The 56,968-nt window shown below is 39.6% G+C and overlaps 5 protein-coding genes across 15 annotated transcripts; 4 read left to right on the top strand and 1 right to left on the bottom strand.

The window, feature by feature from the left end:
- Positions 1–595: 595 nt before the first annotated feature.
- fam167b (family with sequence similarity 167 member B) lies at positions 596–4,323 on the bottom strand. The gene is made up of 2 exons (XM_077545291.1): positions 3,912–4,323; positions 596–2,816 (listed from the first exon to the last, which is right to left on the bottom strand). Exons 1-2 carry the CDS (start codon positions 4,287–4,289, stop codon positions 2,553–2,555), a joined length of 642 nt encoding a protein of 213 aa, XP_077401417.1. The 5' UTR covers positions 4,290–4,323; the 3' UTR covers positions 596–2,552.
- A 1,956-nt stretch (positions 4,324–6,279) lies between these two features.
- Positions 6,280–13,453, top strand: LOC144035100 (myotubularin-related protein 9). 5 transcript variants are annotated; one of them, XM_077544805.1, is made up of 11 exons: positions 6,280–6,573; positions 6,733–6,789; positions 7,074–7,182; positions 7,865–8,020; positions 8,794–8,967; positions 9,042–9,259; positions 11,285–11,446; positions 11,558–11,699; positions 11,947–12,104; positions 12,251–12,402; positions 12,658–13,453. In XM_077544805.1, exons 1-11 carry the CDS (start codon positions 6,389–6,391, stop codon positions 12,756–12,758), a joined length of 1,614 nt encoding a protein of 537 aa, XP_077400931.1. In that variant the 5' UTR covers positions 6,280–6,388; the 3' UTR covers positions 12,759–13,453. The 5 variants fall into 5 exon arrangements, with proteins under 5 accessions (XP_077400931.1, XP_077400682.1, XP_077400766.1 ...); XM_077544556.1 differs by having other exon boundaries at positions 6,281–6,573; positions 11,947–12,167; XM_077544640.1 differs by having other exon boundaries at positions 6,282–6,573; positions 7,895–8,020; positions 11,947–12,167.
- A 145-nt stretch (positions 13,454–13,598) lies between these two features.
- tdh2 (L-threonine dehydrogenase 2) lies at positions 13,599–17,635 on the top strand. Of its 3 annotated transcripts, none has more exons than XM_077545086.1 (8): positions 13,599–14,858; positions 15,198–15,240; positions 15,325–15,395; positions 15,502–15,651; positions 15,734–15,906; positions 15,986–16,076; positions 16,173–16,442; positions 17,358–17,635. In XM_077545086.1, exons 1-8 carry the CDS (start codon positions 14,741–14,743, stop codon positions 17,486–17,488), a joined length of 1,047 nt encoding a protein of 348 aa, XP_077401212.1. In that variant the 5' UTR covers positions 13,599–14,740; the 3' UTR covers positions 17,489–17,635. The 3 variants fall into 3 exon arrangements, with proteins under 3 accessions (XP_077401212.1, XP_077401127.1, XP_077401297.1); XM_077545001.1 differs by having other exon boundaries at positions 17,355–17,635; XM_077545171.1 differs by having other exon boundaries at positions 17,341–17,474.
- A 3,545-nt stretch (positions 17,636–21,180) lies between these two features.
- Positions 21,181–34,485, top strand: srrm1 (serine/arginine repetitive matrix 1). 5 transcript variants are annotated; one of them, XM_077544030.1, is made up of 16 exons: positions 21,181–21,342; positions 22,636–22,725; positions 26,350–26,472; positions 28,322–28,492; positions 28,703–28,791; positions 28,880–29,104; positions 29,246–29,428; positions 29,514–29,633; positions 29,758–29,966; positions 30,323–30,409; positions 30,469–30,607; positions 30,907–30,993; positions 32,228–32,686; positions 33,079–33,265; positions 33,418–33,562; positions 33,731–34,485. In XM_077544030.1, the coding sequence occupies exons 1-16, from the start codon at positions 21,322–21,324 to the stop codon at positions 33,742–33,744; spliced, it is 2,349 nt and encodes a 782-aa protein (XP_077400156.1). In that variant the 5' UTR covers positions 21,181–21,321; the 3' UTR covers positions 33,745–34,485. The 5 variants fall into 5 exon arrangements, with proteins under 5 accessions (XP_077400156.1, XP_077400070.1, XP_077400419.1 ...); XM_077543944.1 differs by having other exon boundaries at positions 33,418–33,591; XM_077544293.1 differs by lacking the exons at positions 21,181–21,342; positions 22,636–22,725 and adding an exon at positions 26,675–26,798 and having other exon boundaries at positions 33,418–33,591.
- A 1,434-nt stretch (positions 34,486–35,919) lies between these two features.
- clic4 (chloride intracellular channel 4) lies at positions 35,920–54,794 on the top strand. The gene is made up of 6 exons (XM_077544421.1): positions 35,920–36,333; positions 47,758–47,867; positions 51,161–51,286; positions 51,405–51,511; positions 52,964–53,145; positions 53,381–54,794. Exons 1-6 carry the CDS (start codon positions 36,265–36,267, stop codon positions 53,543–53,545), a joined length of 759 nt encoding a protein of 252 aa, XP_077400547.1. The 5' UTR covers positions 35,920–36,264; the 3' UTR covers positions 53,546–54,794.
- Positions 54,795–56,968: the final 2,174 nt, after the last annotated feature.

Raw genomic sequence — 56,968 nt, 5'->3', positions numbered from 1 at the left:
TTGCTTTTCTCGTTTTATGATACAAGGCACATCACGATTAAACTCAATCATTTTGAACATCATTTAACTATATCTTGTTCGTGTCCATATTGTGTAGAGAGTTGCGGGGCATACACGGACACGAATGACCAGCGGTGCACCTTTAGTCAACCATATTTAAGGGGAATGAGATGAGTCACTTCGAATGGCGGCAAATCTATCAAATCAATCCATGCCCACGATGGCACAAATCACCCCTTTTTAAAAGGTGCCAGCTTGTACGTGTCTGTCAAAATACCAACGCAAGGTCTAATCCTCCTCCACACAAATTTATACAGCTCGCTGCACTCGACTTGCACTGGGCATGAAAATAGAGCTGGTAGTTTTATAAACTGAATGAATACAAACCCTTTCCAATAGAAATGTCAATATTTGACACTACGTACTTACGTATTTTTCTCCTATCTTGGAAATAGGAAAACAAGAATAGCAAGATTTGGTCATATTCAAATGGTTCTCATGTCCATTCTGTGTCAATGTGTAGAATTCTAAACTGGTGTTTTTACATTCATGTATTCATGTTTCTTCATAATAAATATCCAAAAGATGGCAGAGGTAGCAGAGATTTTCTTTAATATCAAATTGCAATGACAATTTTCATCTGCATTTTGCAGTTATATTATACATGCACATTTAAGATACCGGTATCATCTTACAGTAGCATATCTATCAACAATCATGTACTGAATTCTCTTTAATTACCATACACACAAATCCTTTAAAAAAAAAAAAGTAACCTTTCATAAAAGCTGCGAATATTGTTAACAAGAAATGTCGCTAAGCAACAGAACAAGTTTGCTACTTTGTGCCAGTAAAATGGAAAACAGTATCCCTGTAACAAGGAGGTCATATTTGGCATATTTGGGGGTTTTGAGGAAGAGACGTCAAAATGCTGGTGTTATATCACATGACTAAAATGCCCATCAACGTGATCAAGTCATGTCAAGACTTATTTAAAAGAAATTGCCCCTCATTCATAAATAATGTTACTTTATTTTCCTTAAAAAAGAATCACTTGATATTCACCACTTCATGGTTTCTTAAGAACATTTGCACATGTTTAAATGTCATGATTGAGCAAAAAAAAAAAATTCTGTCATTCTGCAGTTGGATAATATTGAGTTAAGAATTCTCTATGAATCCGACTATATTCAGATTTAAGAAAGCAAAAATAAACATAATAAGGCTAATTTCTTTGCAAAATACAATTAGCTTTGAGCAAACTATTGCGACTCAAAATGATTGTACAGAACATCTATAAATTCCATCTTGAGTTCAGCCATACAAAGACCACATCGCTGTTGTCAGACCAAAACCTCATAAATAAATAAAATAAAGGTGGCAGTTCTAATGTCGGGGTAAGCAGCTAAACACAACAAAATTTAGCTGGCCTAACGAGTAAAAGTTAGCCGGATGTTTACTGTCCAGGTTAGGGACCATCTACAAATTAAATTTCAAGAGTGACCAATGTAAATGGTAATTTGAGTGCCACATACGTCACCCTAAACACGCAATTTGCAGACGGTCCCTACCTTCTACTCGCTATGGGGAGGCTGAATGTGTGGTCCTCATCGTCCAGTTTCATCTTCATCTTCAGGTCCCCCCCTGTCTGTAAACCTTTTGAAGAATTCTTTTTTTGCTATAGGGTCTGATTCCCCCTTTGATGTCCACTGTGGAACGCAATAATTCCTTGTGGGTGTCTTTGTAGTCATTGGAAGCCATGTGATTCTGTTTACAGTGCACAGTCGAATGACTGTCCCAAAATGGCCGCTATTGTACTTAATGTAAAAATATCCCTAAAAAGTACTATAAATAATCGCTCATCATAAATTGATGATCTTTTTTCAGGGAAGAGTTTAAATTAACCATTCAGAGAAGAGCTGGCTAGTTTTTAATAAATGGTGTATTCTATTGCTTTAATCATGTTTAAAATCAATTTCACTTTACGGTCTTTTAATTAATTTATTTCCTTTGATTGTATGTGTCTTTTATTGTTTGCCGTTAAATGTTGTCATTGTATGTTCTAACAATCTACTTTGTTTTTTGCTATGTAAATGTCTTCAGCCGTTCTGTTTGTAAATGCTTTTGGTTGTGTGAAGCACATCGAGTTGTGTATGAAATGTGCTTGCCTTATATAGAGCTACAAGAGAAGGGCAATTTCTGACAAGTATGATGCAATGCAGTTCTATACACCACCACAAACTACAACCACAATGGAAAAGCGCCAAAGAAAAACTCATCATTAACATCTTTGAAAAGAGATCATTTACTTTAATTAGGTTGTGCAGTTCTACCTAATAAAAAGTCTAGTGAGTGTTGATAGAGCCGTTTGATCCGGTGTAATGGTGCAACTGCGTTAGTGACATGTACTGTACTTGCTGGTGCACTCATCATGTATGTCACGCCATTGAGCAAATAGCTTTGAGCGACACTTCCTTTTGTTGACAGCGTGGCTCTCCCAAAGAGCAAATAGTAGAACTTCATACTCATCAACAGTAGGAAGGGACGAGGCTTTAACACAGTGAGAACCGTCTGGAGTTGATGTTCATCTTGGTGAGGCCCAGATGTTTCAGTGGGGTGGACAGAGTGAAAGTGGCCTTCATGGGAATGTCACAGAGCAGATCGGACTCCTCACCGCACTCCTCCAGCTCGTACGTCGCATTGTCCAGCATTTCCTTGTGGCGCTCACACACCTGCTCCACTTTCAGTTTGTTGATCTCCCCACGAAGACGGATCAGCTGGCGGGCCAGATGGTTGTCCTGGTCTTGCATCTCTCTCTGAAGGGTGGGAAAAAAGTGAGGAAGAATTTTAGGCTGACAGAAAGCGGTATTTTAGTTTAAGTGGACAGCATGAATGTTTTGTTTCGGTTATTATGTAGTATTTTGAATAGAGAATCCTCTCGATCTCAACCACCAACATGGCAGACAGAACAATATATATCTGGTGATAGCAATAACAGCAACATAAATGAGTTTGTTGACATTCTTACATTTATTTTTGCAACTTTTTTTTTTTACATACTCACCAACCAGGCACAAATCTCTGGTGTCATGCTGAAACCCAGTAAATCCTAATTTGGTCAATTTAATAATTTTCAAATATCGGAATTATTGGTCAATCCACGTGTGATGGGTGTTATTTTTGTGATTTTTTGACCATCCACTGGCTTCCTCTCTTTGATTATGCAATGTTAAATAAAGGTTGAACAAACATGCCATTTTTGGGGTCTCTTGAAAAGTGAGGATTGTTGGAGTTACAAGGATAACACCTGACACCAATGAAGTGCAAATAACTAATTAAAAAATTGTGGTTTTAAAGAGATGCTCACTTTGGATATATATATATATATATATATATATATATATATATATATATATATATATATATATATATATATGGGCTAAGTATGTGGGACCATATGACCCACTATTAAATCTGCCCCACCAAGCATTTAAATAATTATCATGACTTATGTAATATTTGTTACATTATTTTCATGACCCCCTCCTGCAAAAACTAAAATATCTATTATTTTATTTATGTTATTGTATATGTATTACATTAATTTATCTCATTAATTGGTTAATTTATTCCCAAAAATTTGACTGAAAAATCATTTGCCTACAGAAATATGACGTTTTATTTATTTTGTCAAATTATAAGTTCCTTGATTATAATTAAATGGGGAAAAAAATAAAGATACAATATGTATTTATTTATTTTACCTCATCTACTGATGACCTGGTCCATCTGTCCATTTTCAAAATCCATTTTGTAATGGATCTCAGAATGTGCAGGTGTAATTAATGTTGTGGTCGATGGTTTCAGGTCGGTCATCCAAACGTAAAAATTGTACCACTTGTCTCACTCACCAACTCTTTTCTGAGAAAGTGCAAGGCGTCATCAATAGTGTCAAAGCCACAGATGTTTCGCACGGCCACGTCTGGATTGCTGTGCGCTGAAACGGAATGGTCCGGGTCGCGTTCCTGGGAAGTTGTTGCGTTCTTGTCCGTCCACGGTCCGCTCTGCAGCCTCTCTTGCCATTCCAGATAAGACGGTCTACGAGTTTCTAATTTGAGCTTCTCCGTGAGTGCCTTCAAGCTGTCCAGACTTTCCGTGTCTCCCTCGTCCGCGGAGTGTTTGGAATCCATGAGAGCAGGGAGGGATTTCAGAGGAAATGTTGCTGGACACTTGACGCGCAACAGGTCTGCACTTCTTTTATAAAGCGGTTGGAGGCAGTGACCGCCCATCACGGTTAGTACGCCTATAGAAGCGTGAGAGCAAAGGCAAAATTGATGTTAAACGCAAGGTAAACCGATGAGTTTGGCTGCATAGTGCTAGATAAGCACATATGCTACTTAAATGTGATTGGACGAAATGTGAATAAAGTGACACTTTTTTTTTTATAGCCTAGTTTGAGGTCCCTTTGTTTCTTCAGCCGTACGCTCAGTTTCCGTAACGAACATCCATACAAAATAAAATTATAATTTTACATAGGTGGACAAGATTTTTGGTAGGCGTTTATAACTGAAAAGATAAATAAATAAATAAAAACTTGAAACTGACAAAAGTATGAAAAATCACCAAAAAATCAACCAATGAAAAAATATATATTTTTTAACATAATCTATAGGCAATCTTTAAAAAAAATGGCCTTGACAAAAATGATGGTAACCGTAACGTAATGCTTTACTGCACAGCATTTTCAGCATTGCAATCAAACGATTTCTGTAAATGTAATAGAGACTGTAGCATGTTTCGACAGGTATTGGCTTCTCGGCAGGTATTGGCCCACTATTCATGAGCAAAGAACTTCAAAAGTCACAGGTTTAAAGTTGGCCTTCTCAGGCTGTATGATTCAGCTTTTTCATGTTCAATATAACTTATAATAGGACTCTTCTGTACAGTTTGTTTTGTTCTTAGATAGTCTTATTTTTATTAGCTGTTAGTACTTTATTCTGTGGGAAAACCCACGACCTGCAACTGTAACCAAGCTTCCTCACACTATAGGGAACACATATGATTCCAGAATACCATGATAGTCTTAAAATTACTGTGCACCTAGCACAGGTTCAAGACACCCTGTGCCGGATTAGCAAAGCAGCCTCACAACAAAGCTGAGCCTGCTTTTTTTTTTTTTACACAGTACAAGAAAAAAAAGTAACGTAGTACCGTCTTATTAAAATAATTAAAAAACACACACACTTTGCAGCTTGTCAATATGCATTTCAGCAAATTCCAGTCTCATTATTTTGTTTCAGTGATGCTATAATTAAGGGTACCATCTGTGTGTGGGTATGAGTGTGTGTGTGTGTGTGTGTGTGTGTGTGTGTATGTGTGTTTTAATAATTCTGTTAAACCGTCAAAAATAAACAATGCCTAATTTCATTGGTTATTTTCCCCCAAAAAATATTGATTATTGACAGTTTGGGTTTATTTTAGTGATCATTCTGGGTTTTTCTTTTATTAGCAGAGGGGTACCAAAAATATTATCCTCGTGTATAAATCTATCAACCAAAACATAGCCTGTCTGCTTTGTTGTTGTTTTTTTGTCAAATTTGTAACGTTCGCAATTAACACAAATGAAACAGAATCAATACTAAGCAATTGACACACACTTGAAACAGAATCAATACTAAGTATTTTCAAGGTTTATTTTGTGAAAAATAACCACGTTCTCAAATGGTCCCTTAGAAACAAATGAAGAATGTACAATACATGCTGCAACCGAGCCTGCGACTGTAAAATGGTTGGCTTTTAAAACCTAGTATGACGTAGGCCACCCTGTCAAGTATATGTTTGTACTGTGTCGTCATCTAGCGGTTATTGACTGTATTGCAGTTTGCATCGCATTTTTACATTCGAAACTGCGTGTGTAGTTTAAACAAAAAGCACAGAGGCATTTATGAACGGTAATATAAGAACCAGTCAATCATAAGAAAATGGAGATAAAACATTTTCAGCCATTTCTTTAACAATAAATTCGTTTTGTTTAGTGTTTTATTTTTTTTAAACGTGAACCTCTAAAAATTATCTTTTCACATCTCTAGGAGTAAGAGAGAGAGCGAGACTGTGTGAGAACGGAAATGCACGTATAAATTCTTGCCACCTCAATCACGCAACCACTTGCAACAGTGTGAAGAATATTCATGCATGTTAGGGCCTATGCTCAAAGAGGGGTGGGGGGGGGGCACTTCCTAGAGCAACAGGAGGAGGAGAAACAGGAGGAGGAGCAGTAGTAGTGTAGCCTACTGTAGTTTTTCTTTCATTTTAGTGCAGGCGAGGAAGTGATTTCAAGTTGAGGCACTTTATTTGCTCTCCAAGTTTGCTGGTGCTCCATTTGACTTGAATGGAGTTTTCTGAACACATCAAGACCGCCAATGTAGAAGATGTTGTGCTCCAGCAGCCTCTGCACCCTCCCTGCAAGGGCACCCTCTGCATCACCGGTCATCACCTGCTCTTCTCAGACAGGGAGGAGGGAAGCTGTCGGCAGGTTCTGCTGCTGCTCAGAAACATTGACGCGGTTGAGAAAAGGTGAGGTGGTGCAAATAGAATAGCATCATAATATCATTTCTTCCTAAATGGTGGAATGGCATGATTTTTATACTCTTACTCTGATTAAATCAAACTCAAATTTAGGCACATGTCAAACTGTCTAATATCTACATAAACCCTCACATGTGTTTTAAGCAGTGTGGAAATCCTTTTGAACAACGTCGGCCTCTTGACTAATTCCAGCAGAAGCAACAGGTTGGAGTGGAGGCACCGTTGTGTTGCAATGTGTCAGCAGTTAGTTGCACCTATTCAGCCCACAGGAAACATGTTTAAGCTCTTACTCACTGTCTTGTTATGTGCGGCTTGCTACTACTAACAGCTTTTTCATGTCTGCTGCAGCTATAAAACTCACTTTTTACAGCAAAGCGGAAGTCCCGCGTTACAAAGTTGTGCAAGTCCAATTTTCTGCCCTGCTAGAGCCAAATAATGGGGCATCTAAACAGGGAAGAAGTGTCTATTGTTTTGCTCTGTGTTTGTAGGGCTGCAGAATCTTCTGGGACCATCTTCATCAAGTGTAAAGATCTGCGAGTGCTCCAGCTTGACATCCCAGGCATGGAGCAGTGTCTTAACATTGCACAATCCATTGAGGTACAGTACATGAAATCATTGGTATTAGATCAAATTAAAGTGACAAAGTGTATTAGGTAGCGTCATCTAGTAGTGAACTAATAACTCATCAAAGTCAAATCATCTTTCTGCCTTTGATACCCGAAGGAGAAGAACTTTGCAAACCTAGTTAGCCTCTGGTGGTAGTTGCAGCTCATGTCGGACCCAATGGGTTGACTGCTGCTTACCTTCCACAGTTGGGGGGCTCCAGGTGGCGGAGTGGTACCGTCACTTCCCTACAATGCAGGTTGGCATGGGTTCGCAAATGTGTGAGTGAGTGCAAAAAAAAAAACTTTGACAGTTGGGGTACCTACAGATGGTCGTCGCTGAGTCCCGTGATTTGGGCACCCACTGTTTGTCTCCCTCTACTTGGCGTTGCCGCTCGCAAGGTTCTGCTAGCCGCTCTTGTTAGCCGTTCCAGCTAGTTCTTGCTAGCCACTCTTGCTTGCTGCTCATGGTAGCTCCAGCTCGCTTAGTTGCTCACTCGCTCCAAATAATAATTGGTAGTAGTAAATGTAAATTGCGAAATTTGATCTCTCTGAGGCACCTTAGTGTGCGTGCTTAACAATCGTTGCATTCTATTAGTTCACCACTAGATGGCACTAAACAGTACACACGTTATCTTTACCCTGAAAGATTTTCATCTGTTGTGTTTCTTTTTTAGTGCGGTAACATTAACTGCTGTTTTCTTCAGACCCTGTCCCGTCTGAACTGTGTGGCAGAGATGTATCCGTTCTTTTACCGGCCCCCCAATACCAGCCTCCAGGACCAGTGGGGCCTCTCTACCCCTGAAACACATTACAATGAAATGGAGGAACTTGTAAGATTGAAAATACACTTGCACTGTGTCTCTTGGCACCTTTTTCCTAACCATGAGCCAACAATCACATGACAGGAAAATGGCAGAGAAAACGGAAGGTAGTGGGGGTCAAGAATGAGGACATGCCTTGTCCCAAAATTTACAGCATAGGCCCACATACCACCAGTAACATAGCATTTGTGATAGAGCGTGGCCTCCAGAGCAAGCCGTAGCTTTTACATCAGATAACCAGGGAATTTCCTCTTAATTGCGAAAGAACAATACCATTTCTCATGAGGCTTTTGGTTGAACATGTTAACACATGTTTGCCTGATGAACAATAACGAAACTTGCATCTCGTCCAAAACTATGCTGGGATAGGCTCCAACTCCTCCGTGACGCTTCGTTTAATAGTAGTCATGGCTATTCCCTCAGAAATATGTTGTGAATTCAGAGAAGTGTTCTTACTAAACAATATGTCTTGTGTGTAGCATATTTGGGAATTTATGGATATTCCATGCCCAATTTGGTGGTACAGATACAGGTATACCCTCAGCCAATCAGTTTAGATATAGAAGGTCGGTGATTTTAAACTTAATGGTCAATTTACAAGTAATTGCCAATATGTTGCATCATGTACAGACATGGACCAAATTGTTGATACCCTTTGGTTAATAAAAAGAAACCCAAAGTGGTCAAAGAAATAAGTTGAATCTGGCAAAAATACTAAATTAAACATGTGTTTTTGGTCATTTATTTGCATTGTCATGCTTTGGCACCCTCTCTGTTTGCAGCATGAAAAGTGGAGACTGAGTACTGTGAACCAAGACTACTCAGTATGCCCTTCTTACCCTCCAACTGTCATCGTCCCCAGGACGATTGGCGATGATGCACTGAAAAAGGTGGCCAAATTCAGACAAGGGGGACGCTTTCCTGTCCTCTGCTATTACCACAGAAAGAATGGCATGGTAAGGTTAAGGCCCCTCAGCTTCTATGCACAGTAGCCTGATTGTTTTGAAAAGCAAGCAAAACCCATTTTCAGGTCATTTTGCGCAGCGGTCAGCCACTGACGGGAGCCAACTGGAAGCGCTGCATTGAAGATGAGCTCCTCTTTCAGACGGTGATTGAGGGCTCAGACAAAGGTTACATTATAGACACACGCTCAGGTCAGCAGGCGCAGCAGGCGAGAATGATGGGAGGTGGATTGGAGTCCAAATCATGCTACAACAACTGGAAGAGACTACACAGACACATGGAAAGGTGCGGAGATAACACTTGGGGCTCTTTGTCATATTTATTAATGAAATCCAATGAGATCCATCACACATGTCTGCGAAGCGTCGAATCTGTCTATACCAAATTCACCAAAATTGAGTTACCTGCACCAATAGTTAGACATGGTTCCAACAGGCAGAAAGTTTAGTCGACTTTCAGCCAGCAAACTGTCAGGTGTGACGGGTTTACCCGCATGTCAAATGGAATGCCGAAACGCCCACCATGGCCCCGAGCAGTCTTCCAAATTTATGCCCCGTCCACTTAAAGTGCATGTGCAGTGTTTCTCAAACATAACAATTTATAATACGATGTGCGATCAGGCCTTAACATGAGCACGCACTAACCCAACAAATGCAGGTGAAATTCAGCTGTGGTGGATGACTGCACCACTCCCACTCGCTGGTCACTTTGGCAGGTTTGACCTGTGATCCATATGAGATGGTTATACACTGAGGGCCACTAGCCACAGAAGCCAGAGAGCAAAAAAGTTTAGGTCAAGCCCTGCTTGCGATTATGAAAGTGTGTATAGTAGTCACGATAGTCACAGAACGCATACAGTAACCAGCTTCACCTAAATAGCAGTGCTAGAAATACTAAGAAAGCATTAGCAACAACAAGATGATGTTAGCCATAGCTGCTACGTCGGTAGCATGACGGAATGTTACTGTAACACTAAAAGCTGTATTTTCATAGACGAATCAAGCAGAAATGCTGGCGTATCCAGACTCTCATGTAGGCGCAAGCCTCGTTTCGCTTGTTTGGGAATCTTTTTTAACAATATCCCACTAGTCTTACTAGTAATCGGTTGTGGTGGGTGAGGGTGACAGATACATGAAGTCAGCGGACATATTTAAGACATAATCATGTGCATTGTGGAAAAAGAGGCCAAGCGTGAAGGCGATTACAGTTTCGTTTTAGATACATTGAATCTCAGATATTTCCATGTTCTATTACCCTTTATATAAAACTAATTTGGTTTATGTGGCAGACAATGAAGAGTAGTCAGATTAACAGTCACAGCTTGTAATCAAATACGTTTTTGTTTCAAAAGAAAAAAACGTGTAACGTAGGCTTTTTCTAATAGCAGGAATTGACAAGGCGTGGCGGATTTAGGACTCAGGCACAGAGTTTGCTGCCAAGGCAGGTATTTATTAAACATAAAACTCCTCGTTTAGAGGGGAAAACAAAGGCTATAAAATGTTAAACTAAAGACGCTCCAAAAGGGAGGATGTCTAATCTACAAACAAAACAAAATCACTTCTAAACTAAAACTATATTGTGGCTATACAAAATTCACAAAGTATAAAAGTTTACACAGAAGACACGCCAACAAGGCTGCGAGCTAAGACTGTGACAGGGCTAGAGTGACTCTGACGAAAACACGCAGACGCAGACCATTTAACACAAGAGGGTAATGGGAAACAGGTGGACACAATCAGGAATCAGGGTTGACACTGACACCACATGAGGAAGAGCAAGTGACCTGAAACGAAAGGAGAGTCAGAATTTTCAATATAAAACAAGAAATGACAAGACAGTAAAAGCCCAGACGAGACATCCTCACAGCGGTGTGACAGGAATAGGGTTAAATTGCCAACATCTCATTCTGTATTTAATGAGTGAACCCGCTTAGTGCTTACGCTGTATGATACCACACAAGCAAAAAGCCGTGACAATACCCGGAAAGGAAATGCTTTGATTGGCGGCGTATGGAGTCGGCTATGTTCATGCCCACAGCAGTACATATTTGTTTTTCTTAAATGTGCCAGTTTTAGTGCATATGCAAAATTACCAACACCTGGTCTAACTTGACTTGAATGTTGCAAATTACACATAGCCTCTGAACCCTGTAATGTGTCTAATGTCCCTTTGCTCTACTTTTATACGCTTGCCTTGTGCCCAGTTGTTGGCAAACAAGTGAATACAAATCAATATTTCAAGTATTGGTACTCAGTGTAAAAAGTTTAAAACAGTACACAATGGCAGTAGATAATAATTATGTTTATACAGGGGGAAAACACTCCAGGAGAGTCTAATAAAGCTGGTAGAGGCCTGCGGCGACAAGTCCACTAATATGGACCGTTGGCTCAGCAAGCTAGAAAATTCCAAGTGGTTGTCTCATGTCCAAACAGCTCTGTCAACTGCTGGCCTGCTGGCAGAGTGTGTTGAGAGGTAGGAACTAATACAGTTTTCTGCTCCCTTTTTTATTTTTATTATTATTATTATTATTATTATTATTATTATTATTATTATACGCATAGTGTGCCTGTTTGTTTTGTCCAGAGATGGTCACTCTGTCCTGGTTCACGGCTCGGAGGGGACAGACTCCACACTCCTTATTAGCACTCTTGCACAACTCATTATGGACCCAAGTTGTCGTACACTGGAAGGCTTTCTGACACTTCTAGAAAGGGAGTTTGTACAGGTGTGTGCACGACTGCGTTGGGAATCAAAATCTATTTGTAAATGATCGTAAAGCCATTAAATAATTCTTGGTAAAAGGTCAAACTTGATGTACAGCAGGTGCGGAGGTGATTGTGAAAGGTTCTTTTGTCAAGTGTCTCAACTTTCATTGACTAATCTCTTGTATAGAATCTTATTTTTTTGCACTGATGGATGGATGGATACGGCCAAAAATGGATGAATTGGATGGTTTTCTTTTTACCCAACAGGCAGGACACCCATTCCAGCAGCGATGTTCCCACTCAGCCTTCTCCCACGCTCGTCTCCAGCAGGAATGTCCCGTGTTCTTGTTGTTGCTGGACTGCGTGTGGCAGCTATGGCGCCAGTTCCCCCTGGCACTCGGCTTCTCCGAGGCACTGCTCCTCAGGTTGGCTACTGAAGCCTATGCTTCCGACTACGGCACCTTCCTCTGTAATAGCGATATGGAACGGTCAGTTATGCTTCGCCATTTTTCACTAATGTGCAGAATTTAACCTTACATCCAGTGGTGCCACATTTGGTCTTTCTTCACAGCTTTGCTCTCCAAGTGAAGGACAAGACTCATTGTTTGTTTCGGGCCCTGCTGAAGCCAAGTGAAAGAGAGCAGTACAGCAACCCACTATATAAGCACAATGAACTGGCCATTTGGCCCTCAATCCACCCACAATCTTTACAACTATGGAGGGGTGAGCTTTGGTTTACATATAGATTCAATATGTTCAGTTCTGCAAGCGTGAAAATTGGAGAGTTACAATAGAAACGGGAGATGTATTGTTAGATCAGCATTCATTTGTTGCTAGTGAAATGCAAAGCAATTTCCATGAAACGTTGAGAAGAGAGGTTTTGTGTAAGAAATCCAGATCAAAATGTTGACAGAAAACGTCATTTTACAGTACATTCTAGTTTTCTGTGTCAAGTTTTCAGCGTTTATCTTTTTACAGGTTACTTTCTGAGGTGGACCCAACAGACTCGTCACCTGGAATTGGTCCAGGAGGAAATAAAGAACATGGTCGTTGAGTGGGGAAAGCTGGAACTCAGCTGATGGACCATTCGTCAATAAAAGAGTGACCAGCAAGAGCATGATTTAAGTCTTTAACTCATTCGCTGCCATTAACAGCTATAGACGTCAAAAATTCATTTGAACTATTTCTTATTAGTTTAACATATTTTTTCCATTTTTGTTAACAAGAGTATGAAAACCTAGATTTTTTTTGGTGTACATTTAGAACAGATATAAAATTTGTGATTAATCGTGAGTTAACTAGTGAAGTCATGCGATTAATTACGATTAAAAAAAATTATTGCCTTATGCCCCTATTTTTTAATAATCTTTTCTTTTTCTTTTTTATATATTTTTAAAACATTTTAATCTTTTTTTTTTTATTGATCATTAAGAATTAGGGGCGTCAGGCGATTAAAATTTTTAATCGTAATTAATCGCATAACTTTACTAGTTACCTCATGATTTATCACAGATTTTATATCTGTTCTAATACAATAAAAACAAATCTAGGTTTTCACACTCTTGTTAACAAAAGTGGGAATTTTTTTTAAACTAATAGAAATAGTTTAAATGAATTTTTGACGTCTATAGCCGTCAATGGCAGTGAATGAGTTAAGGAGGAATGTTACATTGGTCCTCATTTCCACTGTCTTCATTATATTTTCTTTATGCACTGAAACCAAAGCTCAAGATTTAGTTAATAAAAGCACTAAATGTTGTTACTACTGACCAAATTTGGGTACAATGTCACCATGTCTCGTTTGTACATTTTCCAGATCTAAAATGTACAGGCTTTAGGTAAAAGTTGTCAAGGGTACAGAATTGGTACATTCTAGAGTTATTACCGGCTCGTGGACAAACTATTATATAATGCTTAGAAGTGTAAAGCCAAACAGGCTTTCTAAAAAAAATAGCTTAAGAACAATTTGATTGCTAGGCCCTAGAGCAGGGATGTCCAAACTATGGCCCAAGTGCAATTTGCGGCCTCCCTTACTTTTTTTAGCGGCCCACAACATCAAATCAAAATAACAATTGGCCTGGCCCGCATCACTATTTTATCGCATTTTTTTAAGGGGTGTGTGAATAGTGTGAGTGTTAAAAAAGTTGCTAATGATATAAAACTAAAATAATAACATTTCTCTTCAATTAAGGTGACTAATAAAGCTAATATGCTAAAATATTTTCTTTCACTTCCTGCTCCTTGTCAAGGTCCAATTGATGATGCTAACAATGTCGACTTACAACACCTTTCTCTTATTTTGGTTCTAATTTTTGGAGATCAACGTAATATTGGGGCATATCTGACCACCCAAAATTAGCTTATCACCTCTTCACAGAGAGCTCTCAGCTGTGATGCATTTTTTCTTTATTAACTACAATTCATAAACCATATGAAACTGCTTGGAAGATTGGTTTTACCATTTTTAATCAATTTAAGACAAAGAATTCCAAAAGGGCCTTTACATTATCTCTATTTTCCTGAATGTAGCCCTCAGAAAATGTTTGTTGGATTTTACATGTTAGCCATTTAACACATCAATGGAAACCTCAATGCACTCAGATCAGTATTTTGAACATCGCAATTATATATTCTGTATAGTACACAGTACTAAATGTCCACTATCTTTCCCAATCTTGTAAACGCTGTCAAATGTTGCATCATAGACACACCTCCCAGTCCTGTTAAGGTCAGCTAAACACTTCACAATACAAATCCCTTTGCACAGCATGTCAGCATTATCTTTAGGCAGAGGGCATATGTGCAGCTGAATGTAATTTGTACACAACAACCACAAAGCCTACATGATTTTCTCATCATTGGACTAACATTTGCATCACCTACATTGAGTATCACCGTCCTCTGGCATTTTTTATTTCATGTGATTATGCAAATGTAGTATTCTTTTCAAACAAGATCTACACTTTCCAGTCTCTTCAGCTTGCTTCGAGTTAAATTTACTTACATTTTTGCCAAGTCTGCGACGGCGTAGGCCAGTCTGTTTTATCGAGGTGGTCTAAGGATGCAAAGTTTGTCCCGTCGTAGCTTCAGCTGCATACACGGACACATGAGTAGGTGGAATCGCAACGAGACTTCTAGTCTACCACCTGCTCAGGAAAACCCACGTGTGCTCATCACAGGTGAGATACGTCTTTCTCTCGCACTAAACTGCCATTAAGTGATGCGGGAATGAATGATTGCTTCGACGGCAACGAGCAGGTTCACCTATTTCTAACTTGAAATATGTGAATAAAAAATGTGATACTGGTTAAAATCATTATGTCCAATTCTGCACATGGGTGTGCTGTATTCACTGTGCTCCCCGCGGTGTAGTTGTGGGAAGAATAAAAGCATGCAGTCATGTTTTGTCCCAGGGTTAAATTAATACAGTACGGTGTATGAACAGTTATTTTATTTTCATTTGAAACAAAAAATAATTTTATCATTGAAATAGTAAAGATGACCTTCTTTGTGTGCAGGTGGTCTTGGGCAGTTAGGTGTGGGGCTTGCCCAGGTGCTTAGGTGAGATATTTCAGAAATTCATTTATGAAAAATGTGTACAGTAGTATGAAAAACTGATTAAATATTGCTTTAAATTTTGATCAGGAAAAAATATGGAACAGAGAACGTAATCCTGTCAGATATAAAGAAGCCCTTGCCTCATATTTTTAACAGCGGTATGTTCTGAACGATAAACAATTTATTTTAATCCTCATGAATTAAAGTTTATTCATAACATCAATCATTAAGTGAGCTCCCCATCTTGCTCTTTTTCTCCATCAGGTCCATTTGTATATGCTGATGTGTTGGACTACAAACATCTCAGAGAACTGATTGTAAATAACCGCATCACTTGGCTTGTCCACTACAGCGCTCTGCTGAGTGCTGTTGGGGAAGCCAATGTGGCTTTAGCACGCAAAATCAACATCACAGGTCTGCTTTAACACACACACGCAAGCCACATTTGTAATGCTCATCAATATCATACGGATCTGATCATCTGTATCCTATCAAGGTCTACATAATGTGCTGGACTTGGCTTTGGAGAACTGTCTGCGCCTTTTTATGCCTAGCACCATTGGTGCATTCGGTCCTTCGTCTCCTCGGGACCCGGTGCCTGACCTCTGTGTCCAAAGACCACGAACCATCTACGGCGTGTCCAAAGTCCATGGAGAACTAATGGGAGAAGTAGATCACTTTTAAATACACAGTATTTCAACAGTATGTCAACTTAATACGAAGTAACACATTTATGTACTTCTATTAGTACTTTCATCATAAGTATGGCTTGGACTTCCGCTGCTTACGTTACCCGGGAGTGATATCATTCAACACACCTTCGGGCGGAGGCACAACAGGTCCACCATCATCTGAATTTGTCTAATATTGTATACACATCATAGTCCTGAGGTGATGGATGTTATAAACTTAGCGTTTACCATCTTTATTCACAGACTATGCAGTTCAAATCTTCCATGATGCTGTCAGAAAGGGTCACCATGAGTGCTACTTGCGCCCTGACACCCGTCTTCCTATGATGCACATCGCCGACTGCCACCGTGCCACTCTAGAGTTTATGGAAGCTCCCGAGTGTCGGCTGTCCCTCCGTACCTACAACATAGCTGCCATGAGCTTCACCCCAGAGGAGGTGGCCCAAGAAATACGCAAGCATCTGCCTCAACTGAGGGTCACCTACAATCCTGATGCTGTCCGTCAGACAATTGGTATGATAAATCATATACAGCGGTACCTCGGAGTTTGGACATAATTCGTTCCTGCGAAGTGTTCAAAGTCCGAATTGTCCAACCTCCGAAACATTTTTCCCCATAGGAAACAATGTAAATGCAATGAATCCGTTCCCAAGCTCCAAAAACTGAAAATTCCCATTTTAATTTCTATTTATGTTTCTTACATTTACAGTACAGTACAGTATTTAAACAATAAAAATATGTTTTGGTGTGATGCATCAGTGGATGATAAATATTATGTTAATGCTAGCTTTAGTTCAGTGCTGAGTTTGTGTATTTTAAATTGGGCATCTTGTTAGACTACTAAGCGGTCCTTGCGTGCGTTGTTTAACGTCAGGCACGTTGTTGAACATCTAAGGGGGGGTCCTCGTGCCAGTATTTACAAAAATAGTCATGATAGTTACAACTACGCGATAATCTCCTTCCTAATTCCAGTGTGGTTTGTAGCACTGTATGTTTTTCTTTAGTGCCACTGGCACTGTTGTCTTTCTTTAGGCCCATGGCGAAGAAAATTGTCGTGGAAAAATCAAAATGCACTCGCGAGTATGGAGCACCTCCGGGAGTATTCACGATCTGACTGGAAATGAGCAGTGCATCGTCTCAATTACCGCAAAGTGAGCATTCGGCTTTTCTCGGCTTCGCTCGGGTAACCGTTTTCAAGGTATGTTCGGCTTAGCTTGCTTTGCTTGGGTGTTCCAACTCCGAAAATGAGTTCAAACTCCGAGGCATTTTTTACTCCGATTTTTTGGTTGAAGTCCGAATTGTACGAGTTCTGAGACGTTCAAACTCCGAGGTTCCACTGTACTATGAAAGTGTACTAAAAATTGACACATTGAAGTTTTTCTACACTTAATACAATACATTCTCATCATAGCTATGTCTTTGTAGCAGACAGCTGGCCATTGAGGGTTGATGACTCCAAAGCCCGGAGAGATTGGGGCTGGCTGCCAGAGTTTGGGCTGAAGGACCTGGTTCCAGACATGCTGCACTCCATTCAGGACAAGTGTCCCCCAGTCAGCTAGAACATTAAGGATTTTTTTTCCTTCAGGAAATGACATACTGTCCATTTAGTTACTGACTGTGTACTATTTTTCTGTCTTACTTTACAAATCCCAGTTCCAAATGAGGTTGTGACATTGTAAAATGTAAATAAAAACCGAACACAATGATTTGCAAACCATTTTCAACACGTTACAAAAAGCTGGGACAGGGGCATGTTAACCACCATGTTACATCAATTGTCCTTTTAAGACCCCTCAATATGCATTTGAGAACAGAAGAGAGAGCATTGCTTGGTGGCATGGAGTGACGCAACAAGATGATTTATGCCGCAGCTCAAGACTCCTTGAACTGGAAAATGTTGTTTTTGAGAGCGATAGTAGCGGCATGATGTCCAACATGTGCCTCTAATGGGAGAGGAGCTGGCGGGGTGATTTAGAGTTAGTTGGTAGATTTACAAATAACAGCATGATTAAACTATCCAAGTTCTGCCAAGCCATCATTTCTTTCTCTGCTGCCCGTGTCCTCCTCCTTCTTGAAATGAGTAAAATCAGGGTATGCTTTTGCAAAAATGAATAATATATTAATAATTAACATAAATATTAACATTATTTTTTTGTCAAATAACTTTAATTTAGAAAATGCAATTTCTGAAGAAATTGCGTGTGAAGGCCGTAAGGCTTAATGAAAATCTGTGGAATAGATGAAAGCGCTCATGAAGCTAGTTGAATATATTGAAGTTGGAATAAAGTGAATGGGATGAAAAATGTGGAAGTAAATGTGAAATGTAGAATCTCCTATTAAGAATGAGTGGGGAAAAGTAGGGTACAGAATGGGGTACAAAATGTGGAATTGTGGGTAAGCCGTGAATCCTGGGAATGAAAAAAATAAAGGCGCCCATGGCGTGAATATTAGGAATAGTTTGAAATCTCCCATTAAGAATGAGTGGAGAAAAGTAGGGTACAAAATGGGGAATTGTGGGTAAGGCGTGAATTTTGGTACTGAAAGAAATGGAAGAGCTTCATGGCGTGAATTTGTGGAATATATTGAAGTTGGAATGAAGTGAATCGGATGAAAAATTTGGAAGTAAATGTGAAATGTAGAATCTCCCATTAAGAATGAATGGGGAAAATTAGGGTACAAAATCGGGAATTGTAAGGCGTGAATATTTGGAATAAGAAAAATACACCCTAGAATGTCGTGATTTTTTGAAATATGTTAAAATTGGAATGAGGAGAATCGGATGAATTATGTGGAAGTAGATAGATGCCGAAAAAGTAGGAAGTTTGAAGTATAGGAATAACATATGGCCACAGCCTTCCCACAATTATATAGCTCCTTTCAGGAGACCAAGTAGAGCGGCTAAATGACACCATGTCTTGTCACATGACAGGAACAAGCCAAGATCCAACAAGTATGGAGGAGTGTACATAACGGTAGAAATTTCAAGAAGCTTCAGGATGAGGAAATAGTGACATCTGGTGGTTTGTTAATGTCTGGGTGGATGGATTGATAGATGGATGGATGTTCAAAAATGATACCGATGTTTGTACACACGTTTTTCTACACCACTAACTGAAAAAACAAATACATTTTATTGCACTTTTTTGTACACCCTTCCTTCTATTTCTCAATTTTCATCCGATTCTCACCATTCCAACTTCAACATACTATATTCCATAAATTAACACCTACTAGGTAATTATTTTTCTCTTTCCAAAATGTCACAGTTTTACCAAAATTTCACCCTAACCCTTTTGCAAACCAAAATCCCCATTAATTTCCAATGACACAGGTTTCCCAATTTCGAACACAAAATTCAAAAATATTCAGCTCTTTAAATCACCTTTTCAACATTTTCCAGCACTTCAAAATTTCACACATATAAAAAATGTATTATTTTTCCACAATAATATTAGTTCCCCCCCTTTTTAAATATAAAAAATTGCACAATTTATACATCTTACATTATTCACTTCCTTTTTCGCATTCATTCATTGACTCACACCATTTAAATTTCATCATCTTCCTTTAACATTACAAAAATTCTCATATTTTACACTTTTCACCGATAAAATTCCCACTCTAAAAAAATCTTAAATACTTATTCCCAATGACCCATTCAAACAAAAAAATTGCATCTCTATTTATTCCCAATGACCCATTCAAACACAAATTTACATCGTTCCCATTTGAAATTTAAAACATTCGTCTCATTCATGTAGCCTTGGAAATTATTTTCAACATACCAACAAATTTAATTAATTCATTAAAACATCATTAAAATTTTCATCATTACAATGCCCATAAAACAATACATAATCATTTTCAGTGAGACCTTCAACAAACAAGGTTCACATCATTCCCACTCAGCTCATTCAATTTACCTTGATAATATTTTTCAACATGACAACAATTCCCATATACCAAAAATTCTACCTTTTCACCCCTAAAATCAATTTTTAAAAATTACTACTCCCAACAACACATTCAATGATTTACAACTTGCCAATAATTCCCATTTACCAATAATTCAACGTTTTCACCACCAAAATCTCCACAAAAATGTCCCTATTCATTGCCCATCAAAATAAAAGCTAAGAAATTAAGTTAGGCTTTTCCCCATCATTCAAACATCCCAACTTTATACTGTTCTTCTTTAAATTAATAAATAATATAAAACAATCATAATAAAAGGTAAAATATGAGGATTTTATGTTTTTCTTTTCTTTTTTGACCGATTCAAAAAGTTCCATCTTTAAATTGTTTACCTTATCTCGACTACAATTTTTTTCTTCAAATTTTCAAAATAAAAGCCAAACTACGTTTCTAAAAAAAAAGTCCCTAATCTGATTTCTAAATTTTTTTGACCGATTCAAACCATATTAACTTTAAACTTCTCACCTTATCTCTATACCCCATTTTAAAATATAAGACAAAAAAAGATTTTGTTTTTGTCTCTTCCTTTAATTTCTGCATTTTTATTGATTCCAACTTTAAACTGTTCATCTTATCACTACCGCTTTTTTTAATTAAAAAACAACAACAACAACCAAGAGTTAAGATTTTTTTGTTTTTCTCCTCTAATTTTTTTTTAATCAATTCAAACTACAGTATTCCAACTTTAACAAGCTCAGCTTTTTCCTACTGCATTTCCCCCAAAAAATTCAAATTAACAGACAAAAAAAAGATTGTTTGTTGTTGATGTTTTTCTCCTCTAATTTCTACATTTTTGACTGATTAAAACCATTTCAACTTTAAACCCACAAAAATCCCCATTCATTGAGACTTTTTTTTTATTCAAAATGTTCAGCTCATTCAATTCAACCCCAAATGATTAGGCTACACGTACACTATTTTCTCCTCGCTCTAACATGTTCAGTGTTTCAAGCCAACCTTTTTATTATTCCAATTCACACAAGTCACTCATTTTTTTTAAAGCCAGCATTTCTAAATTAGTACATATTGATCTCAAGTTTTCACATAGTATTTACCGATTCAAACCATTTCAACTTCAACATATTCAGCTCATTCCAGGTTTATACAGTATTCCATCTCATTCAATCTGATTCTACATCATTCTGCCCCTCGCACGAAATTTCTCCAGAAATACGGACAAAGAAACGGCACACGTATTGTTTATGTCTCGTCATCATAGCATTTAAGACGAAATTTGGGCGAATCGAGGTCTTGTCACTGACAAGTTGTCAGTCAGGCTGCTACAGCGGATGTAATTCACGTTGCCTCCTGCAGGATCGCAATCCTCACGAGGCAGAGTCTGATACAGAAGAACATCATACTAGTACTTACCACACGTCTTCACTCAGCGGTCTTGTAACATCTATTTTCTTCAACGATGGACGCGGGGTTTTTCCGCGTAAGCTGCTCTGAAATTAGTACATTTAAAACCGGCTTCTCGCGATTTATTCCTAGCGTTGTATGTTATTTTGGCTTTTGCATATTGAGTCGGTCGCTATCCAGTTACATTGTAGTTTTGGGCACCGACTATCAACTGGTGCGAGGCAAAATTGTAATTTGCTATGTATACGGTCAAACTCCTCGAACAGTGGTTGGCCATGAAAGCTGAACTTGTAACATGGTATTGAATAGCTCTGAATTGGGTTTAGAGTTACAGTCTTGTTGCACTTGACTGAAAATAACATCTAACTTTGCTAGACGGTTACAAGAAAGCGGCTAGGCTACCCTCGGCTAATAAAGATGGCGCCCGATTGGTGTGTCGTTTCCGTCTCCATGAGCGCGTTGCCGCAACATAATGTCACAGAATATACAAGTAGCGCTAATATCTGCCGCAAATAAAACAAACCAATGACACATTTATCGCTATGTCTATGTGAAAGACGAATTGTTGACCCCTATCGGCTGCGTTGTGTTCAATTTCCAGATTAAGCTAAATCAGTCGTTGATTTAGCCAAGGCTAGCTCATTGCTATCAATGTCATATGTTCAAACTGAGTAAATTAACCTGGTCACGATCACTTGAACCTCTGCCCATTTCTAACCAGTACTTTGGATGTGGGAATAATCCTTTCTTCTTTGCGTTTTGGGATACTTTTCTTTAAATAGATAGCAATGGGCGACAAATTTAGTATATGGGCCTTACATGTGGTGTTACCAGAGGTGGGTAGAGTAGCCAAAAATTATACTCAACAGAGAGTACTGTGACTGAAAGTAATTAACTATAAAAATAGTAATTGAAATAATTACTTAGTAAGAGTGTTAAATAAAATAAAAAAACGGAGTAATTTGTGATTTTTATTCATTTTAGTTAGAACAGATAGTGTCCAACTTGTGACTTTAAACAATGTATACAGTTATAAACTAATGTAAATTCATCCACCAAAAAAGACTTACATTTTTACACAGATTTTAGTACATATAGAAACAGATCCCCCTCTGAGGATAATCGGTTCTGAAAATAGATGGATGGATGTTTCTGCCTTGCATTACATAAATAAGTCACTTTGTAAACATAGCTGTGATGGGCTGCTGAGACTGCGTTCATGTGACTTCCTGGCTCTTATGAATGGTGTCAAGAGTAAATGTAGCCCGTTAATACCCACCTCTTGTTGTTACATTGTCCTACTTTAAAATGATGTCCCATTGTCCTAATTTCAAGTGATCTAACATTTGTTTTTTGTTTTTTTCTGCAGGGTACAAGCGCGGAGCAAGACAACCGGTTTAGCAACAAGCACAAGAAACTGTTAAAGCAGCTGAAATTTGCAGAATGCCTTGACAAGAAGGTATATACAATCTGCCTTTCGTATATCTTTGTTTGGAGTTGGTAACCCTAACATTTACACTACAGTAAAACGATGAATCGGTTTGATCTATCGATTAGGGCTATACAATATATTTTTAAAGAATCAATATCGTAATATTGGCCCCATGCAAAATGTATATCACAAAGACTTGTACCAAGTTTCTTCTGGAATTGTATGCTTTTATCTGAATCTGATAAGTCATACGCAAACTTAAAGGATAACTTAACACCAAATCAACTTTTTTTTTTGCTGATAAACTGTATAAACTGGTGTATACAAATGCTGTCTATATGTCCTGGTCATTACCTTGACATTTTAGTGCATGTTTGTTTAAAGCTTGAATTTGGGCCAAAATCTTGTGTGGCGCCATCTTCGGGTAACACACTGATATAAACTCAATTTGGCTGTTTGTCCTCTCATTACGAGGCGATGCGTACTACGTCACTTGTTCCGCATGACGTTGTCGCCCCTGCCACCCACATTCTCATTCTCGTACACGCCTCCTTAAACGGCTTCTTAGCGAGTTGCTGTTGTCAATCCCAGCCAGACCACGCCCAACCCTCGCCCCATTGGCAACCCAACGGTCCTCCAGGCAACACCCCTTTTGAGCACCAATTTCAAATCTTAGTGATTGTTGGAGCAAGAGTCTTACTTCCTGTTGAGTTATCCTTTAAATGTTCATCACCATCCAATAGTTGAACATTATCTAGGGCAATTACAATTAACTAAAAATATATTGAGCTTGCTTATTTTACCACATGATTTTTTTATTTATTCTTTCATTAGATAATAATTTCATAATGCAATTTCTTTGGGTACATGTTAAATATCGCAATAACGATATATGTCATAATATTCAACAACTATATCACATATTGAATGTTTTTCCAATACTGTGCATCCCTACTGTTAATCAATTGCTCAGGAAGTTTAATTTTAATTTTTATTTTTTATCCTTGCTGATGTGCACTGCTTGCACTAACAACATAATTGCAAACAGGGACCAGCTAGTTTGCAACACAGTTTGTTAGGAAGTGTTCCTAATCCAAAAGTGGATCCAAAACTGTTTCAAGTAGTTGAATCCATGAATCTAAAAGCAAGGTTAGAATTGGCAGATTTGGCACTAAAATTTCTTGGATCAGTCTTTCAAAAGTAAAAAAAAAAAAAGAGGCTGATGCAGAGCCAACAAAACAGTGATGTGTTGAAACGCTTAAGACGTCAAGTATGTACTCTTACAACTTTGGACAACACAGGACATTGGAAAGTTGAAACTTTGTGAAGTTTGGCTTTTAAGATGAAGTAACCCTGCTACATCAGTGAAATATGTGAGAGTGCTGGAAGTTGACAGCTAATACTCTACAGCAGGGATGGTCAAGTTCTGTCCTCGAGAGACCCTATCCTGCCTGTTTTCCATGTCCCCTTCCTTCAGCGCAGCTGAATTTAATGATCAGATCATCAGCACGCTTTGCAGAAGCCTGATAACGATCCTGATCATGAATCAGGTGTGTTAGTGGAGAGAAACATGGAAAACAGGCTGGATAGTGGCTCTCGAGGACTGAACTTGGCCACCCCTGCTGTATAGGGACCAGCAAATTCTTTCAGTGCTGTTGGGTTGAGGGGGCAACAACTTTAGCAAGCAAGTCGAGACTTCCCTCTTCCCGGCCACTTGGTCCATCTTTTTGTGGGAATCTCGAGGCATTCCCTGGTCAACCGAGAGACATAGTGTCACCAGCGTGTCCTGCGTCATCCCCGGGGACTCCTCCATGCTCAGAACACCTCGCCATGGAGACATCCTAAGCAGATACCCGAGTCACCTCTTCTAGCTCCTCTTGAGCTTTTCACCCTCGCTCTCAGGGAGAGCCCAGATACCCTACGGAAGAAACTCAGTTTGACCGCTTGCCTCTGGGTTCTTGTTCTTTCAATCACAACCCACATTATCATCTACAAAAGGCAGATATTCAATAATGAGGCCACCAAACTGAATTCCCATCAACGTCGACGGCACCTGCAAATTCTGCCCATAAAGATTATGAACAGAATCTGTGACAAAGGGCACCCTTGGTGTAGTCAAACCCTCACTGGAAACTAATTCGACTTATTGCCGGCAAATGCAGACCAAACTCTGACACTGGCCGTACAGGGACTGAAGGGCCGTTTGAGGACGTTCGATAGCAATTACTCCCACACTCATGAGGGCACGTTTGAACACCTTCTCCAAATCCACAAAACACATTGATTGAGCGAACTCACATTCACCCTCAAGGAGCCTGCCAAACGTTAAAAGCTGGTCTGTTCCAGGTCCAGGAGAAAAAACACATTGCTCCACCCGAATCTTAGATTCAGCTTCCCGATGGGCCCGCCTCTCCAGCACCCCTGAGGGAGGCTGAGGAGTGTGATCACCCTGTAGTTGGCGCACACCCTCCGGTGGGCATGAAGTATGCCCACATGCTCCGCGCCTCTCACCGTGCCCAAGTCCATTGAGTCTGACCTCTTTTGAGGGAGGGGACTAGTACCAGAGCCCATTGCCCAAGCTAGTTGGTCTTTCTCTGTTTCACACACCAGCCAGAGTGGTGACATTCCACAACCCAAGATCCAGCCTCTGTAGCTGTGGATGGGACCACTAAGATCCCTGGCTGATGCCCACCTCACTGTGCATTAGTGTTGTTCCGATACCAGTATCGGGAGAGGCCCCGATACTGCATTGAGACAGTGGCATCGGCAAGTACTAACAAGTAACATGCCGAAAACATTATTTCCTACGCAAATATAGGACTTTGGATGCAGCATCTTGTGTCTTGCTTGTGCACGACATTCACTGATGTGACATGTTCATTGCATGCAGAGCCAAGATATCCTATTGGCCTTTGCATGCTCTGAACCAATGGTAGGGCAGCTTTTTCATGTTGGAAAAAAAACCCAACCTAGGTATCAGTATGCTATCAGCATTGGCCAATACTGCAAAACTTGGTATCGGAATCGGTATCAGGGGTCATCACGCATCATAAACAGACTCTTTGTCTGGTCCCTCACCTGGGACCTGTTTGCCTTGGGTAAACCTACTAGGGTCATAATAAGGCCCCAGACAACTTGGCTTCTAGGATCATTGGGACACACAAAACACTCCACCATGATAAGCTTGACAGCTCACGGCGGGGGCATGGTTATGATGATGATGATGATGCTTTATTACAGACTCAAAAGTCCAACCACAAACAAACCAACTCCACAATAAAAGTAGAAGAGTAAAAATACACACATACCAAGTACACTAGGAAGCATCCTATAAAAGACAACAATACCAATGTTTCCATAACTGTGACTGGTATCGCGTAGCACTGAAGCTTATGTTTGACAAGTGTACAATAATTTCATTATTCAAGTGATTTAGCCGACAGACAAATTTAAACATCAGATTTCTTAGTGCCACCTGCAATGTGTTGACCCTTTCCTTTTATGCATTGTAAAAATAATGCTATGGTAAAAGAAAAAATGTTTTAAAGCTTGCTTGATATCAGGAGAAGTAACACAAATCCTAGAAGGGGAAAAAATATATTAAAAAGCAAAACTTGTTTTGAATGATGTCGTTTGTTGCTGGTTTTTTAGGTGGATATGACCAAAGTAAACCTTGAAGTCATAAAGCCATGGATTACTCAACGGGTGACAGAGATTTTGGGGTTCGAGGATGATGTCGTCATAGAGTTCATATTTAACCAGCTTGAAGATAAGGTAATGCTTTTAATTTTGTTTGCTTGTTTGTTTTTACAAAACTCTACATTTGAGGGAAGTATTTTCTCATTAAAGAAGGGACAGTGTCTAATTGAGTGCTTTAATTAGCAATTGGTGTGATTATAACAATGTTTTGTTGTTATGTAACAAAGTGACTTTACTCAGCATACTTCTAATTATGATGTGATTTATGATTTAAAAGGCCTGAACCAATATGGATGTTATACCTTGCATCAGAAGTATAGCACCAACACCTAATTAGCTCTCTCCTGAGCCCAAAGTCACTGAGCCCAACTCTCCCTTCATGATGCAGTGTGTGTTTTGAGGTGAGTTATATATAGGGATCATTAATATTATGCCAGTGATAGACACACCTGAAAAAAATGCCTTAACTATATCCTCTGTAGGATTATTCAGCTATTGCCCAGATCCCTTAAAATGCAGTTTTAAGTTGTAGGCATAAAGGAGGCGGTTGCACGTCTTGAGTGAAGTGTAATAAATCTAACTTTCAAGAGTAATATTTAACCTTATTCGCACTAAGGTTTGAATGATTGCAATCAACTTCCAATTGGGAATCGTGTATTTTTGTCCTGGTTGTGATACAGATGAGTGTACTGTGTCTGATCACAACTTGTATTGTAACCCGATAAATAGGTATTGTATATGTAGTTATTACTGCACTTCAGCCAGTGCAAGTTGGAACAAAACATCCCTTATTTTATGTTAGTTCATTCATGTCCATGAATCCTCAAACTTGATATACGTCTTATTTTATTATTCATTTCATGTTCTTTATTTAAAGATGGTGGCTTTTAGTTGGACTTAGTCACTCGCACTAAGGGATATATTGTGTTTCAAAGTATGCTACGTTTTAAAATTGTAAATAGATTATCTTAGCACTGTATTTTTTGTCACACTGTCTGCTCATTAGAGGAGAGAAGCTGCATTAACATTGATATTCCTACATTTTGCTGAAGGTTTGTTGCCAGTCTTCTACTTAGATATATTTTCATTAAGATACAAGTAATCACTCTTTCACGTGCACAACTTGTAGTGCTGACAGATTTGCTATGTTAAATGGTATTACAAATACCGTATACCATGGTAAGAAAGATTATTGAATTGATATTGTTGATAACACCTCTTTTTGTGTTGCTCTGTACTCATTATTGCTTGTTCGTCTCTTGCAATTTAGATAAATGATATAACATTAAGCTCAAGGTGGTTGAATCTCAAGCAGTAGTGAAGCGGAAGCAAGCCAAGGGAGCTCCATGCCCACTGATCCCACGGGACTCACTGAAGACACCGGAACTGTACTTAAAAGTGTTGGGTTTTAATGCACTCTGTATTGTGGCTGTTTGTTAAACTCCTAAAATTGTAGACTGTGGGGAGACTGTACAAGGGAATATGGGATGGGAAGGGATAAATAATTATCATGAATATCACTTAAATCTCAAACGCAAGATAAGATCATATCTTTTGTATATACTGTTTATACATGTGTCTATATATAGGCACAGCAATTGGAACATGATGCCAATATTGCATGCAAATTTTGATCTGCTAGATCTCTCAACAAACACATTCACTGTTTTGAATTGGAATTCAAATGAAACTCGTTTTCAGAATCCAGTAGTGGACTCTGTTTTTTTTTTGTTTTTGCAAGTATAAAAAAAGAATTGTTGAACAGTTATCAACAATCACAGGTATATTTTTGAGAAATGAAAGGTAGGCACTCTTATTTGAGAGATCCTGCCTCTTAATGTGATATTTTTGTTCCATTATTTCAATAGCATTATGTTTCTGTCTCCCCTCTTTCTCTCTCCCCCCTGCTTCGTGTGTTTTGCAGCACCCGGATAGCAAGATGATGCAGATTAACTTGACGGGTTTCCTGAATGGGAAAAATGCCAGAGAGTTTATGAGAGACCTCTGGCCCCTGCTGCTGAGTGCCCAAGAGAACATTGCTGGCATCCCAACTCCATTTTTGGAGCAGAAGAAAGAAGAAATTAAGCAAAGACAGGTAAGATTAGCCCTACCCATGTAAAAGCTAAAGTTTGCCAACAGACAGACGTTGACATTTTTTGGTCAAAGACTAACTATGACAAATGTCTTGACGGCATTTTGTGAAATGCAATACAATCTGATGATTGTATATGATCCCTCAACATTGCAAATAGTAGCCTAAGATGCAAAATTGTTGCAGTGCCGATAGTTTTGTCTCCTCATACAGATTGAACAGGAGAAGCTTGCTTCTCTGAAGAAGTTGGAGGATGACAAAAAGGATTCCAGAGAGAGGGCTCAGTCAAAGAGCCCAAGAAGGTAATACAGCACCTATTTTCTTAAAGGTAGCTGAATGTAACATTGTTTTATTTTAATCGTACTCACTGTTAACCTTGCCTATATTCAGGCGCAAGACGAGGTCCCCTTCGCCAAGACGCAGGTCTCCATTGAGACGGGACAGGAAACATAGCCCTTCACGCTCCCCAAGACGTAAAGCTGCGTTACCTGCTGGGAGTTCACCTCCGCCACCCTTGATGCAGCTGTGCACAAAACCTGTGGAGCAACCAATGGAGCCTGACACATCAGGAAGAGCCATGCCAGAACCAGTCATCCAAGAAGCATCTTCCACTAGGTATCTGTCAAGTGTGGATAGATATGTAGTTCTGCGATTTTGTTAGTGTGCCTTCTGCACAGTTGAATTAGTACTAATAACAATAAATTGCTATATTATAGTAATAGGTGATCAAAATAAAACAGAACCTCTTTCCTCTAGTGAAACTGTTGTTGAGGTGGCGAAAGCAGACTCAGTGAGTGAAGACAAGGAGCTTCCACCTGAGAAAAATAAGAATGAGGAAAGGCCCAAATCCAGGGAAAGGGAGAAGGACAGTAGGAAAGAAAGACCCCATCGTCGCTCACGTTCTCATTCCCGCCAGCGTAAACGGCGTTCTCGTTCAAGGTTACTTTCTGTTCTGTTCTGTGATGTTTTGTTGAATTGTCTGCATCGTCATAGTTGGCCCTAATTGGCCTCTAACCTCTTTCAGATCTTACTCGCCACGTAGAAGGCAGAGTCCCAGAAGGAGAATGTCTCCACGTCGAAGAAGCCCACCCAGACGCCCCCCACCCAGCTCCAGAACCAGACACAGGCGTTCTCCCGTCCGCAGGTTAGTCGTTGCTAACATTTTCTAATGTTTTGGGAAAAAAAAATCTTCACTTATGTTGTTAAGTGTTTTATATCCATGGGTTATGTCACCTTGTGGGTCTAATTGTGTCGTGTATTTCCCACAGGAGACGATCTCGCTCTGCTTCATCCTCTGGCAGCAGCACTTCTCGTTCTCGCTCACCTAAGAAAGTAATGAAAAGAATATCCAACACGCCACCACGAAAACTGCCCAACTTTCCTGATGCCTCCATGAGCCCTCCCAGGAAAGACAGGCGAACACCATCTCCACGCGTCAGAAGGGGCAGAGGGTCAGCGTCTCCTCCCAGATCATCTGGTAAGGTCTTCAACCTTGCTTGCTATAGTATGGTATCGGATACTATTGTTTTAATAGCAGTCTGTATGGCATGAAATAATTCATTCAATTGGATCCCATTCAAATTTGTTATGTTTGAAACTGTAATGTGGATCTCTTCACCTCTGATGTATGATGTTTTCATCATATGTCCATTTTAAAAGGTTAATAGTGTACATATATGGGAGTTTAATGTTTCCACCCTTACCAATTGTTTGGGGCTGGGGAAATACTCATTTGGCAGTGTGAATGTACCACTAGCGTGAATGTGAAAGTCCATTCACACTATTGATGACTATAGATGACTTGTCACTGATTGGACATTTAATCTGTTTCAGAGGAGGATAAAAATGAGAAAGGCGCAACTGCGGATTCTGTGCAGCAGAGACGACAGTATCGTAGACAGAATCAGGAGTCATCTTCAGGTACGATGAATTTCACTCAGCCAACTCTAACTTGCTGTAATGCATCTTTTTGGTTTCAGATTCAGGATCTTCCTCCTCAGATGAGGAAGCGTCCAAGAGACCAAAGGGAGGAGGACCAGGTGCCAGGAATGGTGACTTGAAGAGGAGGCGTAGCCACACTCCATCCCCAAGGAGGCGACAGAGAGAGGCCTCTCCGAGGCAAGACACATAAATAGTCCCCTCCAATAGTATTGGAACAGCAAGATCAATCCCTTTTTTGTATAAAGACATTTAGGTTTCAGATCGAAAGATGAATGAGACAAAATGTTTCACAATTCCATTTTTAATTTCTTGGTATTTAGATCCATATACTATCCTCCGTATACAGCTCAGGACAGTGCACCTTCTGTTTGAACCCACCCCTTGCTGTTTCAGAACATTTGGAGGGAACTGCATATGTGGACTATTTTTGTTTGCTAATGAAAGATAAATTTATTTTATCTGTTGTTCACTTTCAGGAAAAGACGTTCACCATCTCCTGGTCCACGCCGACGCCGTTCCCTTACTCCCGTTAGGCGTCGCAGGTCCCCTTCACCAAGACGAAGGTATTGGCATATTCGGATAAAAGAGTTTGAAAACAGTTTAACCTGAATGTAATTATTTTACACACAACCTAAAGTTACGATTTGTTAAAAAAGATAATAAAAACATAGACTAACATAAATCAAACAAACATGCTGAATACGACACACATTCAGCTACTGGTAAGCCAAGCACATATTTGATTCGATTTTGTCCTTTATTGAACATATAAACACAAAGAAAACACATTACAAGTCTAAAATATGAATTGAAGTAAAAAAGAAAACAAGAATAGGAAGAAAGAAAAGAGTTCATATGTTCAAAAGGGGTAGGAGGAAGTTAAAAACGTATGTAGTCCTACCCCTTATTCGTTTTATGTTAATAAATAAGGTAATGTATTTCAACAAAAGGAAATGTGTAAACCTAATCATATATACAAGTGCACTTTAACATACGCACATTTGCCAGCGACATATGCACACAAAATCAACAGACACATACCACAATACATCTATAAATCACATCCTCATTCTTGCGTATACAATTTACACTCATACCAATACATCCCAAAAAATTACAGCATATGCACATTTTTAACAGCTCATGACTGATGTAAGTAATTTTTTAAAAGTTTGCTTTTAAACATCCATATGACATGGATTAATGTCCAATAACTTTAACTGTGCCACACAATGCATTCTGGGAACAACATATATATGCAAAACAGGTGGATACAACAAGCCTGGAACACATACGGGCAAAGTGTTGCCGCGTTCCATTTGCATTCGTATTATTTTTTGGAACAATATATTTACAGTTGAGCCCCGCCTTTTTGGGCTGGTCTGCATATAGCGAAAATATGTGGATGACACTGATTGTTTTTAAGTTATATGCCATGATTTTACCGGTCCGGCCCATTTGCTAATATATTTTCCTCCATGTGGCCCCTGAGCGAATATGAGTTTGACACTCCTGGGTAATCCTGTTGATTATTCAATTAATAAATAATTAACCCCCTGCCCCATTATACATTTTTCCCTCTCTAAATTTACATTTTTTAAATTACTTTGTTGTTGTTGTTAATCTACTAAGGTTGAATTGGGTGGATATAACTACTCCTTATCTTATTTACATATGCATTATTAAACACCAACAAAATTAGCCTATGCTAAACGGTTATGGTAAACATACCTGCACTTCTCTGTACAGTGCAAATGACACTAAGTCTCTACGGTAAATGTTTGCGGTGCTTTGCAGATCTCCATCTCCACCTCCCCGCAGACGATCTCCATCCAACAGGCGTTATTCTCCTCCCATCCAGCGTCGCTACAGCCCCTTACCTCCTCAGAAGATGAAATTATCTAACTCTCCCACTAGACGTGGTTCACCAGGGCACAGACGCCGTCCTTCCAGATCCCCAAAACGCCGAAGTTCTCCCACCCAGCGGAGACGCACACCTCCTTTGTCTACATCCCCACCCAGACCCAGAAGAAGCCCCATGTCCTCTTCTATGCGGCTGAGTCGAGATGCACGATCACCTCCTGTAGCAGCAAATCGACGCTCTCAGTCCCCTGCAAATCGCAGTCGCATTAACAGAGGTTCCGATAGTCCTGCGAGACATTTTGAATCCTCCAACCAGCGGAGACACTCTCCGTCACACAGTGAAAAACCTATCCGAAGAGTCTCCCGTACCCCAGAGCCGCGCAACAACCAGAGGTAAAGGACACTACTCGCACATTTTTTGATTCACTAACATGATTAGATCATGTAATATACACATTGACAAAATGGTTGGTACGCCCTCAGTTTCATTTGAAATTTAACTTTTTTCTTTTGATCCTTTGTTCTTTTGCCCATTCACCTCCAAAGACCTCACAGACACACTTATGATAAAGCTAATACAGAGCAACTTTTAACTTAATGCAACTATTTACAAGCATGCTGGGATAGAAAACAATTACACTGGTAAACATACATACTTTTCCTCTCATTCCTAATGGACAAATAATAAACATGAGTGTGAACTGTGAAGACCATATTTAATTAAGCTCAACAGTAACCCAAATAATTTGTGCACGTAAATGTTGTAAATGTCATTAATCTTACAGACGTTCTCCGAGCCCTCAGCCTTTGAGAAGAGTTTCCTCCAGATCTCGATCCCCTTCTCCTCAACCAGCTGCAATGAAGCATCCAGCCCCCACATCTGCTTCCCCCTCACCATCTCGATCTGCTAGTATGTCCCCCCCAGTAGCCAAAAAGGCAAGCAGTGGCTCCGGTAGCAGATCACCTAGCAAGGTATTTTGGTCTAATATGTTAAACCTCAATTGCTATTATCAAATTCAGGTCAGTGTATAAGTCTGCGCGGTTCTCAAATTGATTGTTACATTTTCAGTTATTTGAATCGTTAATAGGCCGTTTTAATTGAATTGTAATGTGTTGGATTGCAGAATTCAGATGTTGATGGCAGTGCCAAGAAGAAGAAGAAGAAAAAGGAAAAGAAGCACAAGAAGGACAAGAAACATAAGAAGCACAAGAAGCACAAGAAGGAGAAGAGCGTCAACGCAGGGAGTGGAGAGACCCATCAGAACCAGGGTGGGGATGAAGATGGTGAATCAAGAAAGGTTATGTCTGTTTGTCATCTTAAGCAACGGAGGTTTTCTGATGACTTTTCAGTAAACGGCATAGAACATACAAGTAGGAGATGTAAGGTTTAACACAAGCTTGTCTGCCTGGTATAAAAATATTTTTTTTCTTTTTCAGGAATCGGAGAGTGAAGTGGAGGACACGTTGGATGACTTGGAGAAACACCTGCGAGAGAAGGCCCTTCGCTCCATGAAGAAGGCCCAGGTGTCTCCTTCACAGATGTCCTAAATATCAAGGGCCTTCCCCTTTTGCTTCCCCACTATTTTCATGTTAACCTTGATGTTTGTGATAAACCGATTCAACTTAGAATGTACAAACTGTTAATGTTGCATTTTTTTTCTTTTTACAGATTTGGTACATTTTGATGATTTGCTTTTGAGTGTGATTTGTCAGCTAAACTGTAAAAAGCTTGTGTTGTCCATAACTGCTAAATTGATTAGCATGGGAACATGTAAATTGAGGGTTGATTGAAAGACTTTTTTCCCCCCACTTTCTCACAACCAAAAAGTAGATTCCTGTTAATAAGTGATTGCATGTGCAGTGACTGTTTCTGATGTGCATGAACCACTGGGTATGGCATATAGAGGAAAACCTGCACATAGTTAAACATGGTTCTAATAACGTTAAAAGTGGCAGTATCACTGCTGTGTAAAAGAAGAAAAGAAAAGTTTTGTCCTCAGTTTTACTTACCAGTAGTTCGTGTTAGACTTGTTCAAAGAGGATGCTTTAATTTATCCAATTCGAATTTTTTTGTGTTTTTGGGGGGGGACATCCTCGCACCAAGCTAATCCGTGTGGGACTACTTTGTTTTGCATTTAGTACCCCTTACTTGTCTTGTCAGCCTTTCAGAATTAAAGCCTTTTATAAAATCTCTTTTCCTTAATGTTACAAATTAAGTTCGTAAAATGCCATTGACTTTTTGAAAGGAAGTCAACCTTAAATATTTCTTGACATTGTTATAGGCCTTGCTAGTTTAAGCATGGCATTCTGATGAATATTCCATTTGTGGAATATGAGTTATGAAGCAAAATCCAGCTGTTTTTATCAATCTCGTGGGTGGCCATTTTGCTACTTGCTCTTGACTGACGAAGACATCACAGTTAGGGCTCAGGCAACAACTAATCACAGCTCACCTGTTTTCTGAGGCTGCGCTGTAATTGTTACCTGAGCAACTGCGATGTCATTTTCTCTCAACAGCAAGTGGCAATATGGCCGCGTCCTGAAATGGCTAAAAAGGGCTGGGTTTTGCTGCTTTACTCGTATTCCGCTAACGCAATATTAACCAGAAAACAATATTTAGACTAGTGGGGTTGCATGAAACATAAAGAAAAAAAATGGGTTGACTTCACGTGTTAAATTATTGTAGTGATGAACATAATTTTTTTTTAATTAGGTTCCTAACTCTGATATCCAAATTTTGCTTTAAAAAGGTTTAAATCCAAACCGAGGACTAAAGAGAATGTTTGATTTTTTTTTTTTTTTTAAATGGGATGTTTTCACTTTGAAGCAGATGACCTATCAAACACCATGTGGCCTGGATGATTTGGGACTAGGTAAAATATAGAATGGAATTGAGGCAAGGCAAAGCAGCTTTATTATAGAGCACATTTCATACCTGAGTCTAACTCATTTGTCCTTCACAAAGTTAAACATTTAAAGGAAAAATAATTTAAGGCATTTAAAAAGTATTTAAGGCATATAAAAGCAAAGTAGAGAAAAAGTACACATTTACTATTGGTGTTGTCTTGGTTTTCTTGAGTGGTCTGAGGCTGAGACGGTAGCAAGCCATGGACAGGTTATGTTTGATAGTCAAAGGGAGCAAAGAAAGACCTGTATTTCCGTTACTGAAGAGCATTGCGGTCTTTGTACACATGACTGGGTCCATGGCAAAAAGTGTACAGTATTGAAAATGTCAAGAGAGGAGTGTAGTGACCTGTCGCTATAACATTAAAAACACGCCACCGGGTGGCGTGGTACCGTACTACTACCATCAGAATATTGTGTCAACTGAGTATTCATCGTTTGTAGTTAAAATGACTAATTATTTACCAGTGATTCACAACTGCTGTGTTGTGGCAGTGAAAACAAGTGTGCAGTCGGCAATTATCCAATTTCTTTATATAAAAATTGAAATGTATTTCAATATATACTGCACCTTTTGTGACTTTTTTTGGGGTGGCGTACAGTGATATTTTTCTAATGTAAACACGTACGATGTCTCATCACTCCACATCAGGACATCCGGGGCGAACCCACCACAGTCTTCTCACGGGGCATTGTTAACTCCGCCTCACAATCCCTCCCACATTTTCGTATTTTACCGCTATCTGTGACATCACGGTCGGAAAAAATAAAATCCAGTTACGGTATTCTTGGATTTAACAAGCAAGCGTCGAACTCCAGTGACGTCACTTCAACTCTTTCAAGTCGTACGGGGACGTCGGTGCGGGAACGCGTGGCCGAATCCACTATCCAGTCGGCTTTTGTGCGACACCGGCACCCGCGACGGGCTCTGGACAGACAAAGCGTAGCCTGGACCTCGGTGCGGCAAAGGGGGTGTTGGTGGAGAAAAGAAGCAATTTAAGTTGGGCGTGGTAGACTAGAGGAAAAGTCTTTTCTTCCAGCTGAAGTTCCAGAAAGTAGCGGTCGCCATGTCACTGTCGGTACCGCAAAACGGCGTGAAGGCGGACAACGAGCCTGTTATCGAACTGTTTGTCAAGGTAAGAACTGCGTGGCAGAAGTTTTATATTTCGAGCGTATTGCTGTCTGATAAACCCACGAGACATTTGCGAACTGTTTATGGTTTCCGCAAGACGAATGCAGCGTTTGCTATCACCATGTGCTGGGCCATTTGGGGTCGCGTTAACATGTCCCTTTCGCGGTTTAGTTCATTGGCTATTGTCTGCTTTGTGGAGCCTTCCAGCAAATTGGAGCTCCATACGCGTACATGCACAACCCCTGCAGTGACACAGACAGGGCGGTTGCAGTTCTCCCTGTCGCCTTGTTTAAACACGCTCTTTCTATTTTATTCCCTCTTGTCTTTTTTCGTGTACAGTAAATTACATGGTTATATTGAATGCACCGTATATGGAATTGTTATTACTACGGCAGGGCAATGAGGCCATTAAACCCGATTTTGAAATGTCATTTTTGGCTCGTCTTGGCCTTGCTGAATTCTATCAAGTCTGGATTTCAGATTTTTACTGCTGTGCTGATTGCTATGACTATATAGCTCATTATTTACGCTTTCTTTTGCAGGGCGGGAAAAGGGGAGAAAGGGGTGGTGGGGGTGGGAAACAGCGTTTGGCTCACTGGAAGGTGGGAGTGCTTTGTGGGGGATAATGTGTATTGAATTGAGCGAGTGGTGGTACAATCCGTGGGCATGCTTCTGCATACAAATAAACAAAAAACTTGTACTGTATTCATTTTATTGGTAGTTAATAAAACAGCAAATTGTAACACTTTTCACACACTTGCTTAAGTGAGATGTATAGTGTCACCCAGGTGTGAACAACATTTAGCAAAACGTTTGTTGTGATTTAGTCATAATTTAGGTTGGTCTTGTCATTTTGTGTTGGGTTCAAGTAGGAAAATCCTTTTCAACTGCTGCTGATGTAAAGTGCAGCTTTTTTGGGGGGATGACTGAGTAGCATCCCCTTGCAGGGGGGCCAACATTTTTTTGTAGGGCTTGACGATATGCATTTTTTGAGGCCAATGCCGATACCGATTGATCGGCTGATTATTTTAAAAATATATTTATAATGCATACCCCCCTCGCCCCACCAAATTTTTGATATTAAGATTTACTCTGCTTTGAATGACAAGTCCATAGTATGACCTTATCAACAAATTTCATTTATTGTATAGATTTATGTGTCAATAGTAAAACCTTGTTTACAACTGCTGTGCTATATATGGTTAGAGTACATAATTGGACTGAAAAATAGCAATCACTATTATTTGATTGAGATTGAAATCATGATCAAAACTTAGCATTTATTCAACTACTAAGGTTGCTCAACTACTTATGCCCATTCATCCCTGCACTTTGTTTTTGTTTTGCACAAATTATGTTGTAAATATCATGTGAAATTCAAGCCTCTTGCATTTTTACTACTCATTTTTATTTTAAGCATTAACCTTTTCTTTTACATATTTTTATCTTGTGTTATTTTCACAAGTCTTGGGACTTACTGGGGTTTACCTGGTACACCTCGGGGATTTATTTTGTGCCATGTCATGTGGAAATGTGTGTTAAGACAAAACAAAAATGCTTTGAAGTTTGCATCCTTGAATTTTGAGAAAATAAATGCTTTGAATCCTTGAAATATCAACTTTAAATATAACTTGAAAGGACAATGACAACATAAAAATAAGAACGTGAAAAAACATTAATAACAAATACTGACTGTTTCTGTGCGTTTTGGCCTCTTGGGGGCAGTATGGTGCCGTGCATCCATGGCGTACACACTTAAATTAAGTACAGAAGAAAGTTACGGTTGAATTCTATTTAAATAACTAACTTTTCACACATTGGGAAGAATTTGTGCCTTTTGTGTCGTGTTATCATACCTGTGGGCATGTGTTCCCACACCATTTATGTGTGAAGATTCGTTATTTGAAGGAAAAACACTACCGAAGTTGATGCTAACTTCCGGTTAGCATTTGAATGGGATCCTCCCTCCGCTTTTAGCATTAGCGCTATGCTAGTGATGTTTTAAAAACGAAGCACGTTTTGTATTTAAAGGTATGAAAATGCACTTTAGTGGGATTTTCTATCAATAATATGAATCCCCGGCAGGTCTACAATCCAACCAGGTATGAAAAAAGTCAGTCTGCGACTTCTTTAGCTTTCTCCTTCTTTCTAAAATGTGTGCTTTTAGCAGATTAAACTTCCGTGATTTAGTGACGTCAAAAAGATACGGAAGTGCACTCGACCTAGCCCTCTCGGGTTAGTGGCACCACCTCTGGTAAAGGTTTGTCACGCTCACTGAAATTCAAGAAGCTGGCTGCTGCTCCTTTCTTTTTCTCTCCTTGCTCGCAAATGCTCCGTGGAGAGGGGAAACAATGATCAGGAAAAAGTGGTTGCTTCCTTTGTCCCTAGTCTTTGAGAAGACAGTGGATTACTTTTATTTTTGAGGGATGTGTAGTGACATCATTTCTCAAAGGACTGTTTTGTCAGTGAAAGCCTGTTCAGAGCTGGATTAGCAACACGTTTAAACTTAATGGATCGGTCCCAACAGTGTGACACGACTGCAAACGGGAAATATGTAACATTTTGGATTTTGCCTTCTTTTCTAATAAGAGATGTGCACCTTCTACCATATTACTGGTGTATTTTTAGTGCATAAAGTGAGAGGTACATTTGTCGTGTGGAGGTCAAATATGATAAAGCAGACGGTGGTTGGGTAATATGAAGTGGTTGTGTATTGTTTTGTCACGATACCATCCGCGGTGGTTAATTTGCCGTGACTGGCAACTCGCCACCTAGTTGACATGACTTTGTGATGCTAACCGGCCGCTAAGTGGTCCTGACAAGACGGCTTGCGACCGCGCAGTGGCCTAAATGTGCACATTTGTGTTATTCATAACCGGTTGTAAATAGTTACAATCACTCACGGATAATCGGAGACATTCACGGCAAAATAGCGCTCGCGGGAGATTTGCCGGTTACGGTCAATTTTGACGAATGCATGTCACAGACATGTCTTTTACACATTTGAGAACTATTTTAGTATGTTGAAAAGTTGAATAATATAAGACCTTTAAATATACAGTGGGTGTTATTCTTATTGTCATGTGTTTAGTTTTACAGTTAACTCCAAATGGGATGTCGCTCGGGAATAACCAAAATAACATATGCTACACACTTGCTAGTTGCTAATCATGATATGCATGCAAAATGGTGCATCCAGGGTACTTTCGCAGCGTCGGAAAGTTCGGGTTTCTTCGATAACGTTTATAACGCTTTAAGGGGAAAATAATCGTCCCATTTGTAATCAGCGGCCGATAAATTGGTCGGGCCCTAATTTTTTGTATATGTTTACATGCAGTCAATAACGCTTTCAAAACCCAAATAATTGTCAATATTCAGGTTTTGAAAGGCCATGTAAACGTGGGATTACGTCAATGAATCTTTTTGCCTCTTCGGAAAGTCAAATCTCCTAACCTTCATGCCACCTTTCCTAAACCTTTGATTACATCGGGTCAAGGAGAAATGAAAAGGTGCTTCCTTTCAAACATAGGAAAGCTCAACACACTTTCACACAGATTTGACCACAATTTTCCCAACTGACGTCATTGTGCGACAGTCAGTATTGCTAACATAAGTCGCTCGCTTGCAGACTTTTCCTGCAAAATATTAATGAAATGAGAAAAGAATACAAATTCTACTAATTGTTGTTTTTGTGAAAGACTATGATGTTTTATGTTGATTTTGGAATTGCACATTCCCAAATAAATAATGGAAAGGTGTTTAGAGTTTAGTTTTGAACGTGTATTTCTTGGTTTCATAGTGTCCACTTGTGACAAAAAAAGTTTTATTATTTTTAAGGTCTTGAGCATAAATTTCGAGTGTCTTCGCGTTGCCTGTCAACTATGTTGGTGCCCCGTTTCTTTAAATCTTGCTGCTGTGAAGAGTTGTGCCAATTAGTGGGTAATATCCTTTTGTGAACGTTGCTCAGAAGTAACCTTTGCTAAAGGGGGCATACAGGCACTTTACCTAAACATTTGTAGAATTTGATGTAGAAAGTAAGCTGCGGGAATGACGTCTATTTGTGTCATGACGTTGTCCGCGCGTCGCCATTTAGATGGGCGTATTCCCATTTGCCATGTATACAGGAGTAAACGGTATTCCCGACTGTTTCAGAAACCAGGACTTTGACCTCAACCGGAAATATTGACGCCGTGTCAGCATTGTCACAGTGTGCTGGTGGAGATTGTATTTTCATTTATCCAGGTCATTTCTTCTTCAGGGCTTTAAATCTCTCACAGGCTACTGAAGAGATAACATGATCCGCAGGCTGGGAAGGTTTACACATGATGTGGCCAGCTCTTTCCTTCTGCCTCTCCTCTCTTGGACTGTGCACCCTCTCAAATGTGTGATGTAGGGCTGGGCACTATTTGACTAATGTGTCCTAATATTTTTTTGAGCCCTTTTTATGTAAATATTATTTTGTGTGCATATTTTAGATGGATTAATTGAATATCTATCAGATGGCAATTTCTTTATGTTGTGTATTTGATTCCATTTTCTAATGCTGTGCTGGAGTTTACATAACGTTTCTGTTTTCTCCTGTATCAACTGATACAACAACAAGCAACCAATACAAACCCTAAATTACAAGACCCCTTTTTCGAGTATCTCCATTCGAACATATAATTGTAAGGAACATTTTTGACTTGACTTCCCATTTAAGATCATTCATGACTCAACCATAAAACCCATATCCTACTGAGGGATTTCTCGTCAAGTTTTGTCAGGGTTTTTTCAAGGTTGCAAATTCGCATATTGGCTAGACTTTCTCCCAAAGCTAGCAACCTTGTTGCTAGACTTTCGCCCAAAGCTAGCAACCTTGTTGCTAGACTTTCGCCCAAAGCTAGCAACCTTGTTGCTAGACTTTCGCCCAAAGCTAGCAACCTTGTTGCTAGACTTTCGCCCAAAGCTAGCAACCTTGTTGCTGGACTTTCGTTTCCTTGCGACAAAAAAAAAGGGAAAGACTTTTGGTGACTGTTTGTGACCTTGAACGAACCCTGACAAGAAATCAACATTCGCTACTCTTATAAACTTTTGTCCCCTCAGCGGGATACTTGCTATAGGAAGACACTTTGCAAAAATGGTCTCGTTGGGAGAGTTCCAAGGTGAAAACCATGGTCGACTAAAAAAAGAACACACACACACACACACACACACACACACACACACACACACACACACACACAATCACTTTTGCAAAGAAACCTCTTGATGATCCGCAATACTTTTTCCAAAATAGTCTATGAACTAATGCAACAACAGTTTTTGGGAAAGTGTGCGGCTCATGAATTATTTGTGTAAAAATAAGTCGCAATGGATAAAAATAATAATAATGATAAAAAGTTAGGAGGTACGCCAGCAATTTGAATGTGTGTGTGTGTACTTGTACATACTACAGTGTGAGGGCCAAATTGCCAAAATACGTCATTAACCAACAGAATGAGGACATTTTTGTGAAGTGAGGACATTTTGGTCGGTCATTAGGTGTATGTGTGTCTGTGTGCGTATGTGACTATGAGGTGGGCTTTGGATTAGTTTTAAGTTGTACAATATCAGACAATAGGATAGCGAAACAAAACAGACACCCTGCCACATGAAATCATATTCATTGGCAACGCTTACAGTACATTCTAGTCGAAATAAAAATTTGAAAGTACAGTAGGAATTGTTAAATAAATAAATTGATTACAATTACTTCTTCTAAAAATGCAAGATTTTGGAAATGTGTTTAATCAAAAATATTTTGAATTCAAGCTACTTGGACATTGAATTGAATTGGAATTATAAAAAGATTAAACAAGCTTATGTCTGAAAAAATATGAGAAACCTATGTTGTTTCCAGAAAATATCTAATTTTAATTATTAACTCTTATCTGACTTGTTAATACAAGAGTCCATGAGTAATATGTGTGACCACCTTGCTTGGTCTTGTGATTTTTAAAAAAAAACCATTTTTTTTTTTAATTCACTCTTTTTTATGGAAACATGATGCCAGTAAGTAGTTAAAGATTGCAATGTTTCTGTACATTGTCACATGTGACTGTGTCATTGCTAATCTATCGCTAATAAAATCATTTAACCTTTGGCAACTCCCAGCCATAATCATTTTCTACACACAGCATTGTTCCAAACAACCAAGAAAGCGATATTGTTTTTTCTTCTTTCAACGAGGAATATCGAGATATATTTATATACACACACACAGATGTACTGTCTGTCTTTCTCAAGCACTAAAGCGATGCTGCTATTGCTGTCAGCATCACAAGTGAGGGAACACAGATAAATGGTTTATTACTTAAGACTTTAAAGAGCACAGAAGCTGACACCGTACTGTAAATGGCAATACAGTACAAGGTTGCTAGCTTTGAATAACTGACTAGGGAAAGAAAGTCTTCTTATTGGCTGCAGTGTAACCAAAACACAAATGAAAAAACTATTTTCTTCTGAAAACTGAAGGGACGTAAACTACAAAAAAGAATTCCAAGCTTGCTTTGTGGTTTGTGTTTGATTTTGTTCTAAAGCAGTTTTGTTCATGTCATGGTGTGTTCAGCCCCTATTAAATGGTTTATACGTTCAGTTTCTTTCATGTGTTTGGCTCCATGCATGAGCAGAACATGCGTACCTAACCTACATGTAACTCAATCATTTGTAATACAATCCAGCCTGCTTGTGTTTCATGTGCCATATTCTTCAAAGTGGAGCCCTAGTACAGGTTTAAAGCTGCACTTTGTTACAATTTGCCCCAAAATATCTTGACATTAGCCTTTTTTTTTTTTTAAAACCATTTATGACTGAAACAATTTTTAATTGGTAGAGTAACACCTTTAGCTGTTCATAATGGCAACTCCTGCAAGCCTCTGGCCGATAGTTTTCAGACAGGATTCGGTTTGAATTTCCCACCCTCTGTTTGCGGATGTGACATCATGAACGCATTTTTTTATGTGAAAAAGGGAAAATGCAGTTTCATTTTTTGGCCACAGGTGGCAGTAGCGATTCGATTCAGTAGCTTTCATGTAACACAAGCGTTTTAGTGTTGCATATGAACACCTTTAAGTGAAGAGAAAGTATATATATTTGCATATTTAAATAAAGATAAACACTAGGGTTGGGAATCTCTGAATGTCCCACGATTCGATTTTATTCCGATTTTTGGGCCTGCGATTTGATTCATTATCAATTCAGTACGATTTGGGGTTTAAAAAAAGTTGATTGATTTCTGCTTCAATTTATAGATATGCAAAGAATTGTCATGATCTACTCCAGTCTGACTCGCTAATGCTAATTAGCGCGCTACTTGTGGCACTTTTATCACTCAAAAGAAAGACGCTTCAGGAATAAATACAGAGAAACATCTTAACATCCTACACTAAACTTTTATTGGAATAACTTGATCATGACTTTTTGCTTCTATGTGGCTACAACTTAACAGTGTATTGGAACGAGCAGAACCACACTGCCCCTAAGTGGCCAAATCGTGTACAACATGAACAGTGCTCTTAATAAAGACACACATAAACAAAGGCAAGACGGTATAAAATAATTGAAATCAAATCGATTTTGGGACATTTAAAACCGATTCTGAATCATACTAAATGAGAATCGCGATTCTTATGAGAATACATTTTTGGGGCACCCCCCTAATAAGCACGCTAAAGTTTTAATGATTGTGTTTGCAACAACAGTAAGAATAAACTTAGGTGTTATGCCATGTTGATCCCCCACATTGTTTGTTCTTCATCCCTTTTAAAAAAAAATAAATTTTTCATCAGTAAAAAGTCTTCTTGTCTATCCAAAATCCTGGTCAGGACCGTTCCACACTGAGCCTCAATAAAGTAGTAACGTGGTTATGTCTCACTTTCCATTGTAGCTGATGATTTTTTTTTAATGCACCAGCACAGTAGTGGTGTGTCTGGCAGGAAGTTGAGAGTTTTCCATTGAGTGACGCAAGCATGAGTCAGAGATGTGTCATGGGAAGTTGTGGTGCTGCCATAATCCAGGAGGATCTAACTTTTATTACTACTCATCGCTCTGGCTTTGTTAAACTAGGGGAATGATTAGTCATCGCCAACCCAATCCACACATACTACAATACTTGCTAATAGGCACTATTGCAATTGAGATGGATGAACTAGTGTTGATGTAATTTGGAGTTCTTGTGCTGTCAAATCTATAATCTGAATTTTGGTCTGGTCTAGGTCAGGATTTAGAATAAAGTACTTTTATCTGTAGTGAAAAGTGACACCTAAATACGAGGATTTCACTTTAACCAACTACATTCTTCAGTACTATTTCTGATATTTTTGGTGTTGGATTGTGAAAGGCGGAAAGTTTGTATTTTTTTTTTTCTATAACACTGGTTATGCCAAACACTATACGTTGAATAATTCTTTATTGAACTTATCCCTTCTGTGTTACACTTGTCACAGAGCAAATGCTACATCAGCATGCATGACAGCTGTCCAGTTAATAGGGAGAGGTGTTACCATAGCTGCGCCCGTCCCAAATGAAAATCTCTGCTGCGCGTCACAGCTCAGAGAGGAAAGCTGCTGGGTTGTTCATCGCCGGCTCCTTATTCGGTCAAAATGTGGCCTGAACTTGTTGAGCAGTCCACCCAATTTTAGAATATAAAGTGCGTTGGGGAGGGGTGAGCGCGGGCCGCCAAGTTACTAAATTTAGGCGTGAGCTTAGACTGGCTGGACCTTGCCTGGACTGAAATGGAATCATTGTCCCTGACTGCTGCCTCCTGCAACAATGTAGTACTGCAAGATAATATTGTGATTAAAGGAATTCTTTAAAATTGTATTTTTAATGCGTTGAGGTGTTCATAAGTAATAGAACAGCTGAGAAAGCGGGTTAAGTAAAATTGTACATATTGTATAGTACTAAATGTTTTCAGATGTTTGTAGTCCTCTGAAAATGGACAAATTATCTTTGTTTTTCAAAATAAGACATTTATAAACATTTGATTGTTCTTCAGATTTTTTGCTTGTTTTCTGCCATCTTGTCCCAGTTTCTCACATGGCCCCTTAGAAAAAAGTAATTGTTCATCCCTGTCCTAGAGGATGTCTGAGAGAGATAATATCAGATACATGATTGGCTCCTCACAGTGCACTGCTGACTATGAGCTAACCTCAGCATGACTCACACCTACCATTCGGCAGCTGTATGCATTTTTTTTTACGTTAGATAATCAAACCCTATCCGTTTGAGATTGTGTGTCGGCAATTGTGACCTGTCCTGCGTTAACTTGGATTTTTATGTTGCCTATTTACATCAGAGGGTTAAGACTTTGTCAAGGACAAGGATGATGTAACTGTCTGCAATACGTGCATTTTTTTCCCTTTTTCTTGGTAGACAACACAATGGAAATGTACTATGAACAAATCTTTTACATCCGGGGAAAATGTGCATCCTTTCCAAGTGCTCTTCACTTTATAAGGACGTCCAAATAAACGTCTTGTCTTGCCCCCATATTTTATTGGTATTTGAAACTAAGCCTCCCCTTCAACAGGGCAGTAGGGCTGCCAGTTGCTAACTGGTGGCGTGCCTAAAACTACAAACAAAAAGCGCTTTGTGTTGTTTCTGTATAGAATGTTCTGTAGAAGCTCTTTCTGAATGTCATGCTTTTATCTAGGAGCTCTGGCCGGAGAACAGATATTCCGAGCAACCCTGTTTTTAGATTCTCTTTTTTACAGATCCACAATTTGTGATGGGATTGAGCCTACTGTTATTTTGCCCAATTACCCCAGCAGGCCACATGAATTGGATAGTACCGTTCTGAATCGAAGCACAACTTGTGAAATTTAACACTACCATCATTATTATCACGTAAAGTAAACAAGGCTCCCTCTTTGACAGTACTAACAGGACATTGCTGGCATAGTTTCTCCCTTCTCCCCTCCAATGGCAAACTCAGCACTCCCCCAACTCAATAGAGGGGCCCAGGATAAGGAGAGAGGGATGGAATGGAGGAGGAGAAGAAAGAACTGAGCAGAGTTCTAAAGTCTTGCCTTCCTTATTTCCATCATCGCAAAGCAATTATGACTGCTTGTTCTTGCGACTGCTAAAAAGCACTACCTAACATCCCTAATGCCCCCCCATTTCCTGTAATTTGCCTCTCTATCTGGATTAATTGTCTTTGGCAGGGATTTGCACTCTGTTCTATTTAGGCACTGACACAGCTGTGATAAGAGACTGTGGAGTAGCCAGTGTCATTGTCAGCTGCTGTTGGTCATTTTGATGTGATGAACTACAGGAAATAGTTATTTGTAAATAACATTGCTGGTTTACCTGTAAGGTCCTTCTTACTGAGTGGCTGGTAGTTGATCATGTTGTGGCAACAGTTGCTGCATTTTTTTTTTATACCCTTGATCTAGACCAAAATCTATCAATTAACCATAGTTGAGGCCAGAGTTTATTGATTGATCAGCACATTGTTTTGGTTAAGCTTCATGAAATGTGCATAGGTTCGACTGATAAAACCAATTTCATGTTCATTTATCAATTTGTAGAACAAAGACGGTGATCCAAGCTGTTCCAATATTGAATTTGAATGGGAGGTGGGTGGGCTGTTGTGGGGGGCCAGCCGCCGTACAATGGAAACCAGCAGATGAAAGGGGGTCATCCCACTGCTTGTTACACAGAGGACAACAGCAGCCAGCCTGTTCACACTAGGAAGGAGCACACTCAAAATTTTGTTCTTCCATTCAGTTTTTAACCTGGTTTATTTTTTATTTTTATTAATTGTTCTCTCAGTTATTGTTTCGCACTTAATCCAGTGTCTTTTCACATCTGGCCTGATATATTTAGTTAACTAACGTATTGAGATTTGTTTGTGGTCTGTTGTGGAAGACTTTTGAAGAGCTTTGTTGTTAAGAGGGTACATACCACTTGCATTGATCTCAATCCCTGTTCAACTCTTCCACTCTTGTTTGTGGAGTCTAGAATTATAGGAAACAAGAAGCCAGCGTGTCTGAGTCACTTCAGATGTTTCCGCTTACTCTGGAAAGTAGTTCTCCAGATAAATGGAGGCAAAGTGTAATCAAGCATAAGAGAAGGCAGTCGTCGCTTTAGACTTCTTTTTTTTCTTTACCGGTACTCTCATTCAGCCAGTCATGTGTAAAAGAAGTGTTTGTAAAGGGCTCTCTGACAGAGTACAATAGCAACACATGTACTCACTGTAAGGTGTGTGCAACAACATATTCTAGTTGTGGTTTTACTTTTATTTTTTTATTCTTGAGTGATGAGTCTACGATTTTCAATGATATACTGGCAATTGCAAATGATATTATCATAGGAATGTGGAGATCCATTTTTAATTTATTTATGTGGCTAGCATGTTTGGGGGAGACACACATTGCTGATTCAAATTGTTTTCTGTTTTTCCTAGGCGGGAAGTGATGGGGAGAGCATTGGAAACTGTCCCTTCTCCCAACGTCTGTTTATGATCCTCTGGCTTAAAGGTGTCGTCTTCAACGTCACCACGGTGGACCTCAAGAGGTGCGTCCATCCTCATCTTTCATGATCTTATCCTTATTGGCATCTTTTTAGTCAATTTTCCGTACAATACTGTCACACATTTTGTACATTTATGTACTGTACATTCGTTTAGAAAATATAGCACCGCAGTGTTTCCCACAGATTTGAAACCTACTTGACTTGGCGGGGGGAGCCTCGGACTTCGAACGTCTCGGAACTCATACAAATCGGACTTTGAGTAAAAAAATGCCTCAGAGTTTGACTTCATTCTCGTAGTTTGAACACCCAAGCAAAGCAAGCAATGCCGAACGTACCTTGATCAGGAAGCCGCGCGATGCCAAATGCTCACGTTGTGGCAGTGAAGCGATGCTCATTTTCAGTCAGAGCGGGTCAATACTCCCTGAGGTGCACCGTACATTCACGAGTGCATTTAGATTTTTCCACGACAATTTTCTTCAACATGGGCCCATAGAAAGACAGCAGTTCCAGTGGCAGAAAAGAAAAAACGACAGTGCTACGGACCATAGTGGATTTAGGGAGGAGATTATCACGCCGGCTGTGACTACTTCCGTAAATACTGCACAAAGACACCCCCCCCCCCCCCCCACAGGAACAAATTGTGTTCAAACTCCGAGGTCCCACTGTATTTTTATTACATTTTCTTGAACACGTCTTGGGTTGTGGCCAGTTTACTTGGGTGGCCCACCCAAGTATTAACATGGTGTGGGAAACACTGTACCGGTATATAATTGAACTCAAGTTACTCAACTCAACTTAATTTATATAATGTCACATTTTCACAGGAACTAAAGCTGTGACAAAATGCTGTATATAAAACAAGACAATAAAATTGTCGTAATTGTACAATCATTAATAAATAAAATATTTTCTGATTTAAATATACTATAGCTTCCCTTACATTATCATTCATTTCACATACAGGAGGTGCAGAGTTATATTCTATCCTGTCAACTTAGCATGCCCAAATTTCAGTAAGTAAGTGTGTGTGGAACAAAATCTTTTTTTGGTTTGGTCCTGTCCTGGGAGATTTTCCTAGTGTAAAATATTAGCCTCAAGTGTTCATAATGTTGTGGTTTGTTGGTGTACTTCTCCAGTGGTCTTAGAAGCTGTGTAACACTTTGATACAGCCCCACCCCTGACACGCTCACAGTCTCCCCGCTGTTTATTTGATTTTCCCATGACCCTTTCCCAAGCTGAAGCAAATTTGAGAAAATGTGCACCCTGGCTCGTTTGAGGCTACAGACTCCACACACATCCTGTCCGCTTGGCTGGACAACGTGTTATTTATCATCACAGAGATCACAATTTGGTGATCCTCTGCAATGCTGACTGCATTTCCTGCCAGTTGCAAGAGAACATTCTAGCAAGCAATCTTTACCAACCCAGCTATGTTTTCCCCTCAGTATGATTCATATAATATTCTACTTTTTTTTCTTTTCTTGCCAAGCCACACCATCCAAATGCCAGGCTATTTTCAGCCATGGTCAATTGGACATCTGTTCTCTATCGACAAACTTCCCTGAGCGTGTTAGACTCTCATTCAGGATTCCTCCCATTTTGTATCAAATAATGTCTATTGTTGCTGGTCACTTCCCCTTCTCCACAGCTAGCCTCCCTTGCATAAGGCAAAGAATTTGACAACTAAAAAGTGGAAAGGGATATTGGTCTGACAGATTGCATTGAGTTGGTATATTCACCCTTAGCTCTCATTGCATACTGTGGCAAAGGGCTTGTGACCTCAAGAAAGCTAATAAAATCCCATAATGTAAAAGGTGATGGCGGATGTTCACCTACTTAGCAGCACCTGCTTCCTGCCTGCTCGTCAAACAAGCACTTGTTATGCGGAGTATAGGCAGTAAGCATGCTTTTTTTCTTCCATGTTATGATGCCTAACTGATCGGGTTTGAGCTTTTGCGTTTCTGCAAAATAACAAACTGTTGCAAAGCAAAGCCTGTGTTTGCTGTATATACATGGATATTTTATTATTGTGTTAAATTAGAAGAACAGTACATAGTGTTAAATCTGAAGGAGGAAATGAGTATCGATGTCACTGATCCAAGTCTAATAGGATATTTTCCCTTAGTTGACCTGTTGGAACTTGGGTCAAATATTTTATATCAGTAATGAAAGTCTGTGATTCTGTGGCTGCTTCTTATCCACTGCTGAGTGATATTGTTGGCCAAGGGTGCCACTTCCCCTGTGCATGCCAATGGGTTGATGTTATTTCCTGGTAGCCACGGAGGCCTTGTCCCAAAACTTGCCCACTTATTTGAACTTTGTACCTCGACAGCTCTATTGTCTAGAGTTTCTGTTCTTTGTTTATTACCATATTTTTCAGATTATTATGCACATCGTATTATTAGGTGCAGTATAAATGAACGGGTCTATTTTAAAACATTTTCATACATAAGACGCTCTAGGTTATAAGGAACATTTATTTTTGTATAACACTCTGTATGTTGTTATATAGTTTATTTTAATTTTACCATATCGTCCCTGTACTGTGAAAAACACTTACGTGCTTTTTTCTTTTCGTTTTTGGGATGTCTGCGTTCAGTTCATTCCAAAAAAGACTTTTTAAAAAAAAAAACGAAAAACTTTTTTTAACGTTTTTGTGATATCTGTTTAATTTCATCCCAAAAATGTCAAATATTACAAAAATGTATACAAGTGTTTTTCACAGGACAGCGACGATATGTTTATTTGATAGATTTAGCGCTATTATGCTCGGTTATATTGGATAGCGCCGCGTGTTTTGCTTGCGTTTGTTTGCCGTGCAACTATACGGGGGGGCTTCGATCGGAGGAGGGGATTTTCTCACTGACGGAGAAAAAAGTTTGAACATCACAAGTCACTACTACTTGAAGTGAATCTAGTGTCCAGTGGTTGTTATTACTTTGGCTAATGTAAAATGCTATCTTTGTTTACAGTTCATAGCCCAGTGAGTTGTTGAATGTTGAGGACAATGAAGCATCTGTGTACACACTAACCCTTCGACACATTTTTGTTTGCGTGTCAGTGTCATCTGCCAGCGGGGACATCTGGATTGAAATGCAAATGCAAGCTTGAAGGCCACAGAGAAGGAGGCACATACAAACACCCTAGAAGCAGACACAATGAAATAAAAGCTGTCACTTCTTGATGAATTGCCTCTAAAATGAACCGCTTTGCTTTATCAAATTTTTGAGATTGTCTTTATTTTACTTTTTATATCTGAGTATCAGGGTTATAACAATAAAGCGGCTAACTTTGTCAAGTTTGTTCATGTCAAATCTTTCTTCTGTGTCATGCAGGAAGCCCGCAGATCTGCAGAACCTTGCGCCAGGTACGCATCCGCCCTTCGTTACCTTCAATGGCGAGGTCAAAACAGACGTCAACAAGATTGAGGAGTTTCTTGAGGATGTCCTCTGCCCGCCCAAGTGAGCAGTCTTTCACTTCTGTAGTAGCAGTACCCATGACTTTGTCTTTGGCCACTCTGTGCCATCGTTGCAAAATACACTGCAAGTGCTTGTTTCCATGCATATATTTTATGTGCAGGTACATCAAACTTGGCGCGAGACACCCTGAGTCAAACACAGCTGGCATGGATATATTTGCCAAGTTTTCTGCCTTCATTAAGAACTCAAAACCAGATGCAAATGAAGGTAGGGATCCCTATTGACACATAAAAATGGTGGACATGTGACACTTATTAACAAAGTATTTTCTGTCAACCTTAAACATTTCTTTACCTCACTAGTCTAAACATGCCATTCTGATTAATTTTGCATTTGTGGAATACGAGTTATGCAGCAAAATCCAGCTGTTTTTATCCATCTCAGGGGCGGCCATTTTGCCACTTGCTTTCAGCTGAAGATGACATCACAGTTGCTCAGGGCTGTGGCTATGATCAATCACAGCTCACCTGTTTTCTGAAGCTGTACTGTGATTGGTTGTTACCTGAGCAACTGTGATGTTATTTTCACCCGACAGCAAATGGTAAAATGGTTGCCTTCTGATACTGATCAAAACTGCTGGATTTTGCTGCTTAACTCATATTCCACTAACGCAATATTATCCAAAATACTATATGGAAACAAGCGGGTCTGCATAGAACATATTGTTGTCAAAAACTTTTTTTGGGGGAGTTGACTTCCCCTTTTAAATCTCAACCATCGAAGCCAATAACCACAATCGTTAACTGAATCTGAACCTCAAGTCCCTTTTTTGTGGTAGAATACATCACAAAGCCAGGTGTATATGTGCATACACCCGTAATGCAGTTACATGGGCTAACAGGCAGCCAGGAATCGCCCAGGCTTGGAGACTCTTGAGGTTGCTAAGCAACATCTTGCTCTGCCCTGATTGGTGGCTTAGAAGCATAACCAAAAACAACACCTGAGCTTTTGTTCTGCTTCCTCCCCATGTCCTTAAACTCCTCACCTGGTAGAGCACGGTGAAAGAAAAACAAACTGGTCTAATGTTCACAAATTCATCCCTTGTTTGCAATTAATTCACACACGAACTGTCTGAGAAATGGTAATAGTAGAGTGATAAAGTTATTAGAATATGTAGTCTTTTGACTGAAATATTCTCTTGCATGCTTTAAGATTTTATTTATTTTTTACCATCGTCTCAAAATGCCATGATCATGTGGCTATTTCTGTTTGGCTATTCTCCGCCCTGAGAAAATATTGAGCCATAAACTGAAAGCTAGTGTAAACAGTGTGGTTCTGAATTCTATGATTGATAAGTGCCCTATAATATACTCCTTTTGAACAATGGTGCAAACAACATTCTTATCAAATTTTTATTTTCACGTTACTATAAATTGACTGAGGTTGAAGCATGTACTGTAATGTTTTCCATGTCTTCTGAACTAAAACAACTAAATTATGTTTACTGCAATCAGTTATAAACTTTTCAAAGATGTACACAAAGTAAAAGCTAAGCCTTCATTAGTCAGGCTTCTACCTTTTAACGTCCAAAACAAGCCTGTGAGTCTTTGTTGATGAAATACTGCCCCCGTGTGGTTTGATGCGATATGTTTGAACTGGGAGGTTTGCCTCGGACTGAATCTGAATTGAAACGTCCAAATTCCTTGTGATTCTGTGCAGGTCTGGAGCGCGGGCTGCTGAAAACCCTGCAGAAGCTGGATGAATATCTTCGCTCACCTTTGCCCGATGAGATTGATCACAACAGCATCGAGGACGTCAAGGTTTCCACCCGCAAATTCTTGGACGGAGAAGAAATGACCCTGGCTGACTGCAATTTGCTGCCAAAGCTGCATATTGTCAAGGTGCCAGCTGCAATAAATAGCTAATACAGGAGTATTCTCATTTGAAGATTTAGAGTTTCATATTGAAAGGTTTTTATTTTTTTACCAAAAGATGCTTAGTGCTTACAGTAGAATTTGCATGTTGTCCCCATTCTTGTGTGCGTTTTCTCCGAGTAGTCCAGCTTCCTACCGCTTTGCAGAAGCATGTAGGCTGTGTTAATTGAAAACTCTAAAAACTGTCCTACTGCTCCTTCAGGTGGTGGCCAAGAAATACAGAGGTTTTGACATCCCCAAGGAGATGACGGCCATCTGGAAGTACCTGAACAACGCTTACACGCGCAAAGAGTTCACCAACACCTGCCCCAGTGACAAAGAGATTGAGATTGCATACGCAGATGTAGCCAAGAGGCTTGTCAAATAAGCGCACCTGTCTCGAACCCTCCTCCCCCGGTACCGCTACACCCCCCCCCCCCCCCCCGTAGCACATATGGTGGAGTGCTAACGACACGAGAAAGTCAACTCTACGTATCGTTCCCCCTGTCCCAATTCATCACGAATATGTTAGTAGTAAATCCAGCAAATGGCTTCATTAAACATGAATCACTTTTGTTTTTCGGGTTGCCGATGAATTGCGAGGCGCTACCACAGTCAAGCAGCCAGCCCATTATCAGTGCTTATCAAAGTCACAATCCCCTCCACTCTCTGATAAGTGCCCTTCAAAGTGACCTTCTCTCTACATGCAGAGGAAAGGCCATGAACAGCTGTTTGTAGAGTAGCAAAACCGTAAAACAAACAAAAAAGAACCCAGAAGCATTTACCCATTGGTTTGTAAACAGTGTTAAGTCTTTCAGTGTTTTTGACCAAAACTAATCCAAACCTGTTTATCTAATTGATTTGCTAATTAAGGTCTTGTAATTCCAGCTGGCATCCAAACGGGTAACATTTTGTAGCTCTGCAGGCGAGTCCTCTCAGTAACAGTTAATAAATGAGGTCTATACAGCTTCATTTCTATGTAGCTTCACAAATGAATGTCCAGTCATGCCTTGTATGATTCACCGCATTGCCATGGAGAAGAAATGTCCTCTGAAACAGCCATGCCAAAAATGACTCTGAAGCAAAAGGTTCAGCTCGAGTAGCAGTGCAGCTGATGGACGAAGATTCTAGTCTTGACTGTGGAAGATAAAACGATCCGCCATGCAAACAACTCAAGTAGAAAACTGACGTAAAGACACCAACCTGTCGCCAATTTTCTTTGATCTTCGGTGTGTTGGTTAATCTTGAAGTAGTGAATGTATTGATGATTACGGTAGCTCTAAAAGAGCTTTAGCATATAGTGCAGAAAAGCAAAGCATTATTTTCTCCCACATTTTGTTAGGATACATTTTTGCTTAAAGGAATTGTAAATATTTGTTTTGATTGCTCGGATTTCATTGTGTAAATTTTATACATAGCATGGTCACGGTTTGAAGAAACGGGCCATTTCCTGCCCGCTCACATTTAAATTGTAGATGAGCTTTCATCTCTTTGCCTTACTTGTTGTCTTTGCCGGATCATTTTTTAATTAAGCGTGTGTTTGACGTTGCACCAAGATAATATCAAAGTTGTGCTCTGTTTTGTTTTAATTTTTTTTCCAAACACCAAATTTAAATAAACTTGTTATTGGCAGTGTTTGACGTGTGCCATGGAGTGTACTTTTATTGCTTACTGTCACAACACAAGAGCCATGTAAAAAACTGCAATTTTTCTAAACCTAATGGATCATATGCCACGGAGGAGGCAGGACTTCCGACTTCCGCTACATGGTGCTGATTCAGCCACCATGTGCAATGTGCCTTAATTTAACAACTATACAAACGAGCTACATCTACACGACTTATTCAGTAATTGAATCACCTGATATGAAGTGATTTCTACACAAGTGATGAGGAGGATCCCAAATCCTCAGTCTTGTTGTTTACCCCTTTTTATGGCTGCTGTGATCCATTGGCTAGGGTTAGGGTTATGGCAGACATGTTTTCTATGCTGTCAAAATGGCTGCGCTAACGCCCATTTTGGGATGCATGACGTCAACGTCCGGATCGCTATTGCCATATAATGTAGACTCTTGGAAAATTCCAAGTTCATGTCAGACTTTTGAAAAATGCTGAGTCACAAGTTAAAATGGCGGTCTGATTGGACTGTCTTTGGATAGTTGTAATTTGAGATTTGACCTAGTGATAGATTTTCCTTATAGGAAAATGCGAAATTTGGAAACATATGTCAATAAACAATGACAGGACAGGGTGGCACGTCGCATATTTATACCAGATTGTATGTCACACTCGTATACATTATTGTCTTCACAAAAAAATGGTGGGCAGCGGCGGACAACAGAAGTAAATGTTTGGGGGGGACTAAGAAATTGAAATATCTCTTGAATTAATAAAATAAGTGAAAATGAATCTTTTGACAGTCGAGTGTCTTGTGCAAGAGAGACGCTCTAATAAGTCGCATGTTCGTTTTGCACATTTTCACAAAATTCACTTACATTTTTCTTAATTCCACCACGGTAAACAGTGTATGCAAACACACTGCCTTTTGGCATATATTGTAAAGACCAACTTAAAAGATTCAAGCTTGTACTGGACTTCATCTTTTCGGGGTGACCAAGCTGTCTATTTTCTCTCTTCCTCGCAGCTCACGAGCCGGTTGTGTGTATTAAGCCACTGTGAGCTAAGGCACACTCCGTCACCCACCTTTAACACAAAAACAACCGAGCTGGAGCCCAAGCAAGTCTTTTCTGTCAAATTGACAAAAAGAAGGTGTGAAGTCAAGTCAACTGTAGTTGTTGGAGGCTCTCCAGATCATTAGTGTCATGTTTCAACCCAAGTTTCTGCTCCCCTGTCACTGGAGGTCATAAAGACATGGGCTGTGCTTATACAGTAATTCACAGGGAGGAACTTCACATTGGGTCAGTTTACTGTTAATCCCAATTTGTAATCTTTAAAATTTGCAATCGATATCTGCTCCTTTTGTGTAGCCGTTTGCATGATTCCCTCTCAACGAGATGGAACATTTTTTATTTGGCATTGATTCCCCCCTCCTCCTCAGCTAAGCTGGTTGGTTTTCTCACTTTGCAGGTTTTTACACAACACCCATTGATACAGCTGGCAAAATATTTACACTCGTGTATCTCGCCCAAGGGTGCACACTGTTATCCCAGCTCACTTTTGGTCCTGCAATGTGCAAAAAAATATTCTTTGCATATGGACCCTGTACATTTGACATGTAACGTGGTAGTGTAACATTGCCTTCATGCCTTGTATTTGGTTTAGTCTGTGAAAACCCAAATAAATTCTCAATACTATACGTAAGGAATTCATGGCTGGAATACAGTACGATTTTGTGGTTGAATTTGTCTACTAATGTTTTAAAAGTAGCGACTGGTTAGCACGTCCGCCTCCCAGTGCAGAGGACGTGAGATTGAGTCCGGGCTTTGGCCTTCCTGGGTGGAGTTTGCATGTTCTCCCCGTGCTTGCGTGGGTTTTTTCCTGGTGCTCCGGTTTCCTCCCACATTCTAAAGACATGCATGACAGGTTGATTGGACACTCCAAATTGTCCATAGGTGTGATTGTGAGTATGGTTGTTCGTCTCTGTGTGCCCTGCGATTGGCTGGCAATCAGTTAAGGGTGTACCCCGCCTACTGCCCGAAGCCAGCTGGGATAGGCTCCAGCAACCTAGCAACCCCCCTTGTGAGGACAAGCGGTTAGGAAAATGGATGGATGTTTTAAAAGCTGCAGTGACCCAGTGAGTAATATTACATTATACTGTTTTAACGAGTAGCATAAAACAAAACAAAATTAAT

This window comes from Vanacampus margaritifer, chromosome 1, assembly GCF_051991255.1.
Source record: "Vanacampus margaritifer isolate UIUO_Vmar chromosome 1, RoL_Vmar_1.0, whole genome shotgun sequence".
Taxonomy (NCBI): Eukaryota; Metazoa; Chordata; class Actinopteri; order Syngnathiformes; family Syngnathidae; genus Vanacampus; species Vanacampus margaritifer.
Note: the sequence above shows the minus strand (reverse complement) of the source record. Positions and strands in the feature narration are given on the sequence as shown.

Coding starts and splice junctions, on each gene's coding strand:
- fam167b (XM_077545291.1), bottom strand. CDS start 4,289: ATGGGCGGTCACTGCCTCCAACCGCTTTATAAAAGAAGTGCAGACCTG. Junction 2,817..3,911: donor ACTTTCTCAGAAAAGAGTTG/GTGAGTGAGACA, acceptor CCCACCCTTCAG/AGAGAGATGCAAGACCAGGA.
- LOC144035100 (XM_077544556.1), top strand. CDS start 6,389: ATGGAGTTTTCTGAACACATCAAGACCGCCAATGTAGAAGATGTTGTG. Junction 9,260..11,284: donor CTACACAGACACATGGAAAG/GTGCGGAGATAA, acceptor ATGTTTATACAG/GGGGAAAACACTCCAGGAGA. Junction 11,700..11,946: donor TAGAAAGGGAGTTTGTACAG/GTGTGTGCACGA, acceptor TTTACCCAACAG/GCAGGACACCCATTCCAGCA.
- tdh2 (XM_077545001.1), top strand. CDS start 14,741: ATGCAAAGTTTGTCCCGTCGTAGCTTCAGCTGCATACACGGACACATG. Junction 14,859..15,197: donor CCCACGTGTGCTCATCACAG/GTGAGATACGTC, acceptor CTTTGTGTGCAG/GTGGTCTTGGGCAGTTAGGT. Junction 16,443..17,354: donor TGCTGTCCGTCAGACAATTG/GTATGATAAATC, acceptor ATGTCTTTGTAG/CAGACAGCTGGCCATTGAGG.
- srrm1 (XM_077543944.1), top strand. CDS start 21,322: ATGGACGCGGGGTTTTTCCGC. Junction 22,726..26,349: donor CAGAATGCCTTGACAAGAAG/GTATATACAATC, acceptor CTGGTTTTTTAG/GTGGATATGACCAAAGTAAA. Junction 30,410..30,468: donor GAATCAGGAGTCATCTTCAG/GTACGATGAATT, acceptor TTTTGGTTTCAG/ATTCAGGATCTTCCTCCTCA.
- clic4 (XM_077544421.1), top strand. CDS start 36,265: ATGTCACTGTCGGTACCGCAAAACGGCGTGAAGGCGGACAACGAGCCT. Junction 47,868..51,160: donor ACCACGGTGGACCTCAAGAG/GTGCGTCCATCC, acceptor TGTGTCATGCAG/GAAGCCCGCAGATCTGCAGA. Junction 53,146..53,380: donor CAAAGCTGCATATTGTCAAG/GTGCCAGCTGCA, acceptor CTGCTCCTTCAG/GTGGTGGCCAAGAAATACAG.